Source organism: Lactuca virosa, chromosome 9 (assembly GCF_052849685.1).
Source record: "Lactuca virosa cultivar CGN04683 chromosome 9, Lactuca_virosa_CGN04683_v6, whole genome shotgun sequence".
NCBI classification, from domain to species: domain Eukaryota; kingdom Viridiplantae; phylum Streptophyta; class Magnoliopsida; order Asterales; family Asteraceae; genus Lactuca; species Lactuca virosa.
Window position 1 is genome coordinate 28,760,487 of NC_136434.1, and position 64,638 is coordinate 28,825,124.

At 36.6% G+C, this 64,638-nt stretch overlaps 3 protein-coding genes and 1 long non-coding RNA gene across 4 annotated transcripts; 3 read left to right on the plus strand and 1 right to left on the minus strand.

The window, feature by feature from the left end:
• The first annotated feature begins 20,302 nt into the window (after positions 1-20,302).
• On the plus strand, positions 20,303-22,852 carry RDM4 (RNA-directed DNA methylation 4). The gene is made up of 10 exons (XM_079070387.1): positions 20,303-20,504; positions 20,619-20,699; positions 20,956-21,056; positions 21,145-21,216; positions 21,315-21,356; positions 21,448-21,599; positions 21,747-21,859; positions 21,967-22,057; positions 22,145-22,218; positions 22,463-22,852. Exons 1-10 carry the CDS (start codon positions 20,399-20,401, stop codon positions 22,675-22,677), a joined length of 1,047 nt encoding a protein of 348 aa, XP_078926513.1. The 5' UTR covers positions 20,303-20,398; the 3' UTR covers positions 22,678-22,852.
• A 537-nt stretch (positions 22,853-23,389) lies between these two features.
• Positions 23,390-25,934, minus strand: LOC145140866 (mitochondrial 28S ribosomal protein S29-like protein). Its single transcript, XM_079074253.1, has 7 exons — positions 25,424-25,934; positions 25,058-25,224; positions 24,741-24,952; positions 24,416-24,670; positions 24,241-24,327; positions 23,984-24,156; positions 23,390-23,900 (listed from the first exon to the last, which is right to left on the minus strand). The coding sequence occupies exons 1-7, from the start codon at positions 25,828-25,830 to the stop codon at positions 23,789-23,791; spliced, it is 1,413 nt and encodes a 470-aa protein (XP_078930379.1). The 5' UTR covers positions 25,831-25,934; the 3' UTR covers positions 23,390-23,788.
• An 11,522-nt stretch (positions 25,935-37,456) lies between these two features.
• On the plus strand, positions 37,457-38,611 carry LOC145137343 (uncharacterized). Its single transcript, XR_013721000.1, has 3 exons — positions 37,457-37,530; positions 37,622-37,706; positions 38,537-38,611. It is a non-coding gene; the product is annotated as an uncharacterized LOC145137343 (long non-coding RNA).
• A 13,733-nt stretch (positions 38,612-52,344) lies between these two features.
• Positions 52,345-57,311, plus strand: LOC145135807 (uncharacterized). Its single transcript, XM_079070019.1, has 15 exons — positions 52,345-52,920; positions 53,040-53,126; positions 53,297-53,376; positions 53,470-53,675; positions 53,891-53,967; positions 54,448-54,504; positions 54,911-54,978; positions 55,055-55,161; positions 55,238-55,296; positions 55,430-55,537; positions 56,201-56,257; positions 56,539-56,600; positions 56,662-56,768; positions 56,843-56,913; positions 57,004-57,311. Exons 1-15 carry the CDS (start codon positions 52,486-52,488, stop codon positions 57,127-57,129), a joined length of 1,707 nt encoding a protein of 568 aa, XP_078926145.1. The 5' UTR covers positions 52,345-52,485; the 3' UTR covers positions 57,130-57,311.
• The last annotated feature ends 7,327 nt before the right edge of the window (positions 57,312-64,638 follow it).

The following is a 64,638-nucleotide window of genomic DNA, read 5'->3' on the forward strand; positions in this document are numbered from 1 at the left end:
TATGAAATAATCATTAAAATGCATTTTTACATGCTTAAATACTTAGGAAAATAGTTTTAAATAGTAAACAGTATTGAAAAATTATGAAATTATTAGGAAATCATTATTTCATACAATATGAATTACTGTAAAATTTGTATATTTTTCTGAACTGTTTTAGTATTTATTTAATATTTTAATGATTAAACAACACAAAATTCGGGAAAAATAGTAAATGATTCTCAAAAAATCTGTAAAATTAACCATAGTTTTATAACATGATGTAGAGCCCAGTGTATAAGTTTCAGATATTTGTGACTATGGGAAGTATTTTTTATATATTTCATTATTAATTAATCAATAAAATCATAAATAATAGTAAACAGTAATATAAATGCATGAAACTTCATATATCATGTTTAATCAGTATACAGGTCATCCCAGAATTTTCTCAGAATTTATTGAATGCAACAAGTATTTTATGTGAATTATTGCCCTACTTTATTGCAATAATTATGATAATTCAATAAAAATAAGTTATTTTCTGAAAATTTCCAGAACTTCTTATTTTATTGATGGTATTCTGAGAAAAATCAGGTTTATGCAAAAAATGAGTTTTATATATTTTGGTGGTTTTAATTTGTTTCTTGTATGAATTTGAAACTTTTAACAACATACCTTGATGAATGCTTCAAGAGGGATGAAGATTTGAGTATAATAGATTGTTCTTGGATGGAATATGAGTATTCTTGGAGGAAATTTCGAGATTGAGAGTGAGAGAAATAATAGAGAAGATTTAAGTGGTGAAGAGAATAATGTGTTGGGAGAAAAAGGAAAGGAAAGTGGATGGGAGGTGTGAGTGGGAGACCATGGGAATAATCTTTTTGCTTTTGGTGGTCTTCATAATTTCCCACTAACACAAGCATCTTTTACATAATTAATATAAGAGTTTTATAAAATTTAAAGTAAAGTTTATAAAAATTAGAGTTTTATAAAATTTAATGTAAAGTTTATAAAAATGGAGTTTTATAAAAGATAGGTTATTATTTGATTATAACAATCTACTTTGATTTGAAGTTTAATTAGAGAATTCAAGTTTGATTCTTTTAATTTAATTAGAGCATTATACTTTGATTTGATTTTAATATGGTATCATAATTTACTTTGATTATAGTTATAACGTTGTACAATACTATGTTGCTATTAACGTCAAGTTATATCGTATTGTATGGGTTTTGATCCTATTAGCGTCAAGTAATCTTGAGTAGGGTTTATTAAATTTCCAATTGGGTTGGGTTGACCCGAATCCATTTTAGGCGGATGTCACAGTCTCCCCTACTTTAGGAAATTTCGTCCCGAAATTTAAGAAGAGAGTACCTTAAGAGAAAAGTTGTGGGTATTTGGTACGCATATGATCCTCACGCTCCCATGTATACTCAGGTCCACGTGCCGACTGCCACCTGACCTTAACCAGGGGAATGCGACTTCTTTTGAGTTGCTTTTCCTTTTGGTCAGCAATTTCCAAGGGTTTCTCGATAAATTGCATTGTCTCGTCGATTTGGATATCCTCGAGAGGAATATGAAGGTTCTCGTCTGCTAAACACTTCTTGAGGTTGGCTATATGAAATACCGGGTGAACTTTCTTAAGCTCTGTTGGTAGATCCAACTCGTAGGCTACTGGTCCGATCCTTTTTATGATCTTAAACGGGCCTACGTAGCGTGGTGCCAATTTACCCTTGCGTCCAAATCGAACCACACCTTTCCATGGGGACACTTTTAACATGACCATGTCACCTACGGTAAATTCAAGCGGTTTGCGTCGCTTGTCGGCATAACTCTTTTGTCGGCTACGAGCTGCGAGAAGGTTATCGCGAATCTGAGTGATTTTGTCGGTTGTTTCCTGGATAAGCTCAGGACCAACGATTGGAGAATCCACTGTTGCACGAATCACGTGGGACTCACCGATTTCATGCCAGCAAATAGGAGATCGGCATTTACGGCCATACAATGCCTCAAATGGTGGCATCTGATAGGTTTTATACAAACAATCCTATGTGTGCATGCAACCCTAATTGGATCTATGTTTTCACTATAAGACATACAACTATATGAACACAAAATAAACCCTAGCATGCTTCTATAATTTTCGAAAATCATATAGAAGTGTAGTAGACATACCTTTGTTGTTATATTGCAATAACAACTACTTTCCTTGATCTCTTGAACTCTTGAAAGCAAGCACCACAATTATAGTGCCTCTGATGGCTCACAAACACCTTGAAGCAAGAAGGCAATTAAGAGAGAGAGGGGAAGGATGCTAATTTCGGCCCTAGGGTTTCCCTTGGAATCAAGTGGCCTAAAATTGAAGCATAGGGCATCTATTTATACTGTAGGGTGCTAGGGTTTCAGTCTAAACCCTAATGGATAGCTTAGCCACCAAGCAGCCCAAGGAACCTTCTGGAATGAGGCCCTTGGACGAAAATATGATGATCCCTCATCATAATTTCGTTCCCCCTTAGTCCATTAGGTTTCCCAGCCCAAAACTCAACTATCACACATTTGACAGTTTATACCCCTTTATTTAATTAATCTCTTTTAGTCACCAAATTAATTCCTAATTAATTTATGACTAATACTAATTAAATAAATATGATTTCTCCTTTAATATATTATTCTTATAATATATTAATAAACCATAATATCTTCTCTCTCATATCAAATTACCTTGTCAAGTTGCTTTGGTGAAGGCAACCCAAAAGGACCATGCACACTCGGGTCAAGTACATACCAAATATAGTTACGGACTTAGACACTAATCCAACAGTCTCCCACTTGGATAAGTCTTGTAACTACATCTCACATATGACTTCCGTATCCGATTAGCAATCGTAGCTTTCAATAGCCGCTGTCAACTCTGACCAATAATCTGTCCTTCAGATAAGGGATCGTATAATCCTCTGTTCTAGATATCATGCTAACAATACTTATTGTTTAGCATTTTATTTCTTGATCTCTGATTTGTTCGACATAGAACTCAGTTGAACACATCAACTTCATCCTGACCGGGCCCGGCACATAAGTCAAACCAAATCATCAAGTGGCCAAGATATCGCTTTTATTCTCATAGAATAAAAGGAACAGAAAAACGTCGACTAATATGCCTTTATCATTTACTAGTTAAACCACACACAATAATGCGTTTTATAACATCAAGTTACTGATGCGTTTTCGCATTATCAATGTATAATCAACTAGCAAACAATAACCATATCTCTAGGTTTAAAGATTATATGATATTATCATCTTGCGATCACTTGTGATAACATTCATGAAGTGATACCAGCAAGTGTGGGTCTATTCCAATGCTCAATACAAATTTCATAAGCACTCATAAACTTTGCAGCAAACCTTTGCTATGTCTAAAACTTTTCAGACAATCTACAAACAAATTTATGACAATCTTCCTTCATATCTACTTCCAACATATGAACGATTGTGGACTGTTCGAATAATCTTATTATTCAGGAAGTCAAAACATGCAAAATTGAAACAATAGATAAATAATCAACACAAGATAGAAGCTTTCTTATAAATAACACACCTTTATTTAATCATCAAATGTTGAATACATGATCATCCATTACAAGTTTCCTACCTATCTAATCTAAACTAATATCGTCCTTCAGCCCTACGCTCCTAGCGTACTACAAATGCTTAACCCTACTCAGTCCCTTCGTGAGGGGATCTGCTGGGTTATCTTCTGACGATACCCTCTTCACAACGAGGAGTCCCTCTTCTACTCGATGTCTAATAAAATGGTATTTCCTGTCGATATGACGAGATCTGCCATGATCCCTTGGTTCCTTGGTTAAGGCAACCGCTCCTTCATTATCACAGAAAATTTCCATGGGCTCTTTTATGGATGGCACAACTCCAAGGTCTCCAATGAAGTTCTTCAACCATATAGCCTCCTTTGACGCCTCGCTCGCCGCAATGTACTCTGATTCGCACGTTGAATCAGCTACGGTTTCTTGCTTGGAACTTTTCCAAGTCACTGCTCCTCCATTCAGGGTAAAGACCCAGCCCGACTGTGATCGGTAATTATCCCGATCTGTCTAGAAACTAGCGTCACTGTACCCTCTCACCCTTAAGTCATCACTCCCACCGAGGACTAGAAACCATTCCTTGGTCCTTCGTAGGTACTTAAGAATATTCTTGACAGCAATCCAATGTGCCCTACCAGGGTTCCCTTGATATCTGCTGACCATGCTCAAAGCGAAAGCCACATCAGGGCGAGTACAAGTCATAGCGTACATAATCGAGCCAACTGCGGAAGCGTAAGGTACTCGGCTCATATCAGCTATCTTTGCCTCTGTACTCGGGCTCTGAGTCTTACTCAGTTTGGTATTGCATTGGATTGGTAACTCCCCTTTCTTGGAATTTTCCATACTAAAACGTTTTAGTACCTTCTCCAAGTATGTATCCTGACTGAGTCCTATCAGTCTCTTGCTTCTGTCTCTTACTATCCTTATTCCCAGAATATATGCAGCCTCTCCGAGGTCCTTCATAGCGAAACACTTCCCAAGCCAGGACTTGACCTCCTGCAATGTTGGGATGTCGTTTCCTATGAGTAGTATGTCATCGACATACAATACGAGGAAGCTCACTATACTCCCACTAGCCTTGACATATACACATGACTCATCTTCATTTCGCAGAAAACCAAACTCTTTGACCTTCTCGTCAAAACAAAGATTCCACCTGCGAGATGCTTGCTTTAATCCATAAATGGATTTCTCAAGCTTGCACACTCTATTTGGATGCTTCGCATTGACAAAACCCTCTGGCTGATTCATGTAAACATCCTCAGCCAGCTTCCCATTTAGGAAAGCGGTTTTTACGTCCATCTGCCAGATTTCATAATCATGAAACGCAGCTATTGCAAGCATTACCCTAATAGACTTTATTTTCGCAACTGGTGAGAAGGTCTCATCATAGTCAACTCCAGGAGTTTGAGTAAAGCCCTTCGCGACCAATCGTGCTTTATAAGTGTGCACTTTCCCATCCATGTCTGTCTTCTTCTTGAAGATCCACTTGCACCCGACTGTCTTACGACCTGGTACATTATCAACCAAATTCCAAACTTGGTTGTCATACATGGACTGAATCTCGCTGTCCATTGCCTCTTTCCATTTAGCAGACTCTGGGCCTGCCATGGCTTCCTTGTAGCTGTTAGGTTCGTCCAGATTTACTAGTGTACTATCACTAATAAACGTATCCCCGTCAGTGGTAATATGGAAACCATAAAACTGGGGTGGAACAATAACTCTACTTGAACGTCTAAGAGGTAAGGACTGGTCAATTGGTTCAACAGGAGTTTCCTCCTCATCTTGAACGCCAGTGTCAGAGGTTCCTTCTTCTCCTGACTCTTGAAGCTCTTCAAGGTCAATCTGACTCCCACTGTCTCCTTGGCTTATGAGTTCTCTTTCTCTGAAAACCCCTCTCCTAGCAACAAAGACAACATTGTCATTTGGTCTATAGAAGAGATAACCAAAAGACTTCTGTGGATAGCCAATGAAGTAACACTTCTCACTACGAGGTTCTAGCTTGTCGTGAGTCTCTCGTCTTACAAAAGCTTCACAACCCCAAACCTTGATATGTGCTAACGAGGGAGCTTTCCCTGTCCACATCTCGTGAGGCGTTTTGGTAACCTTCTTGGTGGGAACTAAGTTAAGGATATGGGCGGCAGTCTCCAAGGCATACCCCCAGAATGAGATTGGTAGCGAAGCACGACTCATCATAGAGCGAACCATGTCCAACAAGGTTCGATTACGTCTCTCAGCCACACCATTCAATTGTGGCGTTCTAGGAGGCGTCAATTGTGAAACTATTCCACACTCTTTCAGATAGTCGTGAAACTCAAGACTTAGGTACTCTCCCCCTCGATCAGATCGAAGCATCTTGATTTTCCTGCCCAACTGATTCTCCACTTCATTCTTGAACTCTTTGAACTTTTCAAAAGTTTCTGACTTTTGCTTGATTAAGTAGATATATCCATATCTGCTATAATCGTCTGTAAAAGTCACGTAGAAGCGACAAGCGTCCCTTGTGGTGGATCTAAAGGGTCCACATACATCTGTGTGTATGAGATCCAATACACCCTCACCCCTTTCACATGTGCCAGTAAAGGGTGACTTGGTCATCTTCCCAAGTAAACAAGACTCACACACGTCATCGTCCCTAAGGTCGAAAGACTCCAAGACTCCATCCTTTTGGAGTTGGGCTATGCGTTTCTTGTTCACATGGCCAAGGCGACAATGCCACAAGCATGCTTTGTCCAAACTTGTGGACGAATCAATATTCAAAACATCATTTCCTAAATTATCAATAATTAACACAGATTCATAAATCCCATTACAAGGTAATGCATTGAAATAAAAGACACCATTCAAATAAGCATTAATAGAACCATTACTATTATCAAATGAATATCTGAAACCTTGTCTAAACAAACCATGAAAAGAAATGATGTTTCTTGCCATATCTGGCGAATAGCAACAATTATTTAAATCTAGCCCTAACCCATTACTCAACACTAAGGAATAAACTCCGATCTTGGTTACTGGTGAAGACTTCTTGTTTCCCATGATCAAGCTTATCCTTCCATGCTCCACTTCCCTACTTCTTTTTAGGCCCTGCATATCAGAACAAATGTGGTAACCACACCCTGTATCAAGAACCCATGAAGTAGCAAATGATGAGTTATTAGATTTAATTAAATACATACCTGCGAAGGTGGGTTTTATCTTCCCATCCTTAATATCTTGCAGATATTTAGGGCAGCTTCGTTTCCAGTGGCCCTTCTGGTGGCAATAGAAGCACTCTACTTCCTTGGGGTCAGACGAGGGCTTAACAGAACCTGCTTTGGTCCCACTAGAAGAAGAACCATCTTGGGTCTTACCCTTATGGTGGCTCTTGTAAGGAGCCTTCCTCTTCTTTCCCTTTCCTTGGCCAATTGCCAACATAGGAGCAGCTACAGTAGAGGATGATGCAACAGATTTGTCCTTGAGGTTGCTCTCAGCTGTCCTCAGGAGCCCTTGAAGCTTACTTAGGGTGACCTCTTCCTTATTCATGTGGTAGGTCATTCTGAACTGGCTGTAGCAGGAAGGCAAGGAGTGGAGGATGATGTCGATAGCCAAATTCTCATCAAACTTAACATTAAGTTTGAGAAGACGATCAACATATCTTTGCATTCTTTGCAAATGAGCAGTTAGGGATTCTCCATTCCCCATCTTAGCGGTGATCATGTTGGTGATGATCTCATAGCGCTCTTGCCTCGCGCTCTGGTGGTACCTGTCCAGCAAATCTTGGTGCATCTCATATGGATACATGTCCTCATAGGACTTTTGGAGTTCGAGGTTCATGGTGGCCAACATGATGCAATGAACTTTCGTTGCATCACGCTCGTGGGCCTCAAAGGCGGCCATCTCTTCAGGAGTAGCTCCTTCTGGGTTGATCCTTTCAAGCTTCTCGTCTAGGACATATTCTTTGTCCTCATAACGAGTTATCATGCGAATGTATCTCATCCACTCGTTGAAGTTCGAGCCATCAAATGTCACTTTTTGACACAGGTTCATCAACGAGAATGACCCAGAAGTGTTGTTGTTTGCGTTTGCGTTTGACATCTGAAATAGAAAAGGAACAAAGTTTGATTAGAATGAATCCCTAATTAAACACCCACATGAGAAATTAGGGCTAGGATCCAACAACATTATTTACAACTTAGAAAAGGGATGCCGTAATCTAAAAGTAAATAATTTGAAGGTAAGTGAATGACGATTCACTAATTTTCACCATGAAAAACGAAAGAGGTTAAGTTTTAAATGTATTTGAAAATTCCTAGATTTCTTTTGAGATTCATTGAACATTTCAATGGCATATTTAAATCTCGATATGCACTTCAAATTTGCGACTGGGATGCCGAGGATCGCAAACAAGTTTGTGAATAACCATGCGAATCATCATGGTGCACTCAATGTCTTCATCACCTAATCAATGTGCTGGTTAGCCACGCACGCTCCATTGATCTATGATAAGACATCGAGCCACCCTTTGTCACCAATGTCAATCCCAAATTAGTGTGCTGGTTAACCACGCACGCTCCACTAACGTTTGACAGGGGTACAAAGTGTAATTCCATGGAATAGCATCATTTTCACATTTTACCCTAAAGTAACTAAGAGTGGGAATTTGTAAAACAATGTAGTTACTTTAATATTTCCATTATACTAATAATGAGGAATTAAGTGCCCTATCCTATCCGTTCGGCTAACGACCCTCCACCAGTCAAGCAAGCGGTAGATGTGAGTGTACATCCATTAAGCGCCATTTTATAGGCAGCAACCTTATACCCACCTTATAGACTGGCTTCGTGAATGAGGCCTACTAGCGATAAGACTAGCTTATTCTTATACATATATATAATAATTAATCTTATAATATCATAATTGTATAAGGGTGTATTTTAAAACATTTTAAAATACTAGTGTCTTTGTTGCATTTAAAATTTTCGAAAATTAGACAATTTAAAATTTTAAACACCAAAAATCTTTGATTTAATAATTATCAAAATTAAACAATTAATTTAAATTATTAAATCATGAAGGATTATCATAAAATTAAACAATTAATTTATCCTAATCCTTTTTATCCCATAGATTTAGAAATTTATGGAAAGGATAATTCAAGATCTTCAATTATCTAGTTTAAACAATTAAGTTGATAATCACAAAGATGGCATTATCCAAATCCCTAAAATTTTGGGATCTTGTCTTGGGGGGCAAGGGATTTTCGAAATCCCTAGGGTTTCATAACCCTAATTTCGAAATTTGGAGGCTAGGCAAAAAGGGTTTAAGAACCCTACAAAAAATCGCCAACTAGGGTTTCTTAACCCTATTTTCGAAAAACACCAAGCCTTAGGGTTTACTTGCCATAAACCCTAATTTTTCAAATTCATAATATGTATCAAATCAAATTGAAAACAAAAACCAAAGTCTCTGATACCACTGATAGGTTTTATACAAACAATCCTATGTGTGCATGCAACCCTAATTGGATCTATGTTTTCACTATAAGACATACAACTATATGAACACAAAATAAACCCTAGCATGCTTCTATAATTTTCGAAAATCATATAGAAGTGTAGTAGACATACCTTTGTTGTTATATTGCAATAACAACTACTTTCCTTGATCTCTTGAACTCTTGAAAGCAAGCACCACAATTGTAGTGCCTCTGATGGCTCACAAACACCTTGAAGCAAGAAGGCAATTAAGAGAGAGAGGGGAAGGATGCTAATTTCGGCCCTAGGGTTTCCCTTGGAATCAAGTGGCCTAAAATTGAAGCATAGGGCATCTATTTATACTGTAGGGTGCTAGGGTTTCAGTCTAAACCCTAATGGATAGCTTAGCCACCAAGCAGCCCAAGGAACCTTCTGGAATGAGGCCCTTGGACGAAAATATGATGATCCCTCATCATAATTTCGTTCCCCCTTAGTCCATTAGGTTTCCCAGCCCAAAACTCAACTATCACACATTTGACAGTTTATACCCCTTTATTTAATTAATCTCTTTTAGTCACCAAATTAATTCCTAATTAATTTATGACTAATACTAATTAAATAAATATGATTTCTCCTTTAATATATTATTCTTATAATATATTAATAAACCATAATATCTTCTCTCTCATATCAAATTACCTTGTCAAGTTGCTTTGGTGAAGGCAACCCAAAAGGACCATGCACACTCGGGTCAAGTACATACCAAATATAGTTACGGACTTAGACACTAATCCAACAGCATCTTGATGCTAGAATGATAACTGTTATTATAGGAGAATTCCACCAATGGTAAATGAGAGTCCCAGTTTCCTCCGAAATCCAAGACACACGCCCTCAACATATCTTCGAGTGTTTGAATTGTCCTCTCAGATTGACCATCGGTCTGAGGATGATAGGCGGTACTGAGATCGAGGCGGGTTCCCATGGCTGTTTGAAGTGATTGCCAAAACCGAGAGAGAAATCTCCCATCACGATCTGAAATGATGCTGAGAGGAATGCCATGCCGACTAACTATCTCGTTGATGTAAATCCGAGCAAGTTTTTCGACTTTGAAATTCCCGGATTGGAAGGAAATGAGCGGATTTGGTCAAACGGTCAATGATTATCCAAATGATGTCGTGTCCTTTTGTGGTACGGGGAAGTTTGGTTACGAAATCCATGGCGATTGCTTCCCATTTCCACCTGGGGATTTCTAGTTGGACCAATAGTCCAGAGGGTCGTTGATGTTCTACTTTGACCCTGGAACATGTAAGACATTTGGCCACGAATAAAGCAATATCCTTTTTCATTCCCGACCACCAATAATTGGTTCTCAGGCCATGATACATCTCGTCAGTGCCCGGATGAATGGAATATCGGGTTTTATGGATTTCTTCCATCAGGAATATGCGAAGATTGTCACGATCTGGGATCCAGATGCGATCTTGATAATAGAAAATACCATCAGATTTGGTTTCCAACTCCCCATCAATTCCCGTGGGCATGTCATTTTCGGTAATTGCCGAGTGTTGGGCTCCTCGAATTCGGTCCCTGAGATTGGACAAGATAGGAGAACATATTAGATGAAACGCATGGGCATGTTCTTTTCGGCTTAACGCGTCGGCTACGACGTTTGCCTTGCCCGGATGATAGCGTATTTCACACTCGTAATCATTTAGGAGCTCAACCCATCGTCTTTGCCTCATATTGAGTTCCTTTTGATTAAGAATATGTTGCAAGCTCTTGTGGTTGGTGAAAATTACGCATTTAGTGCCGTAAAGGTAATGCCTCCAAATTTTAAGAGCGAAAATCACGGCACCGAGCTCCAAATCATGAGTCGTATAATTCCTTTCGTGGATTTTGAGTTGTCGTGATGCGTAAGCTATAACCTTTCCCCTTTGCATCAAAACACAACCTAGACCGAGATTGGAGGCATCGCAGAATACCACGAAATCTTCGGATCCTTCAGGGAGTGTAAGAATCGGAGCGTCACACAAACTTTGTTTAAGGGTTTGGAAAGCGTATTCCTGCTTGGGTCCCCAATCAAATGGTGTACCCTTGCAAGTGAGAGAAGTAAGCGGTAAAGCAATCTTTGAGAAATTTGAAATGAAACGCCGGTAATAGCCGGCTAAACCAAGGAAGGACCGAATTTCCTTGGGGGTACGGGGGGCTTTCCAATTCTGGACTGCTTCAACTTTTGCGGAATCGACTAAAATACCCTTGTCACTTACAATATGACCAAGGAATTGTACCTCATTTAACCAAAACTCGCATTTCGAAAATTTGGCGTAGAGCCGATTTCCTTGCAATGTTTGGAGAGTTAGGCGAAGGTGTCTTTCATGCTCTGCCCTTGTCTTGGAGTAAATGAGGATGTCATCAATAAAGACGATAACAAAACGGTCGAGATAAGGTTTAAATACCCGATTCATCAAGTCCATGAATACGGCAGGGGCATTTGTTAGGCCGAAAGGCATGACGGTGAACTCGTAATGACCATAGCGGGTTCGGAAAGCGGTTTTGGGGATGTCTTCTTCCCGTACTCGAAGTTGGTGATAACCCGAGTGAAGGTCAATTTTTGAGAAGCATGAAGCTCCTTGAAGCTGATCAAAAAGGTCGTCGATCCGAGGTAACGGATATCGGTTCTTGATGGTTAATTTATTTAACTCCCGATAATCGATACACATACGAAACGAACCATCTTTCTTTTTGATGAAGAGAACCGGGGCTCCCCAAGGTGAAGTACTAGGGCGGATAAATCCCTTATCGGTTAGTTCTTGGAGCTGACTTGCCAATTCTTGTATCTCGGTTGGAGCCAACCGATATGGAGACTTGGCTATGGGAGTAGCCTCAGGAACAAGATCGATGCGGAACTCTAGCTCACGTACTGGAGGGAGTCCAGATACGTCATCGGGAAAGATGTCGGGAAAGTCTCGTACTATCGGAATATCTTCAATCTTCTTTTCTTTGACCTTTGTTTTCACCACATGGGCTAAGAAAGCCATGTATTCTTTTCGTAGATATGATCGAGCTTGAGTACATGACATAAGACTAAGCTTTTTCGAATGAGTCTCGCCATAAATACGAAGACTTTGACCGTCAGCGAGAGGAATACGAATGAACTTATCATAACATACTATTTCAGCATGGTTTTGGGATAGCCAATCCATTCCTACGATGATGTCGAAGCTACCAAGTTCCATAGGAACTAAATTGACAGAAAATTTATGGCCGGCAAAATCGAAAGTGCAATCTTGGATGACTGCATTGAGTGAAACGTATTTTCCATCGGCGACTTCTACGGTAAAGTACTCATTAAGAATCGTGCGAGGTGTGTGAAGTATGGGCTCAAATTCCAAAGACACAAAACTTTTATCGGCACCTGAATCAAAAAGTACTGACGCGTAGCAGTTATTTATGAGAAACGTACCATTTACGACCTTGTTATCGGTCTTTGCTTGGGTTGCGGTAATGACAAAGGCTCGGCCTTTGGGAGCTGGAACCTGCATTGTTGGATTTGCCTGGGCTTGGGTGTTGATGATATTGACTAACCTAGGACACGCGTTTTTGAAATGGGTGGGGTCACCACAGTTGAAGCATGTTCCAGTTGGATACCGGGTTTGTGTTTGCTGATTTGAGGGTAGATAGAGTGGTCGCTGAGTTTTTTGGTGCACGACATGTGTCCGCCAAGTGGCCATAGCGACCACAATTCGTACAGAGGCGACACAGGCTGGTGGTCATATGGTGATAGTTACAGTGGTTACAGAGGGGGTGAGGTCCGGTATACGGCTTTTTATTTGGTTGGGCTGGTGGGGTGACTTGGGTGATAGGAGTAGCAGGGGTAATAATAGCATGGTTGTGGTGATGACTTTTCCGCTTCTTTTTGTCATGTCGGTGGGAGGACTCGGACTTGACAATTAGGGGGGTCTCAGGGGTCGACTTTTCAGTTGACATCTTTGAACCCTTGCGTGGGAGGACACCATCATTCACATTGTCCTCGTTGAGTTGACCTGCTAATTCAATGGCGGATTCTAGGGTAGATGGCCTGCTGCTGGTCACCGAATCATGGATCTGGCATGGTAACCCTTTGATGTAGCGGCGTATTGCAGTTTTCATAGGTTGAACCATGTGAGGTAGGAGTCTCGAGAGATGATGGAATCTATTGGTGTAGGTCGCGTTGTCGCCTCCCTCCTGTTTTAGATTCCAGAATTCATCCTCGAGAGTTTGCAATTCGCTGTCAGGGCAGAACTTCTTCATCATGCGTTCTTTTAGTTTTGACCAGGTCATTCCCAAGGCAACAGCCTCTCCCTTTGCCCGTTTTTCTAGGTTCCACCATGTGAGAGCATGACCTAGGAGGCACCCTGTAGCATGACGGACCATCAGGTCGTCAGGACACTCGCTATGGATGAAAGTACTCTCCATTTCTTCAATCCATGTGAGGAGTGCGGTGGCACCATCGGTGCCTTTGAAGTAAGGCGGATTGCAGTTACGAAAGTGCTTGAACGAGCAACGAGGAGTTGTTGCTGGAGCTTGTGGCTGAAGAGAATGAAGTTGGGTTGCAATTGTTGGGATGACGTTTGCTACCTCCTTGGCCACCAGGGCAGCTAGCCTTCTGTTGTTGCGAGCAGCGTATGGGGGTCGTAATGCCATCTACGAGAAACACGCATATGGACTTGTGAGTTATTTGTAAATTGATTATGGAAATAAAGTTTTTAGACATTGTTGGGTAAAATAATTGTAAAACACTTGTTGGGCCATGGTTAGGAGTGTTGGGCACCTTTTGGGCTTTCCATGGTTACTAAATGTGAAACATGTAGCACTTGCGTGGGCCCCCACAAAACTAAGTTTTCACATTTCTTTCCCACTTCTAGGCCCATTAGGGAACTTAATAGTCCAATGAGTTGGCCATTTTGGAGTGTATCCTTTCGGATACGTTTGATAAGGTCGGGTATTTTGATGGCTCAAAAGTAATGTGAATGACGCGCTTTGGCCTATAGGTTTGGGAACTCTCGCCTTTGGTCCCCAGATAAGCAAACTGGTCCCTCGGTTGATTGGGATGTATACGAATGCTTTACCTAGTCAGGACTTTCGGGCTACCGGCACCTCCCCCTTCCAGTTACTACGCGTCCATTACTATGATCCTACCCAACTAGAGTGGATGACTTTGAATTTCCTATGAGCTCTAAGGAATACATATATGTATATACATTTTGTTAAACAACTTGAGTATGTGTGTGATTTTCAGAGAAAGTGGAGAATATTCACAAGTATATGCACGCATATAAGTGTCAGGAGTAATACATATGCACATAAGGGAGCAATTAACACACAAAGGTATTCCTAGGATTTTCTAAGTGCGAATTGTATACAGTTGTGTGTGCATTTTATAAACTAGCATACGAGAGGACCCTAGAGGCTATAGACTAGGCCAAGACAATTAACCTAATTCCCTATAGTCAAGGGCTCTGATACCAATCTGTCACACCCCGATCCTTGTCGGAATCGATCAAGGCGTGATATATTGTTCAAAGTCTCATGACAACTAGGTTATAATATGATTAGATTCAATTAAGTACTAAGTATGCAAACAAGATCCACAACATACAAGTACAAATACAAATGCAAACCACATTTAATACATCAAATTTAAATTGTCTTGTGGATTTCTAAGGCACAACCTATTTTTCATCATTCTTCATTCTTCGAATCTGCATCATGGGTAAAAACAGGTCAACTACGAGAGTTGGTGAGTAATCAAATTTTAGTAGAGAAAATTGTGAAGTTGAAACATTTATAATTTGAAATCTGTTTTCTTTTGAAGTCGCCAAACAATTGTATTTGAGATAACGGTTTATAAATCAAAAATTGATTAACAATTGATAACAACAACAATAAGTCCTCACCCTATATATATACATATGTATATATATAAATATATAGGATGGAGCATCTAATCATCGTACACACTCAACCACGTGTGATCAATCACCTTAGCGTCCCAAGGCGGGGTGGTTAACCCAATAGCGCTATTATTGTCCATAACGTACCTCAAGAATACGGGCATAGTCATGGAGATTAGACTAAAAATGATAATGCACTACAAGTACATGTAGCGTAAACAAACAATAGTTATACAATTAATGACTCACGTATAAATGTCCCAACAATGTCTCAATTGTGATAAAACAATAAAATGAAGTTGGAACATATTAGAACCACATGATACACCCCAAAAGTATTGAAAATTATAAAATATGGGATAGATTACTCACATTAGTCCCAAAACGAAATGCGTGTGTCGTACGATAGACGATTCGGGTCAAAATGGCGTAGAACCTAATATAATTAATAGTTTTGGTTTAGGAACTGCTAAACGAGAATGGAGTATTAATACAAATAATTAGACACATATTCTTATATTAGATGAATTAACAATAATTCATTTTGATTATAATATTAAGGTATTTATTTGTTAAATGAATTTTAAATTGAATTACTTACTTTGCATAATTAATTTATATTTTCAATTTAGGCCAGATTTTAATAATTTCTTATTAAAATAATAACTTGCCCAATTATAATTATTTACAGATTTTAACAATTATTTATATGAAATAATCATTAAAATGCATTTTTACATGCTTAAATACTTAGGAAAATAGTTTTAAATAGTAAACAGTATTGAAAAATTATGAAATTATTAGGAAATCATTATTTCATACAATATGAATTACTGTAAAATTTGTATATTTTTCTGAACTGTTTTAGTATTTATTTAATATTTTAATGATTAAACAACACAAAATTCGGGAAAAATAGTAAATGATTCTCAAAAAATCTGTAAAATTAACCATAGTTTTATAACATGATGTAGAGCCCAGTGTATAAGTTTCAGATATTTGTAACTATGGGAAGTATTTTTTATATATTTCATTATTAATTAATCAATAAAATCATAAATAATAGTAAACAGTAATATAAATGCATGAAACTTCATATATCATGTTTAATCAGTATACAGGTCATCCCAGAATTTTCTCAGAATTTATTGAATGCAACAAGTATTTTATGTGAATTATTGCCCTACTTTATTGCAATAATTATGATAATTCAATAAAAATAAGTTATTTTCTGAAAATTTCCAGAACTTCTTATTTTATTGATGGTATTCTGAGAAAAATCAGGTTTATGCAAAAAATGAGTTTTATATATTTTGGTGGTTTTAATTTGTTTCTTGTATGAATTTGAAACTTTTAACAACATACCTTGATGAATGCTTCAAGAGGGATGAAGATTTGAGTATAATAGATTGTTCTTGGATGGAATATGAGTATTCTTGGAGGAAATTTCGAGATTGAGAGTGAGAGAAATAATAGAGAAGATTTAAGTGGTGAAGAGAATAATGTGTTGGGAGAAAAAGGAAAGGAAAGTGGATGGGAGGTGTGAGTGGGAGACCATGGGAATAATCTTTTTGCTTTTGGTGGTCTTCATAATTTCCCACTAACACAAGCATCTTTTACATAATTAATATAAGAGTTTTATAAAATTTAAAGTAAAGTTTATAAAAATTAGAGTTTTATAAAATTTAATGTAAAGTTTATAAAAATGGAGTTTTATAAAAGATAGGTTATTATTTGATTATAACAATCTACTTTGATTTGAAGTTTAATTAGAGAATTCAAGTTTGATTCTTTTAATTTAATTAGAGCATTATACTTTGATTTGATTTTAATATGGTATCATAATTTACTTTGATTATAGTTATAACGTTGTACAATACTATGTTGCTATTAACGTCAAGTTATATCGTATTGTATGGGTTTTGATCCTATTAGCGTCAAGTAATCTTGAGTAGGGTTTATTAAATTTCCAATTGGGTTGGGTTGACCCGAATCCATTTTAGGCGGATGTCACATAGGGGTTCTATTTATACTGTGAGCAGCTAGGGTTTCAGTCAAAACCCTAATGGACAGCTTAAACCCTAAGCAGCCCATGGAACCTTCTGGAATCCAGACCATGGACGAAAATATGATAGGCTCCCATCATAATTTCGTTCACCCCTTTAATCCATCAGGTTTCCCAGCCCAAAATACAACTATCACACATTTGACAGTTTAAGTCCCCTTTATTCAATTAATCTCTTTTAGTCACCAAATTGATTTTTAGTTAATTTATGACTAATATTAATTAAATAATATGATTATTCCTTTAATATATTATTCTCATAATATATTAATAAACCATAATATCTTCTCTCTCTCTCCATAAATCACCCTGTCAAGTTGATATGGTGAAGGCAACCCAAAAGGACCATGCACAACCGGGTCAAGTACTTACCAAATATAGTTACGGGCTTAGACACTAATCCAACAAAAGGTACCAAAATGAACCAAAACTCTCAAAGGGAGGCTAGGGTTTTGAAGTAGAGGGTTGGAGGCTGAAGAGGATGACCTAATCCTCTGGAAATATTACTTAAATATGGGAGGAAACCCTAAAATTACGGGCTTGGGCCAGAACAGCTGCCACGTCGTGGCCAACCTACTGCTACGCCGTGACACTCATTAAAAAAACTCGCGTTCCATTTATTCCATGCTACGTCGTAGGCATCCTTGCACCACGTCGTGACACAAAGTTTTATCCCCAAACTCCATCTTTGGTCCTTTGATAAATAGCAAGTTAGACCAATATGGAACACATGTGTTACACCCGCACCCTCTCTTGGGCGCTCAACGCCCACTATAGGACAAATTAATCGATATACAGACTAAAAGGAACACGCCTCAGGGAAAACCAAAGACGCTGACGCCCTAAAAAGACAAGTCACGTCTTACCTGATTCAACAACTTATTTTTTACATAATCCATTAAGTCCAAGCTTCCAACTCTCATATCTGAATCCAAGTGATGTCTTAATGGATAAACCCTAGCTTCCAAAAAGTCCAAGATTGCATTTTGCTTCAAGCATGGAGTAAAGAGAGCATATGCATGTACTCAAAACTCCACATAAAGGTTAGATCTGAAGCCAAACATGATTCTATGATCATGGAGTTATCCAAACTCCATAGATCAAGCCATCAAAAGGGACCAAAACATCAAATAATGGACTAAAACTCCAAATACTCATAGATCTAAAGGTGAAAATTAATAAAGTTTGAATCTTTAAGACATACCAAGGTCCAGAAGATGAATGAAGGTTGATGTTTTTAGTTGTAAAGCTTTAATGCCCAATCTTTCAAGAACACTTCACTCTAAAGCCATAAAAACACAATAATATGGATGAAATAAGAGATGAGGAGCTTAAAACTATGAAAGTGAAACTAGGCTTCAAGGTCGATCTAAGGTTAATGGAGGCTGAGAAATGAAAAACCCTAAAAACATGTTCAACCCATGGGCTTGGGCGTCTCGCACCCTCTTAAAGGCGCCCGATGCCTCCGAGTAAAAAGCATAGATTTTCAGATTTCAACGAATTAAGCAGAATAAAGCCTATATAAATTAGGTACCGGGAATACGAATGTTACAATTCTCCCCCACTCGAATTAGATTTCGTCTTTGAAATCCGTCTTGACTAAATTGTATAGAAAAACTTAATGTAATCCTTTCTGACTTCTCCAACCCACTCAAAAATCTGATGCATCCACAACAGGTGTTCCCGAGTCCACTTGAAACCGAGACTATGTTGCCATCACAAATCCAACCCAAGTATTAACTCAACCCGCTACAAATACCTCTCTCCTAACTGACAAACCAAATAAAATCTTAGCTTAGCAAAACTACACAATTCCGGAAATTTCCTATGAAAAAGTACTCAAATTTATTGTCATAACTTATCTTTATATATGTAACGGTCCCTAAAATTTTCCTCTCCAAATTATAACAATATAAAGGAAGTCTTTGAAAGCTTTCTTCATGGGCCTCTCTCAATATATTTAGAGCATACATTTTAACACCCCATGTTTTCCAGTATGAAATATGTACACTAAGACAACCATTTAAAGTCTATTGGATTTGTTTTCCCCACAAGATGTTACATGCACTATCAACTAATATGCCCTTCAAGAAGCGACCGATACCTTTTTGTTGGCTTGGCGTTGATGAGGAATGAGTTGTGTGTTTGAGCAAGTGTGGCTATCTGATAGTTTAACCACTTGAAACGAATCAGTATCTTTATCTTTTGTAGTCCGTAACCACCATTTACAATTTTTCGCAAAGCAAACATCTTCATACCCTTCTTTTGTAGATTTTCTCACTGTAATTTGAAAGCCCTCAGTAACACATTTGAATCCTACTTTAAACTTAAGTTCTTATTTGCTTTTGAAGAGTTGATAAAGCTTCACATAAGAAGAATAATTGTGGGCTACAACACCTTTACGTTTTAGTTGAGCTAGTTCATGTAATGGTAGGTTTAGGCATCCCCCAATGAGTGGTTTGTGTTTCTTCAAAATCAGAAAAATAATAAGGATACTTTTCCTCTTAGGATTTTCGGGGTTTTAGGGGGCTTAGTTTTCTCCTCTTTAGATTCAGTCTCATCCCCAACAAACTCAGTGAAATTATATAAATGTTCAACTGGCTCGCCATGTGGAATTATATTGCCATCATCAAGCAACAACATTAATTTTGTCTGATCATTCTTAGATTCATCAACATCAAATTACGGAGTAACATCACCTGCAACTTTACCTTTATATCTAAAATCATCACCTTTTACAGACATATTTGATTAATGTTTAACTTGGACTTGGAAGCAACCAACGTAATTAACCCACCGAAGTTGATATCACTACTTATATCCACACCAAATCATGTATAGTTTGGAGCAATATACTGCATAGATCCATCGATACGTTTCTATTGCCCTCCACTAGAAACCTACACTCGAAAAAAATCCTTATACAAACTCATTTTTTTAGTATCCGAAAACTACCAAATTAAGGTTTCAACAACGGAGGAACAAAGACAAAGATACATGGTGCTTGTGGAAGAATAAAGAATACACAAATAGCCTAATTTTACCAATCTAGAACACCATTCCGGGATGACCGTACATTCCGGCATACAGTTTGAAATAAGTTTTTTCAGTCATGAGCATATAGATGTCAGATTCCAGACATATACCTACCAACCATTACCAACTCTGGAATAAACATAGTTGCTCGGAATACCATACTCTCGAATATATTGTCATTTAACAAATTTTATAAAAAATTGATTATTGTCAAATAACTCAATTTCTCTTGAATTAAATGTCCTTAAACTAAATTTTACCGTCGTTCCTCCTCAAAACCCTCCCGTGTGTGTTTCGAAGCTGCACGGAGACTCATCAATGGCTGACGAGGCGGGGAGTTCATCGATGGCTTCATTGAAAGATGACAAGCCTGTGATTGTTAGGGTTAAACGGAAAAGCTATCAGTCGCCACTCGAAGCTTTTTGTGAGTTCAGTTCAAGTTTCGCATTGTGTGGATATGTTTATAGAGTCTACTTACATAACGATTGAAGTTCTAAGGGCCGTTTTTTATAATTACTCTTATGTTCCGGTGTATTAGGGCTTGAAGTCAATGAAAGACCAGTGAAGCGACCATTGTTAGATTTTGAGAAACTATCTATCAACAATGCAACGTCCCAAGGTATGTGTTTGTCTGTATCTTCTGCATATGAACAGTCTTGTTGCGTTGATCGTATAATCAATACTTGAACTGCTAAGATCTTAAGTTGTTTTGCTTTAGTTTTGATATTATTTTGTGAAAATTTTCTTGGTGGACAATGATGAGATTAATAAAGTTCGGACTCTAATTATGAAGTGTTTGGATGAGTATGAGTTATGAACAAAGTCTAGTTAAAATGATGATTCTAAGCGATATTTACCGTTTTGTTACACTGCAGTTGAGGAAGTGAAGCCCAAAAAGTTTTTTGTTCAACATGTGGATACTGTGAGCAGCTCTGATGTTACTGTTGATGTTCTTCAGTCATTTGTGGCTAGTAAGGTGATCTTTAAATACTTATCATCTTCTTCATATCCTTGTTTCTCATCCATTATATAAATCTTTTTGTTGGTTGTTCTTATTGTATTAGCCTACTTCTGCTGATGCACTTGATTCTAAAGCAAAAGTTGAGGACCAAAGGCGTAGTAATAAGACTGAAAATGTGAGATCTATATCTATTATAGTCAATTCATATTTGGTTACATAGGGTAGATGCTAAAGTGTTGGTTCTTGTGTTCTTTCTCTTTCTCTCTATTGCAGAAACAGAAGCAGTTGCTGGTAAAAGCTAAAGAAACACAAGAGGTATATTTTGAATTATCTTTTACTAATACATTTTTTATATTTGGTAAGTTGTATATTAAATGCTGATTCCCTCTTAATCTTTGTGCACCAGATTTTGGCAAAGAATGCACGCTTTGAGCAAATATGGAAGAGTCGAAAGGGGAAAGACACTGCTGCTTCTGATGATGCATTGCGTGACGTGTGTCATCTTTATGATGTTGTACGTGTGGATGCTGGGGAGACTAGTGGGGTCCACGAGGAAGAGTGAGTTCTTTTTTTTTTTTCCGATTTAGTGTTGTCTGGATAAACGGTGTTTAAAAGATATCTGATAAAATTACGATAGGAAATGGAAGGAAAATATAAATTTGATCAAATTAAGAAAAAAAACATTATTCCCGTGTGATTATGCAGAGATGAGGAGGATGAAAGGCTATTGCACAGTTTCTTGCCTCTATTACGGGAGTTCATTCCAAGTGCTGCAGAAGATATTGAATCTGAAATCGACTATCAAATGATAAAAAAAGGTCTTGCCTTTTGTTTTTGATCTTATATTGATCATTATAGAACTCAATTTTCTTTTTCTTTTTTGTTAATAATTCTGTGTTATTGAAATCAATGAATAATTAAACAGCATCGAAGGATGAGTATGTATATGATTTGTATGCTGTGAAGGATGGAAACATGAGCATGATGGCTGAAAACACATCATCCCCATTTCCATTGTAAGGATTCAACACTTTTTTTTGTGATTTCCATGAATTACCTTTTTGCCCTTGCCTTATAAAACCCGTTCCTGCCTTTTCATGTAGCGTCCAAGTCAATGAAGACGATGATTTCTACGATGGCCCGGATAATTCAGACTATGAAACCGATGATTCCAATGGTACATTTCAGTTTCATTACCACACATATATTGTTTCAAACCCTTTTAGGCTTTGTACTGTTTTTTTGCATGCATTGGACTGAGACTGTAACTGATGTCAGATGGGAAAAAAGCTGCAACTTTTTGCGCCGCCCAAAAAGGCACGACAGGGACTTGTTTGTGCAAAAGACATTAATGCCCTTTAGTCCCGTGTAGCAAATGCAGAGATATGTGTTTATGTTGTTTGTTTGTTTTGAGAGTTCAGCTGAGGACAATCCCATGAATGATTATCCTGATGAAGAGGAAGAAGAAGCGAGTGAAAGTGGTGATGAAAATTCAGAGGATGAAGATGAAGAAGAAGAAAAAGAATCTTCAAAATCGGGAAGCATAGGAGGCGAGGAGTTGTCTGAAGATGAAAATGAGATGCTGACAAATTTTGATGAAGATGAAGATGAAGATGATGATGAGATGTATTGGTAATGAGTTTAGGGTTCTGTATTATTTTTGTATATGAAACATGTTGTTGATCGTTCATAGTTTGTGTTGACAATAGGTAGTTGGATATTTGCTGCTTTTGTTGTTGATTTTTGGTATACTTTTCCCTTGCAAAACCTTGAGTGGATATATAATATAGATATATGTGGAGGCTAGTAAACTGCTTTAGATCTTTTTTCCCTTAAAAGAAAGGCAACACTTTCAGCTTCGGTTTGCAAACATTTGAGTTATGTATTTTTGTTGAATTCACATCATAAACAATTTTTAATCTGTGGGTTTGACTGATAACAAACAATTCCCTAGATTTGGTTTAAAATTGAATTTTTTTTTCTACCTTAAAGCTTGAGATTGATCAAGAGGTTTGTATGTTAAATTTATGGAAAGTAGTCTCTAGTATATGATGAATCAATGTTCATCAACTTAGTTAATGGAAGAAGTACCTGTAAAGTTGATTAGGTCATTTCATCTCCAACCTAAAGTCAAATCCCATTTTTAACACCATTTCACTCCAAGCAAACACTATTTGTTACACCAAAATGCTTTAAAAAGAACGATATAACATCAAATTTTTGATGATGTTATATACTACTTGATTGCACCAAAATGGTCTAATAAGTAATAACCTACTATCAACCTCAACATGCGACAAGTTTAGTTTTGCTTGTTTAAACAATTTGCCAGTCGGTTTGAGAATTGATGAAAATTAAGAAGACTATTATTATTATGATCAATAAAACAAGTTCAAATCAAGAATCACTTCCTACACTCTTTTAAATAAAACAACTAGTATTTTTAGCAAAAAACAACCACAAATGCTATGTTAAATTCAAAAGAGAACTAAATGGTCCATGTCTCATGTTTTTTTTTTTCTTCCATACACAGAAACATTCCAGGTTCAATTCTCTAACCTAAAGTTGGTGTCCAAACCAAAGTTTATAGGATGCTCCAGAAATCCAAGAAGGCTTGCATTATTTTCTTCATTTTCTAGTTGAATATGTTCCAATTGCACAAAAGATCAAACGCAATGTCATTCCATTCTTTGTATGACTTTCTTGCAATCAGGCTTATAATATAGAAGCGTGTGTTGTGCATGTCTTCATCGCATGAAAGGAAGCAACCATCTCATTTCTGAACCATTTCCATTTGCAAGGAAATATAATTTCTTCCATCCTTCCTCTGAGAATGCTTCACGACGTATCAGCCTTTGCCTGAGGTTTTACATAATTCATTCATGTCAGTTGAGTTGCATGAACTGCTAAAAATCATACAATATTTCAGCAAGTATACCTACCTGAGATAATAGTGAGACACAACAGAAGCTTCATCGAGAGTGTAACGAGGAAACATAACACGTGCATTCGTAGGAACATCTGGCAAATCTTTCCTTAGCTTCCCAACTGCTGTTGAATGAGAGAAAGCACCTATCATCATGTTGTCATGCATCATGGAACGAAATGCATTCACCTAGGGACAAACATTACAACCTTCAACATAAACTAAAAAAGAATATTACAATGATTCTAGAAGAAATTAGAATAACCAACTAACCGTTGCAACTTCTTTAGCATGAATTGGACGAGATGAGCGAACAGTCATTGGCTCCTCAAATTCAGTGAATGTGAACCAACTGTTATACTGCTCACACGGTTGTTATGGTCAGAAATAACAGACAGAATATGAAACTTGCAAAGAGAAAAAGAGAAAAGAGGAAAAGTCAACTCACTTGGTCAATTGCAAAAAGAACAGGTATATCTTTTACAAGTGACAACTCTTCCCTCAAACGAACCACAACTCCAACAGAAGCATGTGTTGTAGTGATTCCCGTTTGAACCAAATCATATAAAGATGAACCTTCAGGCATTGCCATTGAATCTGCATCCTTCATCCTCCCAACACCAGCACCTTCACCAAGTGGTATGGGATCAAATATCTTACAAGGCAGCTTCATTAGAGATGATTCATTGTACTTCAAGAAATCCTGCAAACAAGAAATAGTGCACTTCATTAGGGACATTCGATTGCATGTTGATAGAAATTAGAATTCTTGCCTGCAAAATGTTGGCTGCTTGTACAGGTGTGTCCCACAAACCAGTTTGAGGGTTTTTATAGAAAAGTCCTCCATGAGTCCAACTTCGACCTTCTGGAACATACAATACCAACCAACCTTCATCACGTGCCCAGTGAACAAGCATTGCAAGAGCAATACTCTTTCCACAGCTTACAGGCCCATCCAATACTATTTGCTTCTCAACACTTAAACCTGAGAGTGAAGATGAGAAACAGCAAATATAACTACTACAATCAGCTTCTGAAGAAATACAAGAAACAGCAAATGTGTCATAGAAGCAATAAGCTAAAAGCACACCTTTGCTGTTACTAGATTGCAATGTTGGGTCAACAATACGCCTGTAATTATCCCGGAGATCCAAGAAGCTGTGTCGTACTAGCAATGCATCTCTCATTGATTCATCAAACTCTTTCTCCATTCCAACTGGTAATTTCTCCGGCAGCACCTCCTCCAGTTTCTTCCTACTGTATACCAAAAAAAGCGAAGTTCCGGTATTATAATTATGGAATGCACCCACATCAAATTCAATTCCTAGCATTTGGGCAATTCAATTTCAATGTATGACGTACAGATTCTCGAAATGTAAGAATAGAAGCGTACTACTCGATGGATAAAATTTTAGATTTGCAAATGTACTGGTGAAATAGAAGGTATAGATAATACCTAAACTTCATGTAAGTACAGGCGTCCTTTCTACTGAGTTCAGATAAAGAAGCAGAGGAAGTAAACAACGGCCGTCCGTTAGGGCCGATGTCAAGTGACTTATCGCGCTCATCTTCATCGAGGAGGCGCCTCCGGTTTCTTTCGTCCGAGATGAGATCATGAGCTACATCATCGACAGAGGAACCAACAGCCTCTTCCTGTTTCGACTTTGTTTTCACATCGGCTTTGGATTTAGGCTGAGCTTTCTTATTGCCCGCCTTTGCACCCGACGATTTGGCTTTCTTTACCGCGAAGGTTCTGGAAGATGTCAACTGAGAAGATTTCGAATTCGATGCTGCAATGGAGGTAGGGATGAGAGTTGATTTCGCCTGTGCAGAGGCGACTGCTCGGAGAAGCGAACGCAACATTTCTGTTTCGACGGCGGCGGAGTCCGATGGATGTTTGCAAATACGCAAAGGGTGAAAACCGAGGGCAAAGATGTAATTTCGAAACTTGTGTCTATGACTGGGCCGGTTTGCTTTCAAAAAGGGCTGGGCATTTGTTGTGGAGCTTTTGTTGGACCGTGCTTTTTAGTATTAATTGAAAACTAATATTATGGTTTAAAAAAAACACATTTTTTGATTTACCCCTGCCCCGCCCGGAAAAAAAACAAAAAAAACAACAAAAAAAAACAACAAAAAAAAACGAAAACTCAATTTAGGGCTCCACTCCTGTGGCCTCCTCCGCCCATCGTCGGCCACATGCGGCCTACTCCACCCATTGCTGGCCACCCGAGGCCTCCTCCACTCGTCGCCGATTCATCTCCAACACGGAAAACTTAAAGGTATGCAAAGCTTTTCTCGATTCTGATTCTTCCTGTTTCAGTTACTTGCAATGCGATGTAGATCGTGATTTGATTCATTTGGAATGCATTTCTTATAATTTTCTTTTGATTATTAATCACCCTCTTGCGATGTACAATCTAAAATTCGGGATAGAAACATGATATATATTTGTTGATTAGAGGTATTAACGAATTTTGACAAAATAATTATCAAATATTAATTTAGTCTTTAACCGGTTGTCAAGTCCATTTTAAACTGTATAAGGACTGGACTGGAGGACCAGTCTAGGTTCTTATCAATCGAGTCTTTTTGAGGGCCTGTTTGTGGGTCAATTTTGCCCATCTTTTATACCATAAAATTTGAATATGAAACCTTGGCTTAACTTGTACAATGCAAATTAAACTGAATTCATAATATATAATAGGGGAAATCTCCAGAAAAATCCTAAAATTTTAGTACAATTTATGAAAAAATCTCAAATTAAATTTTGTTTATAGAAAAGCACAGAATACCGGCTAAAACTTCGAAAAAAAACTCTTTTCGGCCGGTTTCGCTGTTTTATCCAGTATTCTGTTCTTTTTCATTAGTTTGCTCAAAATTTTGGAACTTTTCCGGAAATTACCTGATAACCAAAATATTGGGACTTTTCTGAAAATTACCATGGAATTAAAGGTTATTATTATTAACAAATCATTTATAAACATAATGAATATTTTTATTTATAAAAAAAGGAAATACACTTGTTGCTAATTTCTAGGAATAAATTGGTGGTCTAAGTACTCATCTATTGCTTATTGACCACATCGAACTCTCTACATTCCTCATATGCATCGTTGTGTGTATGATTGTGAGATGTACTCAGTGAGTGTTCCTCTAATGTTGGTGTTCCTATTATGTTGTTTAACTTAACTACCACCCAACATCTACACCTCACATGGTAACAACCATATGTTAACACACATCTATCAAATGTGAAAAAGTGAATCGTGAATGATAGTTTATATGGAAACAAGTGAATGGTGATTATCTTTAAACTGTCATTCAAAGTTTACTTTTCACTATGTGTGTAATTTGATGGTTGTTACCGAGTAATATATGGAGGTTAGGTGGTATTTAGGATAAAGAACATAATGAAAGATATATATGTTCAAGAATCATTGTGTACTGATATTTTCTAATAACATATGATCCTATAGCGTCACGCCTAATAGCAAGTAGACACTTATTGATTGTGTATTAATAAATATTATCAACTCTTGTTTTTTATTGAAGAAACGTACATATTACATTCCACTATGACACCCACAACGATACATAGGAGGAACATAGAGAGTTTGAAGTGGTCAACAGAAAATAAAGGAGTACCTAGTCGACCATTATATTCCTAGAAATTTGAAACAAATGTATTCCTTTGTTTGTAATAAAAAATATTTGTTATGTTTATAAATGATTTGTTAATAACAGTATCCATTAATTCCATAGTAATTTTCAGAAAAGTCATAATATTTTGGTTATCGAGTAATTTTCAAAAAAAATACTAATATTTTGAGCAAACTAACAAAAATGACAGAATACCGGCTAAATCTACGAAACCGGCCAAAAGGATTTTTCGAAGTTTTAACCGGTATTCTGTGCTTTTCTATAAACAAAATTTAATTTGAGACTTTTTCATAAATTGGACTAAAATTTTAGGACTTTTATGGAGATTTCCCTATGCATGATGTATTGTTCGACAGTGCAGGCTGCATAATTCTATCTCCAATATCTCCCTAAACCCTAAACCCTTTTAATTCAATCTGAATCAATGTAATGATACATACATCGATTATAAAGGATGGTTTGTTAATGAGGATGAAGACATCTCAATGGCAGGAAGTTATTAATTTGAATCTCACTGGTGTATTCCTATGTACACAGGTATGATTCTTGATTAATAATTATTCTCAAATATTTTCTTTACTAAATCTTTATATTTTTGTTTTAAGATTATGATGAAGAAGAAAAGTTAATTTTAATGTTTTTGTTTTTGTAACTAGCAATGTTGGAGTTTTTTTTTTTTTTTTGTTTTAACAAACAATGTTGAGTTTTTTTACCTTAAAAACGTTGTATGTATAATGTTGGAGTTTTTGCATCTTAAAATATATTATATGCTTAATTTATGATGGCTAAAATTTGTTAGTCAAAGGTTTGTATAAGAAAACATATATTTAAAATAAAAAAAAAACAAAAATAAAAAAAGATTAAAAAATTGTTATTTAAAAAAACAATAAAAAAAGGTAAAAAACGGAAATAAGAATTGTTATTTAAAAAAATAATAAAAACAGTAAAAATGTGAAATAAAAGAAAGTGAAAGAAAATTCGAATATTTAAAATAAAAAAACATTAACAAAAATTGGAAAACTAAAGAAAAATGAAGAGAAATACTAATATGGTAAATATTTTTGAAATAACATTAAAATAGGAAATAACTTTTTTCAATATTTTTAAAAGTAGATTAAAATAGGAAATGACAAAAACTCATTTGTTGTGTTCTTTGTGCATTTTAGGTCCATTTACAAGGAAATACATCAAATTGATCATCTCATTGATTATTTATTTTATACTAGGTATGAGACCCATGTATTATATGTGTTAATTTATAAAAAAACTACATATAAAAGTCAAAATATTTGAGAACTTTGAATTTATAAGAAAATAAGAAAAATAATAAATTATTATAATAGAAATGTTTTTTATCTTTTAAATTTAAATAAATAAAATAAACCAATGAGCTTTAATTTTGAGAATTTTGAAATTAAAAGGTAAGTTCATTAATGAAATTAATATACATTTATTTCAATTATTACATTAAAATATTATGTGGAATTTAAAAAAATAGAAAAACTTATAAAATGACATGTGGAAAAAAAAATTCAAAATAACCATAAAATTACATTTGGCAAATTAAATGAGAGTGTGATAAGTGACAACAAAACCCTCATTTACTAGAGAGGATTTTCCACACAAATTTTCTAATGTGATCTTATATAGGGAACATTTATGCAAATTTGTTATTAGCCACTCACTATTTCTCTAGTTTTGTAAAATTTAATGGCAATTTCTGTAAATTTTGCTTTAGGCACGGATCATTTCTGTAATTTTATGAAACACAAGGAGCATTTCTATAATTTTGTGAAAAACAATGATAATTTATGTAAATTTCCTAATAGGCACGGACCACATCTATAATCTCCTTTTATAATAAAAGACCATTTTTTTGTCTACGTGTCATTCTCTATGCTCTTTCAGTTTAAGTCCAATTACTAAACTACCATTTTATAGCTTAAAATTGGTCATCTGGAGGATGTTTGAGATTACTTTTTAACTTCAAAAGTCATTCTTGTAAAAGAACCTTTTGAAAAATGAGTTTTTTAAAATGTGTTTGGATTAGCTTTTGAGGGCAAAAATCAAAAATTGTTTTTAAAAAAGTGGTTGTCTTAACTTTTACCTAAAAATGACTAAAAATGACATGCTTACATGTTTACAATAATTTTACTACTTTACAGGTACTATTTTATACTTAACAGTTTTTTTACACATATATTATAATTTTTAAACATTTTATTAGAAAATATAAAATATAAAATTCTTTTAAAATATTTCTAAATTTTTTATTAGACAGTGATAATATTAAAATTACTTTCATACAAATTGTAAATAATTCATAAAAAATATCATAGATAACGTCATATTACATTCATCCCTGCAATGTGATTATATCTTGTGCAATAATATCTTGTATCGCTGCCCTATACGAATCATCATCACTTGTGCGACGTGTACTTGGACCTTCTTCGTAAACTTCACTACTAGTACCACCTCGTATGAGATTGTATGATTCTTGTTGTGCCCTATTAAACGCTTCATCATACCTACCAACCTTTCTAATATAGTTACGGATCGTCATCGATGCTATCATAATTCTCACTTGGTTCTTGTACTTGTAATTAACATGCATGTCTCTTAATAACACCCACCTAGCTTTTCACACTCCAAAAGTTCGTTCAATGATATTTCTCAATGATGAGTAGAGATAGTTAAATTTCTCTTTCGGTCCACGAGGTTCACGAATAGCAGTCGTGTGTCCACGTCGAAAATTCGGTAAATGATAACGAATATTTGTGCCTTTGTATGGAGCAAGATACCCTCTGGTATTTGGATATCCAGCATAAAAAACGTAATATTTATCTATAAATAAAAACAAAGATTTGTTATTCGTTTCAAAGAAGTAGTAAAAACATAAAACTTGTGTTCCAAAATTTTTTATCTTAACCACCCGTGGATATGGAAAATTAAGATCTGGTCTCTATAAGACTTCATTGAAAATTCTTGTGTCGTGTGCAGTCCCCTCCCAACCGACCCATACAAATATAAAACACATGTTAAGATCACAAATGCAATCCTTCAAATACAAAAAGATATCACAAATAAATCATTTGTTAAAGTTTGACTAACAAGTAACTGAACATTGGATAATACCTTGAACATTGGATGATACCGAGGGTTATTTAATATATATATATATATATATATATATATATATATATATATATATATATATATATATATATATTCGGGAACATCATCATTATAGTTTGCGTCTGGCTTGATGATGTCGGCACTCAGCTTTAGCACTGCTTCCAAAACTGTATGGAAATGCCTATGAATCGTTTCCCCCGAATGATTAAAAAATTCTTGCACAAATATACTGCTACACCCATGAGCCAAAGTCATCAAGAATATTCATACAAACTCCTCAATAGATATATTTCGTGTTTGTTGTAGTCCGTAATTTGTAGCAAGATCTATGCATAACTATCTAAAAACTGGTACGTGTAGTCTAAACATCTCATAACAACGTCTAGGATGGCCATTTAGTACTTCATTAATAAACATGTGCCATGTGCGGTTTGAAGTTTGACATGACCTACGTACGTTACGAGCTAGTATTATCTCTTTCAAAGCTAATTGGCATAAAATTTCAAATTCTCTATCCTCTTCTACCCAACATTCTTCATTATCATTAGATGAATTAGAGTCATCACTATCCACCCTACATAATACAAATAAAAAGTGAAACATCCCATAAATACAAGCCAAAAATTTCGTTTGAAAACATTACTAAAACCATAATATCCAAATATCATATAAGAAAACCATAAGTCGTGTGTCTCAACATGTCATAAAATATGTCTCATATCAAAACTGATGTCAAGATCATGTCAAAAATATCAGAGTCTAACTCCCAGGCTAAAACTGTGGTGTGTGTCATGCCATCATCCCGAGCCCTTCCCCTTGCTAGCTGAAGTACCTGAAACCAAAACTGAAACTGTAAGCACGAAGCTTAGTGAGCTCCCCCAAACTACCACATACCATACAATATCATATAAAACACATACGGGGCCTTGCCCACTGTATCGGACCGAAGTCCGGAACTGACTAGGGCCTTGCCCCCTGCATCGGACCAAAGTCCGGAACTGACTAGGGCCTTGCCCCCTGCATCGGACCGAAGTCCGGAACTGACTAGGGCCTTGCCCTCTACATCGGACCGAAGTCCGGAACTGACTGAACATAGCATAACATAATCATGACATATAACAATAACACATTTACTGCATACTGCATCGGACCACAGTCCGGAACACATAACACATAGACATGCCTGAATCACGAAGACATCAAGCATACTGAACTACTTCTCGGGACCACCCCGGCATCGGACCGTAGTTCGAAACTGCTGATATCTATACGGGCCGGCATTGTGGCCGTAGACCCGTTCCTACTGGAAGGGAAACTCACATCGTAAAGCTTTCTGTTGGAGTGCTGGGCGGGAAATGTCTGGCTGCTGCTCCGGTAACTCTCCGGCTACAATTCCCATAAAGACACTTAATCAAACACTGATTACTAATCTTAGGGTAAGGTGACTATTTTACCCCTGGCCAAAGTCACCATCCTGGTCAAAGTCAGCTTCTAGTTGACCCGACTCGTTGAGTTGGGCCACCAACTCGCCGAGTCCCCATCCTTTCTTCTATTTCTCAACCCGACTCTCCTTCTATATTAACATCGAGTCATCCTTCATCTGACTCGCCGAGTTGTATGAACAACTCGTCGAGTTCTCCTTCATCATATGAACACGTCCAATCTACGACTCGCCGAGTTGTATGAACAACTCGTCGAGTCTGTTCTTGCGGGTAAGGAGATTGTCTTGGACTCGCCGAGTGTGTTCTTGCACTCGTCGAGTCCCATGATTCCTAGATTATGGCTATATCTTAATACATCAAAACACTCCTCAGGACTTGTCCGACCTTGTTAACACTCGACTGGGGTTCCTTTGAACCACAACATAAAGGGGACTCAATACTCTGGACTCGCCGAGTCCCAAGAACGACTCGCCGAGTCGATAATGTCCATGCCTTATATTTCGATTTCTGACGTACAACACTCATCCAAAAGGTAGATCTGGGCTTCTAAGATCAATCTAGCACGTAAAGTTACGAACTTTACGTGCATGCATGGGAGTATATGCTTAAAGGACCCAAAAATGAGGTCTAAAGGGTTGCATGGGTTATCATGGCCATAAAGCTTGCATTCTCATGCCATGTACTCGATTCCAGAACCTAGATCTGAAGGTGAATCGACTTGGGATGACCAGGTCTTAAGGATTAAGCTTGTTGGACCCAAAACTCCATAAAAGTGACAAAAAGGAGATCTATAGAACTATAAGTCAAGTGTTAAGCTTGATTACTAGAAAGTGTAGCAAAAGAGGGCTAGCTTCTGGATCTACTTCTTCTCATTTGAACCTTATCTCTTTCCTTCTTCTCTACCACTTCAAGAAAGCACAAAAATCACTAAAAATAGGATGGAATCACTCAAAATCACCAATGGAGGGTTAGGGTTTCGAGGGGGAACGTTCTAGAGGTGTTGGGGGCTGGGATGGGGGCTATAAGGACGTTTAAATAGGGTACAAACCCTTAGAATTAGGGTTTCATCCAGACTAGCGGACTCGCCGAGTCGGGAATAACAGACTTGTCGAGTCGCCACGCTCAATCCACGTGCAGACCCGCTGCTACTCGACGAGTTAGGGCTACTGACTCGTCGAGTGGCTTCTAAAACAAGAAGAATAATAATTAAAAATGCGTATCAGGAACGGGGCGTTACAAAAAGATGTCAAGCAATAACACATAATATAAAATGTCGATTACATAACGACAAACAATAACACATAATATAAAATGTCGAATACATAATGTCAAAGCATAACACATATTGTCAAAGCATAACACATAATGTCAAAGCATAACACAAAAAACGATAAGGTATAATGTCAAATGTCAAATGCCAAATGCCAAATCATTATTTCATAAGTAACTTAAGGAACTCCATCTTGGCTTCATCAGTTGTTGGAAACATAAAAGCTTCACGTTTTTGCTTTTTGGTGAAGACAAGCAATGCTTGTGAAAATTCTTTGGACCCTTCACGAAAATCGGGAAACTTGATGACAATGGCTATACAATATGTTATTGTTGGGGAAGGATTATTTTGTGGATAAGTTTGTGTGTTTTTTTGTTGATATGACATCCAATAAAGCATCTACTTTTTCCTCATAAATTGAACTTTTACTATTGGTTGAACGGTTGTTGGAAACAAGCTTATAACTCTTCCTTTTACTTGAACTACTTCCATGGAAACTAGGAAAAAGAGGCTCATCATCATCTAAATTGATTTCATCACTATCTCCTTTGCCCTCCATATTTTCTTCGTTCAGATTGCCATTGTTTTGAAATTGTAATGGAGTCATAGGCTGATCTCCAATGGCAACGGTATCCCGAAGTTGATATTCTATTATGCTTGAAGTTGATGTCAAAAAGGGGGAGAGGATCTTGGTAAGACTAAAAATCTTGCTGAAAAATCTTGCCACTAGACCTACAGAAAAGCATATTCTAAGGGGGAGTCGAGTCAAGCTAAAGTCAAGCTCAGCTCAAGCTTATTCATTTGCCGTCTGCTTGATAAGTCATTCATCTTCTCAGGGGGAGCATTCGTTAAAACTAGTTGTCTGCTTGATAAGTCATTCATCTTCTTAGGGGGATCATTCGTTAAAACTACAAGAGTCAAGATTTTATTCTTACTCTCAAGGGGAGCACAATCCAAAAGCATTAATTGAAGATTAGTTTTGACATCATTAGGGGGAGATTGTAAGGTTACACATTATGATCTGATGAGTCAAACATATAACATGTTGATCCATCAGCATCAACATGTTGACAGCGCCAACGCTAACTTAACAAGTTCAATAGCGTCAGCTTATAGTTGTTCGATTGTAATCTTTTATATATTATTAGGCAGTTATTATAGATAAATATAGAATAGATCAGATCTTGTATCTTTATGATAAGATTGGTTCTTAGTATAGATTAGATTCAATCCCGTCAATCAAGGAATATACATGTATAGATTAGTATATATACAACATTAGGGCTAACCCTAATGTTGTGCTAGTGTTCGTGACTTTGTGTCAATTGTCTTGGTGACAAAGTCGTCTTCTTTGTGAAGACAAAACCTCTTTTCTTGGTGAAATGAACATTTAGAGAACTCTTATGTCATTTATTTTCTGTTTCATTCGTACATGAAGTGTATCCGATCATTTACAAACTTTCAATTAGTGTGGTTTTCGTCCATTATATGTGAATTACATAGTATCAACATTTAAACAACATAAATATAAACCTAACATTTAACTGTTTCATCAATGTCACAGAAATAAGAAGCTACAAAAAAATGTAATTGTTATATATAATTTCACTAATTTCATCAATTTCATTAATATTTGTAATTGATTTCACCAATCTTTCACGAGAAGCTGCAAATCAGAAAAAATGTAATTGTTATATACAATTTCACTAATTTCATCAATTTCATTAACATTTGTAACTGATTTACCCAATCTTTCACGAATTCTAGTTCATCAAAACATAAAATCGGAAACAACAATCAATTTCTCACTCTTATAAGTACCTATTAACACAACATACATGTTAACACACAACACAGGTACATATGCATTTCTATACATAACCAGGTAACATACGGGGGTGCATTACAGAAGCAAATCGGAAGAAGGAGGTGCATAAGTACCAGTGAGGTGCATTACAGAAGCAAATCGCGAGAAGCAAATCAATACATTTGGGGGGAAACGATGAAAAATATCAGAACAAACAAAGCAAATCGGAGCTGAAGCTTACCTGAACGGAGAATGGGCTAGGCGACGCCGGCAACGGTCGTTGAATGAGGAGGATTGCCGGTAGGAAACGGGAGTGGTGAAGCCGATCGGAACGAGAAAATGAGAACATATATGTAGGTGGGTGTGAATTGATTAGGGTAGTTCTAAGGGCATTAATGTAATTTAATTTTTTTTTTCAGGTCTAAAAGTCGAAAAAAGATTAAAAAAAAACGTATCTTTTGTCTAGCAAACTTTTTCTTCTTATCTAAAAGTTGTTTGCGGAAGAACTTTTCCATTTACCAAACAACTTTTGGGACTTTTTGACTTTTAGAAGAAGTTAAAAGTCCAAAAGTTGTTTAAAAAGGAACCCCAAACACCCTCTTGGTCCAATATTCAGTCTTAATCCCGTAAATTTTGAAACAAATAGGTTGACTAACTAAATATGTTCATCCCTAAAACACGACTTCCCCCCCTCCTTTTTGCATTTTGAAAATCAAATCACACAACCATGTTTGTTAATCGGTTTAACCTATTAATTCCATTATTTGTTCCGAAAGTTGCTATTGAAGATTGCAAGAGGAATGGGGAAATATCTTCAGTCACAACTATTGCTTGACGAACTAATTTCTCCCAAAGGCTTCTGATTATCGTTAGCTATATAACAAGTACTGATTTTAACAAAATTAACTCCAAATATTTGATCAAGGAAATCAATGATGAACTAGTTTTTTGGATTTTAGGGTTTTCAAAGCGAGGACAACAACAACACCAACACCAACATAGAAGGCTAGCCTAGCGGATATGAGAGGGTTAACTAACGGATTAAACAGACTAAACAGTTCCACCATGCTTGAAGGGGGAGATTTCGATGGTGCTAATGCTTTGAATGGACTAAAATATATCATTAAAGGGTAAGTATCGAAATAAGAAGCATGAAAACGACTGACATAGGTGTGACAACCGTCAAATTTCGGTCAAGTCAAATTCAAACAAAGTCAACAAGTCAAACCGGTCAACTCCATTAACCCTTGTATGTTAGGGTTTACATTATACAATTCGCTATTTCAATGAGAAAACATCATTTGAAAAATTCATGTGTTTGATTTTCCTTAGCCTTAACAGTGCTAAACAACGAACCAAAGCGATAAAACACTATTGCACAATCATCGGGATTGTGTAAGACACTAAATCATGGCTTAACGGGGTTTATGGACCTTTCGTTGCGAAGCCGGACACTCAAAAAGATCACAAACGAAACCTCTCACAATCTCTTTCACTCAACCTCTCTCTATTAAAATCTCTCCCAAATCTCTCCCGAATCTCTCCCAAATCTCTCTCAAAAGTTCCTTTAAATTTTTGTAATCATTCGGGCCATCCCGACCCTTAACTGGGTCAAAAACCACTTGAAACGGGGTAAAAACGGGTAAAATAGGCTTAAGGACCCAAAACTGAAGCTTCAGGACCGAAGTCCCTGTCATAAAGGAAGACGACACACATTTGTCTGTCGTAACCTTACGACGCGCGTGTTGATGACACGCAATGAGTATCAAGGAAGCCCCTGTCATAAAAGAAGACGACATGCATTTTTGCGTGTCATAATTTTTCCGGTTTTTCGACTACGACTTTGTTTTAGGCCCGTTTTTCATCATTTTAACGCGGAATTTTCACCAAAAACTTTATTTGTACAGTTAGAACTCTATATTTCAGTAATCCCCACGTTTTTAGGGCCATTCATACCAATAATTAGTGGGGGAGGTGCTTGAGGTGGAAAGATGACTTTACTTTACTTTATGTCACATGCCACCACTCACACCCACTACATGGCCAACTCTTTCCCACTACATGACCAACTCATACCCACTACATGACCAGCCCCACTCTTTGTCTAAGTATAAAAACCCATCCCCTCTCTTCATACTTCTTTCATTCTCTCATTTTCCTCCAAGGATCACACTCCAAATTCTCTCACCATTCTCTCTCAATTCCAAGACTTCCAAGGCTGATTATCAAGCTTTCTTCCACTCTTGGTAAGTATAATTCATTCTTCTTATGATTATTACACATCCTTCAACTCAAAATCATAAGAATCTTACACAAACATCGTCTCCTTCATGTTAGGTTCTCGATTCGTCAAGGCATCTTCTAAGTGTTCTTGGGTTGAACACTTCTCTTCTCCAACATCCATCCTCTAATAACACATAAGGTGAGTTCATACCCCTATATTTTCATGTTTTTCTTAAGTTTTAAGGGGGGAATACAAGTTAAAACACCAAAAACACAACTAAACTCATTTAACAGTCTTCAACAGAAACGTTTAACTCCATTCACGGACTGTTTTGGTCAACTTAAACATTTTAGTTTTCAAAACTGTTTCAGACGCATATAGTTCAGGTTCATACCTTTAAAATGACTACTTGCACATCACCATATGATTTTTCTACGATTTATGGTGATTTTTACAAAACTGTCTATCATTTCAGAAACAAAACCGGACCAGTCTGTGAATATGAATATTTTCACACAAGTTGGAGATCGCTAAAAATCATGAGAAAATTTATGAACAAACTAGACACACTTTATAAACTCTCAGAATTTGCGGTTTTTGATTTAGACATTTGATGACTTTCTATAAATTTTCTAAGAACAGTAACAGAAACGTTATTACTAGAAAAATACCATCAATTTCATTTACGCCTTGTAACTCGTTGAGCAAGGTGTATATCATTATGTAATCATATATTATTACATTATATGTCATTTTGTCTTGGTAATTAGACATACATCAGAAAACAAATGGATTTTTACCTTCACAAGTATGGTAAATAATTAATTTTTATAAACAAAGTTTACATCCGTTATACACAAACATTTGGTAAACTATGACAATTATAGTTTATGAACACTACTACTACCCTTGTTGTGATAAACTATAATAGGTATAGTTTATGATACATTTACATAACAAACTATAATTTGTATTAATACTCTATTCTCGTTTAGCAGTTCCTAAATCAAAACTATTAATTATATTAGGTTCTACGCCATTTTGACCCGAACCGTCTATCGTACGACACACGCATTTCGTTTTGGGACTAATGTAAGTAATCTACCCCATATTTTATAATTTTCAATACTTTTGGGGTGTATCATGTGGTTCTAATATGTTCCAACTTCATTTTATTGTTTTATCACAATTGAGACATTGTTGGGACATTTATACGTGAGTCATTAATTGTATAACTATTGTTTGTTTACGCTACATGTACTTGTAGTGCATTATCATTTTTAGTCTAATCTCCATGACTATGCCCGTATTCTTGAGGTACGTTATGGACAATAATAGCGCTATTGGGTTGACCACCCCGCCTTGGGACGCTAAGGTGATTGATCGCACGTGGTTGAGTGTGTTTGATGATTAGATGCTCCATCTTATATATATTTATTTATATATATATATATATATATATATATATATATATATATATATATATATATATATATATATATACATATGTATATATAGGGTGAGGACTTATTGTTGTTGTTATCATTTGTTAATAAATTTTGGATTTATAAACCGTTATCTCAAATACAACTGTTTGCCGACTTCAAAAGAAAACAAATTTCAAATTATAAATGTTTCAACTTCACAAATTTTCTCTACTAAAATTAGATTACTCACCAACTCTCGTAGTTGACCTGTTTTTACCCATGATGCAGATTTGAAGAATGAAGTTGATGAAAAATAGGTTGTGCCTTAGAAATCCACAAGACTATTTAAATTTGATGTAATAAATGTTGTTCGTATTTGGATTTGTATTTGTATGTTGTGGATCTTGTTCGCATACTTAGTACTTAATTGAATCTAATCATATTATAACATAGTTGTCATGAGACTTTGAACAATATATCATGCCTTGATCGATTCCGACAAGGATCGGGGTGTGATAGATTGGTATCAGAGCCCTTGACTATAGGGAATTAGGTTAATTGCCTTGACCTAGTCTATAGCCTCTAGGGTCCTCTCGTATGCTAGTTTATAAAATGCACACACAACTGCATGCAATTCACACTTAGAAAATCCTAGGAATACCTTTGTGTGTTAATTGCTCCCTTAAGTGCATACGTATTACTCCTGACACTTATATGTGTGCATACACTGGTGAATATTCTCCTCTTTCTCTGAAAAATCACACACATATTCAAGTGGTAAAAAAATGTATATACATATATATTCCTTAAAGCTCATAGGAAATTCAAAGTCATCCACTCTAGTTGGGTAGGATCATAGTAATGGACGCGTAGTAACTGGAAGGGGGAGGTGCCGGTAGCCCGAAAGTCCTGACTAGGCAAGCATTCGTATACATCCCAATCAACCGAGGGACCAGTTTGCTTACCTGGGGACCAAAGGCGAGAGTTCCCAAACCTATAGGCCAAAGCGCGTCATTCACATTACTTTTGAGCCATCAAAATACTCGACCTTATCAAACGTATCCAAAAGGATACACTCCAAAATGGCCAACTCATTGGACTATTAAGTTCCCTAATGGGCCTAGAAGTGGGAAAGACATGTGAAAACTTAGTTTTGTGGGGGCCCACGCAAGTGCTACATGTTTCACATTTAGTAACCATGGAAAGCCCAAAAGGTGCCCAACACTCCTAACCATGGCCCAACAAGTGTTTTACAATTATTTTACCCAACAATGTCTAAAAACTTTATTTCCATAATCAATTTACAAATAAATCACAAGTCCATATGCGTGTTTCTCGTAGATGGCATTACGACCCCCATACGCTGCTCGCAACAACCGAAGGCTAGCTGCCCTTATCGCCAAGGAGGTAGCAAACGTCATCCCAACAATTGCAACCCAACTTCATTCTCTTCAGCCACAAGCTCCAGCAACCACTCCTCGTTGCTCGTTCAAGCACTTTCGTAACTGCAATCCGCCTTACTTCAAAGGCATCGAGGGTGCCACCGCACTCCTCACATGGATTGAAGAAATGGAGAGTACTTTCATCCATAGCGAGTGTCCTGAGGACCTGATGGTCCGTCATGCTACAAGGTGCCTCCAAGGTCATGCTCTCACATGGTGGAACCTAGAAAAACGAGCAAAGGGAGAGGCTGTATGCCTTGGTATATGTGAATCAAGTCTGGGAAGGATATAGCCTGATCAACTATATCTGTCCGAGGAGTGACTTGCATATACTGGGGGATAGTCATAATGGGCAACAAATCTAACAACCTAACTACATCCTACAGGGACTACTTTAAGAATCGAATCTAAACACCTAAAAATATTATAGGAGTATTTGGTGATACTATAACCAACTTATGTGAAAACTAAAGACCTCTATTAGTAGGCCTATGATAACTGAGTGCATACGCCAAGGTTATACATAATTAAAGATATTATAGACTCAGAATCTATGACTATTGCTCTACTTCTTGTTCCTTGTTTGGTTGTGGACTTAGGGTAGACTCATTAGGATCAACAGTCTAATAAAATTTTAATTACACATAACTGGGGGCATGTCGAGTGAATCTTAGGAGTGGATCATACATGGAACAAATCACAAGATTATAATCCAATTTATTCCTACTAAATTCATAAGTCTATTTATAAAGACCTCTGGTATAGAGTCGTCGGTGTAGTCGTGTCGGCAATCTAGAATATAGTTAAATACATAATACAAACTATAATACCCAAATTATACAAAATTTTATGCATTAAAAATCAATAGATAAACACAATGAAACTGAAAAGGGTATCAAACTATCAAGAGAAAAACACATACAATGTAGATTAAAATCCACTAATTATAACAAAATGGCTAAAAGAAAAGGTAAGGACTAAGGATTGTTAAGTCCTCTCTTCTTATAAATAGCTTTGAAGCAAGTTTGCCTAAGCTTCTTTGTTCCTTCTGTCAATTCCATATCTGGCAATTTCTCCATCATCTTCTTGTGCCCTTCTAACGTCTCTATCTCCTCCTTTAATCCCAACTCCTAGTTTTTTTAAAGGTAGATGTAATATATTTTTTCGTGTGAGTTCAAAAAAAAATTACAATGAGTTAAGTTTATATAAATATAAATCAGGAAATCGTAGTAAATCAATTGATTTGATGTGGCATATGCCTAGGGCCTATGTTTATGTTATAAAGAAACTAATAATTAAAATTTTAGAAAATACCAAAACTACTTTGGTTACCAAGTGCATGCATACATGCATGAGTAATGTATAGAAGGTTATTATCGTAGTTTACCTTGGCATTTTGAATGAGGGATTGAAGGCTCTTAAGTTTTCTATGAGGCCATCTGTTTATGTTTAGCTCTCTGCATCTTTTCTTCAACACTGTTAACCCTATCCCTAGTTCCTTTGCTGTCATGATTATCGACATCTCAAAGTACTTCTCTATCTCTTCAAACTCCAATGGTCTCAATCTCTTTGCCATCTTCCGGCCACCGTGATCAGTGGTGGCAGCACTAGAACTACATGTAGCCTCACCACCAGATTTACAGTCTTCACTGAAACTAACCAATGGTAAATTACCATCCTCCCAACAATCCCATAAGCTTATGTCTTCAAGGGGATCAAAATCGTAAAACTCATTTCTAGAAATGATGTTTTGATCTTTGTTAAGTACTGTGGAAACGTTTTGATCGAGCACTTCATGCAATTTTTCCGACAACTCGTAATCTTGATGGTCGAGCATGTCACCACTGCAAAAATCCAAAAAAAAACTCAAGATAATCAAATCCAACACGATGAAAGACTCTTTTTGATCCCTACAAATCCAAACCATGTTTTGATCAATGTCGACAAAATCACTTTTCTGTGCGAAAGATCGTGTAATGAGTGACGTTTATATATACCTGAAAAGATCTTGATGATCAAAGTACCGAAACCAATCGAGGTCATCTATGGGGTTTTGATGATCTGCAGGTGGATCCATTTGTGAGGGAGAAGTTAAAAGTCGCGGTAAGAATGTGATGATTTATATAAGTGAAGTGGGAGAAGTAATTAATAGCAAATTGTTGGGAATGCAACAAAACAAGTTAAGCACTTCTGAAAAATTGATAAATGATTTCGGTAACACTCACGGAATATAAACTAGTGAAAATTACAAACGAAATTGAATATATATAGTCTATGATGTTATGGTTATTGTGTATCTAACAAATGAAGAGAAAATGAATATACATATTCTTTGAGCCGTAACCTTCTTCTTCAATTCACACACATATACGTATCTGTTGCTGCAAATGATGACTTGTGTGCCTCATGCATTTAATGCATCACATGCCTACTGCATATTCTTGACTTTGAAGCTACGTATCAGTTTCCAATTTCCCCAGTAGCACACTTTTCATTAGAAAATACTCCAAGTCTTCACACATGCAAATTATGACTTGTGTGTCGCTATAGGTATGTCGTTGGCTCTTGTTAAAAACCTATAGCGACAACAAGTCATCGTAATAGATTAAACCTGTGGTGACGATGAATGCCCTTGCAATCTTAATGATATACGACTAGTTTACGCCAAGCGACTATAAAAGAACTGGTAGGACTTATAATGCAAATTTGGTCAAAATTTGTTGAAACATTCGTAATGATGGAACTCGCTAACTATAAAATATTCATAGTGGTAATACCAAGGATAAAACAGGGAGTATAAAAGCACACATAGAATACTCTATCATCCTAAAACAATAAACTCCTTTTAAATTGACTCAGCTCAAGTTACAATAAGAAATTTCCAAGGTCGTCATGTGACATCAGGCGGGTTGTTCCTCACCATAATTAATTTCTTGTACTATGAGAAGTTTTCCACATCTTTTTCCAAACTCTTGAATTCGCAGTCAAAATGCAAATTTCGGGACGAAATTCCCTCTAACGGGGGGATGATGTGACAACCGTCAAATTTCGGTCAAGTCAAAGTCAAACAAAGTCAACAAGTCAAACCGGTCAACTCCATTAACCCTTGTATGTTAGGGTTTACATTATACAATTCGCTATTTCAATGAGAAAACATCATTTGAAAAATTCATGTGTTTGATTTTCCTTAGCCTTAACAGTGCTAAACAACGAACCAAAGCGATAAAACACTATTGCACAATCATCGGGATTGTGTAAGACACTAAATCATGGCTTAACGGGGTTTATGGACCTTTCGTTGCGAAGCCGGACACTCAAAAAGATCACAAACGAAACCTCTCACAATCTCTTTCACTCAACCTCTCTCTATTAAAATCTCTCCCAAATCTCTCCCGAATCTCTCCCAAATCTCTCTCAAAAGTTCCTTTAAATTTTTGTAATCATTCGGGCCATCCCGACCCTTAACTGGGTCAAAAACCACTTGAAACGGGGTAAAAACGGGTAAAATAGGCTTAAGGACCCAAAACTGAAGCTTCAGGACCGAAGTCCCTGTCATAAAGGAAGACGACACACATTTGTCTGTCGTAACCTTACGACGCGCGTGTTGATGACACGCAATGAGTATCAAGGAAGCCCCTGTCATAAAAGAAGACGACATGCATTTTTGCGTGTCATAATTTTTCCGGTTTTTCGACTACGACTTTGTTTTAGGCCCGTTTTTCATCATTTTAACGCGGAATTTTCACCAAAAACTTTATTTGTACAGTTAGAACTCTATATTTCAGTAATCCCCACGTTTTTAGGGCCATTCATACCAATAATTAGTGGGGGAGGTGCTTGAGGTGGAAAGATGACTTTACTTTACTTTATGTCACATGCCACCACTCACACCCACTACATGGCCAACTCTTTCCCACTACATGACCAACTCATACCCACTACATGACCAGCCTCACTCTTTGTCTAAGTATAAAAACCCATCCCCTCTCTTCATACTTCTTTCATTCTCTCATTTTCCTCCAAGGATCACACTCCAAATTCTCTCACCATTCTCTCTCAATTCCAAGACTTCCAAGGCTGATTATCAAGCTTTCTTCCACTCTTGGTAAGTATAATTCATTCTTCTTATGATTATTACACATCCTTCAACTCAAAATCATAAGAATCTTACACAAACATCGTCTCCTTCATGTTAGGTTCTCGATTCGTCAAGGCATCTTCTAAGTGTTCTTGGGTTGAACACTTCTCTTCTCCAACATCCATCCTCTAATAACACATAAGGTGAGTTCATACCCCTATATTTTCATGTTTTTCTTAAGTTTTAAGGGGGGAATACAAGTTAAAACACCAAAAACACAACTAAACTCATTTAACAGTCTTCAACAGAAACGTTTAACTCCATTCACGGACTGTTTTGGTCAACTTAAACATTTTAGTTTTCAAAACTGTTTCAGACGCATATAGTTCAGGTTCATACCTTTAAAATGACTACTTGCACATCACCATATGATTTTTCTACGATTTATGGTGATTTTTACAAAACTGTCTATCATTTCAGAAACAAAACCGGACCAGTCTGTGAATATGAATATTTTCACACAAGTTGGAGATCGCTAAAAATCATGAGAAAATTTATGAACAAACTAGACACACTTTATAAACTCTCAGAATTTGCGGTTTTTGATTTAGACATTTGATGACTTTCTATAAATTTTCTAAGAACAGTAACAGAAACGTTATTACTAGAAAAATACCATCAATTTCATTTACGCCTTGTAACTCGTTGAGCAAGGTGTATATCATTATGTAATCATATATTATTACATTATATGTCATTTTGTCTTGGTAATTAGACATACATCAGAAAACAAATGGATTTTTACCTTCACAAGTATGGTAAATAATTAATTTTTATAAACAAAGTTTACATCCGTTATACACAAACATTTGGTAAACTATGACAATTATAGTTTATGAACACTACTACTACCCTTGTTGTGATAAACTATAATAGGTATAGTTTATGATACATTTACATAACAAACTATAATTTGTATTAATACTCTATTCTCGTTTAGCAGTTCCTAAATCAAAACTATTAATTATATTAGGTTCTACGCCATTTTGACCCGAACCGTCTATCGTACGACACACGCATTTCGTTTTGGGACTAATGTGAGTAATCTACCCCATATTTTATAATTTTCAATACTTTTGGGGTGTATCATGTGGTTCTAATATGTTCCAACTTCATTTTATTGTTTTATCACAATTGAGACATTGTTGGGACATTTATACGTGAGTCATTAATTGTATAACTATTGTTTGTTTACGCTACATGTACTTGTAGTGCATTATCATTTTTAGTCTAATCTCCATGACTATGCCCGTATTCTTGAGGTACGTTATGGACAATAATAGCGCTATTGGGTTGACCACCCCGCCTTGGGACGCTAAGGTGATTGATCGCACGTGGTTGAGTGTGTTTGATGATTAGATGCTCCATCCTATATATATTTATATATATATATATATATATATATATATATATATATGTATATATAGGGTGAGGACTTATTGTTGTTGTTATCATTTGTTAATAAATTTTGGATTTATAAACCGTTATCTCAAATACAATTGTTTGCCGACTTCAAAAGAAAACAAATTGCAAATTATAAATGTTTCAACTTCACAAATTTTCTCTACTAAAATTAGATTACTCACCAACTCTCGTAGTTGACCTGTTTTTACCCATGATGCAGATTTGAAGAATGAAGTTGATGAAAAATAGGTTGTGCCTTAGAAATCCACAAGACTATTTAAATTTGATGTAATAAATGTTGTTCGTATTTGGATTTGTATTTGTATGTTGTGGATCTTGTTCGCATACTTAGTACTTAATTGAATCTAATCATATTATAACATAGTTGTCATGAGACTTTGAACAATATATCACGCCTTGATCGATTCCGACAAGGATCGGGGTGTGACAATAGGTAACTGACTGGGTCAGAGTTCGACAACGGATTTTAAAAGCTACAATTTGTGTAACGCCCGGTTCCCAGTATGTATTTCAAATTAATTTATTCGTTTTTATACAGGAACTCGACGAGTTGGAGGCCCCAAACTCGTCGAGTAGGAATGGAATTTGGACGCGGGATCTAAAGAATACTCGTCGAGTCGAGAGCCTCAACTCGACGAGTAGGGATGCCAGAATGAAACCCTGATTTTCAGGGTTTAGCACCCTATTTAAACACCTTAACTCCAAAGGTTGGCCTCATTTACAGCCTCCATCGTCCCAAACCCTAGCCAAGAAACCCTAATCCACTTTTGGAGAGTTTTGAGCCATTTTGTGCATTCTTTATGATTTTGAAGCTTGTAAAGGAAAGAGAAGCTTGGGGATTCAAGAGGAAGCCAGTAGATCCAGAGTTTGAGCTGCATTTCTAACTCATTTGAGGTATAAAGTTGATACCTTGACTTTCTATTATTTAGATCTTCATTTAGGGTAGTATGTTGTCACTTTTGGGCCATATAGAAGTCATTTTCGGGATTTGAGTATATCATGAAGTTGTGTTCAGATCTAGGCACTAATGAGCTTGTGAGGCTTAAAGTTGCCAACTTTATCAAGCCTTGGCCCTTCCTCATGCCCTAGATCTCTTATATAGCTTAGTTTTGGTGTTTCTAGCTTCATGACACCATGCATGGACGTAAAGTTAGCAACTTTACGTGGTAACTTAGTTCTAGAGGACCAGATCTATGGTTTGGAAGCGTTGAACTCGATTAGAAGTGACTGAATGGATTTAGACTAAAGGGAACTCGACGAGTTGTTCATCTAACTCGGCGAGTTGGATCGTGGTCCCCCAACCTTTTCTATTATTAAGCAAACTCGACGAGTCTAGGAGATGACTCAACGAGTTGGTCATGGTTTTTGGGTTTTGAGGATTGAAGAACTCGACGAGTTCAATTAGGAACTCGACAAGTTGTAGTGAAATGTCCCGATTATGTTGATAGGAGAAACTCGACGAGCTCATGCAAGAACTCGACGAGTTGGATCGCGATTTAAGAGATTTATGATTTATGGGACTCGGCGAGTTGAGTCAACCCAGAGGGTTGACTTTGACTAGAACGTTGACTTTGACCAAAAGGTTGACTTTAACTTGGACTTTGACCAGAGTTGACTCTTAAGGGGTCATGAGTATGGAAGAGTAATTAAAGGAGATTTTATGTGTAGGAGTTTGAGGGGAGTTGATTGTAGAGCCGAGGACAGTTCAACTACTTCACGACATTTGAGGTGAGTTACCTTCCAGTAGAAGTGGGTCTAAGGCACCAATGTCGGCCCACTAGTAGGTGATTGTAGTTGAGATGTTTGTCTTTGTGATAATTGTCTGGTGTGCCACTATCTGTTATGCTTTATGTGCTAGTATGCTATAATATTATGTGATAGTGGTAAGAGGGGCGAAATAGTCCCTGGTTACCGGTTGAAAGAGACCGAAGGGGTAGACAGTACCCATCTATGCCTAGCAGTATGTTTACGATATGTTACTATGTGGTAGTGGTAGGGGTGAAATAGTCCCCGTAACCGGTTGAGATAAACAGGAGGGGTAGGTCGGACACCCCGGTATGTCTGACAGGGGTAGATTGGGCACCCCGGTATGCCTAACAAGGGTAGGTTGAGTACCCCGGTATGCTCAGCAGGGTAGGTCGGGCACCCAAATATGTCTGACAGTATGTTTATTGTATGGTATGTGGTATGATGAGGGAACTCACTAAGCTTCGTGCTTACGGTTTACAATTTTGGTTTCAGGTACCTCTTCTTCGAAGGGAAAGGAGTCGGCATGACTGCAGCGCATCACACACACGATTTTCCGCATATGAGATTCTTGGGATTTGTACTCTGACATTATTTATTATGACTTGTTTTGAGACTTTTGATTTATGATTTTTTATGATATGAGATAACATTGATGGCGTTTTCAGTAATCTGTGAATTATAAATGAAATTTTCGGTCTTAAACTTTGGGATGTTACAATTTGCTAATTAGTTTTAGAAGTTATATTGGAAACTATAGTTATTAGACTTATCCAAGTGAGAGATTGTTGGATTAGGTGTCTAAGCCCATAACTATAATTGATATATAATTAAATTGATAGTATCATAGTCCTTTTGGATTGCCCACAAGAGTAGCAACTAGACAATATTATATTTAGAGAGAGAGAGAGTCTTGATGTATTATTTGATTAATAAATTGAAATAAATAATTCGTTAATATATTATGAAAATAATATATTAATTAGAAATAATAATATTTAATTAATATTTAATCAGAAATTAATTGGAATTAACTTTAGGATTAAAGGAATTAATTAAAAGTGCATGAACTGAAATGTAATTGTTTAATAGTTCAGCAAGAGGCATTCTAGAATCCTTTATATGGTTTGGACGGTTTCTTTAAGCCTAAGGCCTTCTAGAATTGTCCTATGTGGATAAACAGGAAAGTGGATAATCACCCGGTTTAAGTTGATCTTGGATTTAGGCTTATCTAGGGTTTCCTGATTGCACTATAAATAGGGCATAACCCTATGATTTTCGGCCACTCAATCCTTCGAAGAGCTAGCCGAAAATTTAAGCCTCCCACCTCTCTCTCAATTGTATTCCTTTTGCTAGTGTTGGGTGTGAACCATTAGAGGCATGACATTTGTGACACGACTTTATCAACACAAGGATTTGCATTGTTATTACTATATAACAATGAAGGTATGATTTTTATAACCCTATATATGTATTTTCGAATATATGCTAGTGTTCTAGGGTTTCTATTTTGTTGTTCAAGTTGTATGTTCAGTTAGAGAAAACATAGATTAATTATTTAAGGTTGCATAGGATTTATATGTTTTGCATAATACCCATCAGTTATTTCTTTGGATGATATACTGGTTGATGATCGGCTGAATTATGTTGAGAGACCAGTGACGATCTTGGACCGGGAGACGAAGACCTTGCGCAATAAGGTGGTATCTTTGGTTAAGGTCTAGTGATAGCATCGAAATGTTTCCGAATGGACTTGGGAACCAGATGCTGAGATGCGGGAACATTACCCCCGAGTTATTTGCGGTGACGGACTTCGATGACGAAGTCTGATTAGAGTGGGGGGAGAGTTGTAAAATCCAAATTTTTGAGGTACTTTGTAATTATTATCTTCTTTGTTTAGGGTCGTCGTGACGTGGTGAAGGACCACCACGACGTGGCGAGTCGAGACTAGATCGCATGTTTCATTTAGTCACCACACCGTGGCGGCTTGCGGCCACGATGTGGTGGCCGCATGATGGTAAAACCCTAATTTTTGGGTATTTAAAGGAAAGTGGAGAGGCTAGGGTTGTCCGCCTTCAGCCTCCATCACTGTGAAACCTATCATCTCTAACCCTAATCCTCCTTGGTTCTCTTGTGCTCATTTTTGGTAGCCTTGGAAGCTTTTGAAGGAAGAAGGATGAATCATTGAGCTTAGATCCAACAAGCAAGTCTCCATTCTTTATCTTAACACTCTTCTAGACCTTTGTAAGTGTCCCAAACTCGAATTTTATCATGATAGAATGCTAGATCTTGAGCTTTGTCCCATAATCTTCTTATTATTGTTAGTTACAATGGTGGGATTTCATAAAGTTTGCAACTTTATGAATCTCTGGGACAATTGGTGAAATTGGTGGCTTGGATCTGAAGTTTAATTGTACATTGTAATCATGCATGAGATTTAGGTTATAAACTCTCTTTTTGACCTAATATGGGTTCAAGACATGCATTGGACATGCATGTCTATAAAGTACCAACTTTCATGTTGATTTTAGTGTTAGAAACACTACTAGAGAAGATGGATTTCAGATTTAAAGGAACAAGTCCTTAATGATTAAGTTCATGTCTTTTGGAACATAGGGTTTGAGTTTTGGACCTTTTTGGATGGTCCTTGGGGGCAAAGTTAGAAACTTTATCCCTCTAGATCATGTTTTGAGTGAGCTCCAAGATTTGTAGCTCGAGAGTTTGAAGAAAACAACTTAATCAATTAAGCTGTTTGGAACCTCGTTTCCACGACGTGGTGTCAGGTCACCATGCCGTGGCGACTGGGGGTCGGATCGTATGTTTTGTCCTTTAGGTATGGGTGTTCAAAAATATTCGTATCCGAAATTTCAAAATTCTGAATTATCTGAAAAATCGGATATCCAAAATTTCGGATATCTGATTTTTTGGAATCGGAATTGGATAGTGTTTTTCAGATTTTTCGAATAATTCGCATATGTGATATCCGAAAATTTTGATTTTAATTTATACATTATTTGTTATTTTAATCACATATGTCTTGTAATATGAATGTTAGTAACTAAAACATATTCATAATACCCTTAATTAAATAACTATATTGCTTAATATGCCTTTCTAATTTAAAAATACGTATTTCTAATATAAAAACTTCATATGCCTTTCAAATTTGAACAAAAGTTCAAATTTTTGCATATCCGTTTTGGTATCCGAATCCGTATCCGAAATTTCGGATGCGTAATCGGATACTAAAAATCAACTATCTGAAATTTCGGATATCCAAATTTTCAGATATCCGGTTATGAACACCCCTACCTTTAGGGATCACAACATGTTGAAGAACCAACACGACGTGGCAAGTCAATGTTGGCTGTTGACTTTGACTTTTGACCTTGTTTTGGCTAGGTTTGACCTAGGGGTACTTTGGGTATTTTGATTTATAGTTGAGTTTGGTCAATTATCATTGAATAGGTGTTCGGTTGACATGATTTCGGAGCAGAGACCCATTTTAGCTATTTTTCGTCTATTTGTGAGGTGAGTCTTCTTACTATCTTAAGTGGGTCGAAGACACCAAGGTCGGCCCACTGTATTATATGAGTAGAATGTATGCTATTGTATGACTTTGAATGATGTGATTGGATGATTTATGTATGGAACTAATCTGGGCTCGGACTTGTTATGGACTCGGGGTTGATACGGACCTGGCATATCTTATTGCTGTTACTTTGGGTTGATACGGACCTGACACAACTACATGTTGTTATATTCAATGTGTATGCTGTATGTGATATTTTGGGAAACTCACTAAGCTTTGTGCTTACAATTATGTTTGTGGTTTCAGGTACTTCTGATACAAAAGGGAAGGGCCCGACATGATCGTAATGCATCCACCCATGTTCCACTTTTCTCTAGGATTTGGATTTGTACTCTGATGATTTCTCTTATTTGACATACTTTGTTGAATTTGTTATGGATACTCGATCCTTTTCAATTGATTCAAAAATAAAAATTTTATACATGTTTTTGGGACGTTACATGTTCAAGGTGTGGTGATTCAATGATGATGAGAAAGGGAAAGAAAGATTAGACTGATGGCGGTGGTTGACTTTTAATGAGTTACCAGTGGTGGTCGACGCCAGATGGAGACCTTGATGGAGATGGATGGGCTTAATGGTGGGCCTATGATGGCATTCTCTTTTTCCAAATGAAGAAGAAACAAAAGCTAGATTATGTTCTCCGATGACGACAACCAAATCCTCACGAACGTCATAGTCGGTGGTTCTTCTGGTTATCCGTACTATCTATGTCGTCGCTTGATCTGCCGTTACGACTATTGCGTTGGTGGCCACATCAAGCACAACCATGTGCTTATTGGAATCTTCATTGACAATTGGATTATTGATGAAAATGATTGAGTGAGATTCCGTCGAAAGATTTGGAAGTGTACCATAGTCGATGTTGAGGAATCTCTTTGTGCGATTTGAGAGAGAGAGAGCATGGGTCCCATATTTTTTATTTAATAAAACTTAAAGTTAAATAGAAATAAATATTAGAAGGGCAAAATTGTCTTTTCAAATTACGAAAAACACCAAAACCCCAACAAAAATCGTCGATAAGGACTAAATCCGCACGATGAAAGGCTTATGGACCGTTCTAAAACAAATCACAAACCACATGACAAATTTTGCAATTTTGTCTTTTCCTGCTTTCATTCTACATTTCTACCCATTTCGCTCACAAGTCAAAACCCTGGACAGGCCGCTTCCCGTCACACTCTCACAGTTAATGCCCTAATTGAAACAATGCATCTTCGTAAGAAGAAGAACAGACCGAAACCACAAGTTCCTGGATGCGAAAACCCCACTCTTGAACAAATTGATGAACAATCTGGTGGTTTGAGCTTGTCAGGACGGATTAGTTTGTCTTCGATATCGGAAGACGCAGGAATAATTGGGAACGTGACAGATACAACTTCTTGTTCGAGCTTTAAATGGGACGACGATGATTCCGCAGATAGTTTTTGTGATTTCACAGATACTGCGTCGAACTCAAGTGGGAGCTCTGTTGTTTCTAATTTGGATGTGTATAGCCGCGGCAAGTCTAGTAGAAGGAGCCGAAAGAACAAGGTGATTGCTTCAAGTGGGACGGTATCCAATATCATTGGAAAAGATTATTCGTCTTTTTCCAACAAGAGGACATCTGTTCATAAAGGGAATGGGCCCTCTGATGTTGAAAAGGTAATTGAACCTAGATATTAATTTTAATAGTCATAGAAAGTAGAAACCCCCACATCCACATATTAAATTAAATTGTCGATTCCAATTAATTTTCATATTGTGTATACACATGGGGCCAGGAAAAAGAGCTTTTCAAGAGTAGTCAGCATCAGAACTCAAACACAAGTTATGAAGACCTTGTGGCTGATCTTGAGGCATTTGACCCTGTACGTAACTTGCACTTTGTCAGATCATTAAAATTACATATGACTTGTCATTTTAAAGGTTCTTAATATTGAACATGTGCCTGGAATTAGTGAATGATAACCATGATATTTTTCATAAATTGATGAGGGTGAGTTTATTCTTCATTTAATATTATTTTGGGTTGTGGCAGTTCACGGATAGGATGTCTGACTTAGCTTCACCATCTCATAATAATCTCCCGGGTAAAACTAATATGTCATATAAGGGCAGGTAAGATGTTGTAATTTGTTTTTTCTTACTAAAAAGTGGAACGTTGAAAAGTAGTCCAACAGGATACTTTAACTGTTTGTGATTTTCTTTTAGGAGTTATTCTGATGTTGTTAGTTGTGATTTATCTGGCCACAAAATTTCTTCTACATTGCCTCACGACATGTTGGAAGCTCTTTTTACACCAAAACGGGAGCCAGTCAAAGTGAGCTGCAGGAATGTAATAAAATCGATCCAACCATTTGGGCAGAAGCTTGACAATAATCCTTCACAAGACATAGCGAAAAAGCTGCATCTTTCTGGTAAGTAAAATTTTATTAGGTGAATACAACAAGAAATTAACTGCAGAATGTGGATCAATATCACTTTGGGAAAATTAGCGATCCACATTATGTGGTTATGAGTTAGGTTTAGGCTTAGTACTTTAAAAAAATAGCGGCTAACCTAACCAAACCAAACCAAACCGTTTACGTGTGTGTAATTTTTGATATAATTTATTTCTTCTGTTTGTGTTTAGGTAAAAGGGATGATTATCGGCACTACAGGAGACCTGCAACTCAACATTGGGATTTAAAGAATTCCTATTATGACAAGGCAAAGTTTTCTTATCTTTTGTATCGCCTTTATTTTGTTTGTTTTTGTTCTTTCATAGGTTTAGGTTGAAACCCACCATCCAGCGTGTTCACATTTGGTATCTACATTTTTTTTGGGGACCAAATATGGACACATCTAGTAGTTGGATGATGGATTTTAACCTAAACCTTTAAATTAATATGTAGTTATTTCTATTATTATAACATTAAAAATTTATTTTTTTATTTTGTTTATATAATCTAAATACAACTACATTTCACATGTTCTAACACATATTATAATGTGAGATGGATTCAACAAATATTATGACCCTTATATATCATTATGGACAATTGTTCACATTAGCTTTGATTGTGGGTGGCTTTTCAACTGACAAAGTTGTACTTGAACTACAATATGTTAGGTCAATTTTACTCTACATTTGTAACCTAAATCCTTCTTTCAATAAAGATGTGTTTTCATGGACATTCTATTTCGCAGGCTGCAACCGTGTCTGCAAGTGGAAAACTGGAATGCGCAACATATCTCTCTGAAGAGGTAAGTACACAAGAGAAATGCTTCCTCTTGCAAGTCGCAAGAAATTCATGCAACTATTTTTCAATGAAATTGTATAAAATTTTATTGAGCCAACAAGAAACTTATTTGTTTTATAAGGTATTACAAGTGTCCATATGATTGTCTCACAATAATTGAATTTGGATTTCTCCATGCTGATGTATGGATTAATCCCCAATACGAGTGTCTTGGTAATGAATACACGAGAAGCCATAGGAAAGGTCTTTGGTTTATGCTTTGGCGTCACATTTCTTGGGGACATGATCAAGTGATCAATTGTAGTGTGAGTGTGTGGTAGTTTTGATTCCAATGTGGATGGGACTCCTTGTAGGCAATTTGTTAAAGGAAATTCTTATGTACCAAATAGAGTTTATAATTATTTATGCAGGGAAAGATGCACGCTGAAAAGGCTCGGCAAGCAGATAAAAGGGCGAGCGAGGATCTATTCTCTATAAGGTTTGTCACTGTGTAATAGAGATGACAACAAATATTGATGCTTTTACAAACTAATATTTATATCGATATGATGCAGGATCAAAAAATTTGTAAATCTGCTAACAGTGGATTTACATGGACAACAGTCAGAGGAAGGAATCAAGATTTTAAAACTTCACCTTCTATTTGGTGCATATGTTTGTTGTACGTATCTATTTCATTTTCATCATATATACATATTTACCGTTTCTGATTGTCTTTTAATCGATGTGATCTACAGCTGTTGGGAAGTTTCGTATCATTATTGGAGGAGCTGAGATGTCGATGCTGAAACAGTCGGTATAAGTCATCCTTTTTTCTTGTGAAAATGAGCAACGCCTTCTATATGGTTCCAAGGATCAATCATCTTAGACGTGGGTATTTGTATTTTTTTTTTTTTTTTGTAGCTTAGGATATCGAATGTTTGGTGCAGGTTGTTGATCTCTTACAAAAGGAAAACGTTGAGTGGGTGGAAGAAAACACATGTACTCTCCTAATCAAACTCGATGGGCAGAAGAGACAATTTGGCTTCATGGACGACGTAAGTGATTCCGAATGATCTTTGAAAGGCCATTGTTTATAAAAAAAAATAAATTACATATATATATTTTATAAAGGGTATTTATGCAAACAACCAAAATGATGTTACAATTGATATTAGCATGCGGTTTACACATGGACATGGTGCATGGAAATTTTATCCATGTTAAGTATAACCATTTAATATCCAACATACGGATGGTATGAAGGGACGCCTTGCAAACGAATGATTTTATAACCTCCTATGAAATTTGGGCTGCTTCCACGTAGCTATGTCTCTATGAGATCTCAAATGAATGATATCATGCATGAAATATTTTTAAAAGAATGATTGCATTAATCGTTATTTTTGCATTCTATTTTGATTTAATTTTTATGCTAAATCATGAAACCATAACTAACAAAAGCTTAAAGCTTATATATTCCATGTATGTATCAGGAAATGTGCGGGGACCACATGAAGTAGTTACAATTTTAGTCGATAAACAACAAAAGTTTTGTTGTATTATAAACTCTTGAGAATGTAATTGACACATTTTTTCTTATGTAATATTTCTGCAATAAAGTACGCTGACATAAAAGGTATTAGTTTGTTCAAACAATCAATGGCCAAAATTAAATCCTATCATTTAAGTTGCACTCTCCTTGCCAATCTATTTTGCAGGCTGCAGCAGCATATGCATGTGGAAAACGTGAATATGCAACATATCTCTCTAAACTGGTAAGTGTTCAAAGAAAGCAAATATTACCGGGTTATTTAAGTCTGTTTAAATGAAGCTGTGTAAATGTCATTGAGTCAACTAGAAACTCTGTGTTGTTCTATAAGGTATTCCAATCTTTGTGATGGAGTATGCTCCAACATGAGTGTGCTGGTAGTAAACTAAAGAAATCAGAATTGGCTTATGATTCCAATCTTCCAGCTACCTACTGGATTAAACAGTTACTTTGCAATCTGCTGTGAAATGCGTATGTAATGAATTTGAGTTTATGATTCTTATGCAGGAAAAGATGTGCACTGCAAATCAAGCAGATAGAATGTCAAGCCTGAATATATTCGATTCAAGGTTTGTCACTATATATGTGTGTGTGTGTGTGTGTTGATATTGATAATGATATTGGATGCAGGAACAAAAACATTAAGAATTTGATAGAAATGGATTTACATGGACAACATGTACAAGAGGGAGTGGAGCTTTTGAAAGTTCACCTGCTATTTGGTGCATTCGTTCGCTGTAAATATATATATATTTTCATACATATACATACTTTCTGTTTCTGATTATCTTTTGATTGGTGTGATCTACAGCCGTACGTTGTTTCCGGGTTATCACTGGATATGGTAGTAAAGGGACTGGAATATCGAAGCTGAAAGAATCGGTATGAAATTAAAAGAGCATCTGCCTTATTTAGGTTTCACTCATCAATCGCCTTATGTGTATGTTCTTAAGATGCCGATGCTTCTTGTAGGTTGTTGATCTCTTACAAACTGAAAACATTCAGTTCAAGGAAGAAGACCCAGGTACTCTCTTCATCCAACTCGATGAGCAAAAGAGAGAGTTCTGCTTCCTGGAGTGTGGTAGCGACCTTGATTAATCTTTTTTGTTACATACACATTTTGGCATCTGATTTATGAGTATGAAACAAATATACGGCTCATTGTATGTGGATTTTTATCTCTACAAGAATATAGATAAAACATAAATCGATAAAATTATAAAACTACATTGTGTTTTATTCATATATAAATAAAATGAGTAAATTACAGTTTTGGTCCCTGTGGTTTGGTCAGATTCTTACATTTGGCCCAACCTTTGCAATGTTAATATAAATCATCCCCGTGGTTTGGAAAAACTACACTACACTCTTTGTTGGTCTGTAGTTAGGATAAAAAGACAATTTTACTTATTTCAACTTTTTTTTTTTTTTTTTTTTTTTTTTTTTTTTTTTAATAATTCTTTTGCCCATTTACAATATTTAATAATAGAAAAAAGGTGGATGAACAGTAATTGTGCATGACTCTCATTGTTTTTTTTTTTTTAATGATAGAAATTTTCTCAACAATTTTTTTTACACGGTGTAAAAATGAAGCTTTTTTGAGGTGAATCTTAGATTTACTCTGAGAAAAAAAAATTGTACGTGTAGTAATTTCGCAAATTGACCTGACAATATATTTATTAGGGATCACTCAGGACCATTCAAACAATTTCGCAGCCAATTAAACACATTTGTTAATTTCGTATACAGACTCTACAAAATTAATGAATATTTTTGAAAAATCTTTAGTTTTTGTCTAAATTTTAAAAAAGCTTATGAATATCAACTAATTTGATCTTTTCTTTTTCTTTTTTACTATATTATAATCATATTTATTAAATTAAAGTTCTACAAAATTAATGAATATTTTTGAAAAATCTTTAGTTTTTGTCTAAATTTTAAAAAAGCTTATGAATATCAACTAATTTGATCTTTTCTTTTTCTTTTTTACTATATTATAATCATATTTATTAAATTAAAGTGTAAAACGACATAGATATAAAAAAACCTAACAATATAAGGGGCTGTTTGATTTAGTGCTGACCCGGTCCGGTAAGAGGATTTTGACTTACTCGGTCCGGTCAGGGCGTTTGGTAACAACATATAAACCACTTACTCGGTCAGCTCATCTCTTACCCATCACTTACCCGGTCCTGAAAAAAAATTTAGCTGACTGGGTCTTCTCCTTGATTGCCCCTCGTTTAGTTTACACTGATGCTTTCTCTTCTCCCTCAATCATCACACCTCCAAGCTCCAACAATGCTTCTTCTCTATTGACCCAACAACGACATGTGCGCCGACTCCTACCACCTCCGATCTACGCCTTGGGTCGCCTCCATCTGGCGCCGCTTCGCCTGAGATCCGGCCTCCTTCCAGCGGTAGGAAAAATCCTTTCTTTTCTCCCCTTCTTGCTTACACCATTGAATGATTTCATCCAGGAATATTTCAATTGAGTTCTATTTCAAGTTTTTCCTGTTAGTGATCAATTGTATTGTTAAATTATGAAGGTGATAATTATTTAGTTTAGTTTATAATTCACATATTCGTTACAGTTTTCTTTATTTCATCTCCTGATAACTATGATTTTGGAATTGTAGATAGTCGATGTTGTGTTAATTCAGTGTGAATGTATGCCCATAAACCGTTTGATGAAAGGCCTAAGAGAAGCAAATTGGTCAAAATTGACAGAAGAAAGACATTGTTTGGTATTTTTCATTCAACCTTTATAAGGTTTGACTATTTCGTAGCCTAGTCTTCAAGAGAATGTATTTGACAGCTTATGAAAGCCATTAGGGAAAAGAACATAATATTTTGTTTGGCCTAAGAGAAGCAACCTTTATTGGTAATGTATTTGTATTTGTGTGTTTGAGGTAATGTATCAAAGAGATTTACCTGTTATTGAATTCAATTCTCATTCACATAATCATATCAAGTTATTTTGTATTGACAACTTATGTATTTGTATTAGGGAAAGAACATAATACTTTGTTTGGATCAATTTTGACATTATCCTTAACTTTCAATGTCAATTTTGACATTATCCTTAACTTTCAATGCCAATTTTGACATTTTCTGGGTCAAACAAAAGGGTTAAATCGTAAGGATTGTTGCTTTGCTGCTGTTGTGCACTTTGTTTTCAACTAAAAGTTTGATAATTTGGTGTATAATAAGCTTAATAATTTGGTTTTAAGATTGGCAAACCTCTCATGAACTAGAAAAAGTCAAGCACTATACATTCAGGGATTGAATATTTGAATTTATTCATGTATATTACTTTTTTAACAAAATAAAAATCATGTTTGTGGAGCAGGTGAAGTAAAAGAAAACAGGAGGCAATAGAATGTTATAAAAATATTGTTTGAGGGTAATATAGTCATTTGGTACAGTCAGTCAGATACAAAATCAAAAAACAAGTTCCAGTCAGAAGTTAACCCAGTCAGGCCTATATATTCTAACCCAGTCAACTTCTAACTCAGTCAGCCCTTACCCAGTCAGTAACTATCAAACGACCCCTAAATATGTTTCGATCTTTTAATAAGTAATGTTATTTCCAAAGACACCTTTTATTAAAATAGTAACTAGAGTTTATTACATTATTAATTTTTAAATATATTTTAGTAATTTGGTCTTTATCTGGTTCTAACTATAAGCCCGAAAGCTTAGTGAGTTCCCCCAAAATATCCATACCCACAACAATACTCATATAATCATAAACAACATACTATGAGTCCAATCAACCATCTGGTTGGAATACCCCAGGCCCTCAACCTTCCGGTTGGAATGCCAACATACTATGGGTCCAATCATCCTCGGGATGGAATACCCCAGGCCCACAACCAACAGGTTGGAATGTCCACATACTATGAGTCCAGTCATCCTCGGGATGGAATACTCCAGGCCCACAACCAACAGGTTGGAATGCCCAGGTCTATTGGCTTTCGCACAAAGCAGATAAGCCTCAACCAATAAACAAACATGTGCACATATATCAGATAATCATGTAACAGTCTATAGACATCAATTAATCTAACGGATCATACCACATACCATATAATATTATCTTACTCTATAGGATACCGATCTAACAGACCCTACCACTTATCATATAATCAGATAACAATCCAAAGGGTCGGCCTTGGTGCCTTAGACCCTTGAGTATAGTGAGGGTAACTCACCTGACACTGCCGAAGTCCCGTAGATAAAACTCCAGCTGCTGGTTGATAGATTCCCGAACTGTCCACATCAAACAATACCCAATTAATAATTGGGTTCCAAGCCCAAGGTCCAACTCACACTACAAAAACCCAATAGTTAAGTAACGGGCCAAAGCCCAACACATGGCCCAATTTTCCAAATTGGTCCCTACCCTTCACATGGGCCTTAGCCCTTAGGCCCAACCATCTTTCTTGGTCCAAACACTTGGCATACTAATGACCCAATCTCTCATAATCATAAAGGCCCAGTTATGGCCCATCTATGGCCTAATTTTCCAAATTGGGCCCCAGTCCTCACATGGGCCTTATCCTAAAGCCCATCTAATTATTTTGGTCCATTAACTTGTTCTTGGATAGCCCATCTATAGTCCAACCACCAAAACCCAAAAGAAAGGCCCAACTCAAGGTCCAATAGGAAGGCCCAACTGAATTTAGGGTTCTCACATGAAATGACAATTAGGGTTAAGTGTTCCTACTCAACCCATTAAGGACTTAATTCATTAAGGATTTAATCCATTAAGTCCATTATTGCCTTAGATTAATTTTCCAACGATTATTAACTAATATTTTAACTTTACTAAATACCCAACTGAATTGAGGGTTCTCACATGAAATGACAATTAGGGTTAAGTGTTCCTACTCAACCCATTAAGGACTTAATTCATTAAGGATTTAATCCATTAAGTCCATTATTGCCTTAGATTAATTTTCCAACGATTATTGATTAATATTTTAACTTTACTAAATAATTCTCGTGTGTGTGTCCCGATCAATTCCCAAAAATTAGGGTTTTAAGCCATTAGGGTTTTCCAAACCCTAATTAGGGTTTCCTACCCAATACTAGCCCATTAGTCAATTGGTTGGGCTTTTAGATCACTTTGGGCCTCATTGGGCTAATTAGGGTTTTATTAGGTCAATTAGGGTTTCCCTGGGCCCATTAGGGCTTCATTGGGCCCACTAGGGTTTCATGCATCCCAAACGAATCAAACACAACAAGGCAAAGCACACCGCCATCCGACATGGCGGCAGGAGGCGGCAGCCACCACCCTACGGTGGTGGTTTAGACTTTTCTTTCATTATTCCCATACGAATTACAATGTAATTTACAATAATATCTAAACAACACACACACACACTCATAAAATAATACACACACACAGCCACCTTGTGGTGGCCGACGGTGGTAGATGGTGGCAGCCACCACCTCACGGTGGTGGTGGTGGCTTTTATCAAGAAATCCGGCCAAGATAACCTCACACACGGAACACACTAACATTAGAACATGTACACACACCCTCCTGACGGAAACACACACACACTGAACACACTAACATTAGGGTTTTATTAGGTCAATTAGGGTTTCCCTGGGCCCATTAGGGCTTCATTGGGCCCACTAGGGTTTCATGCATCCCAAACGAATCAAACACAACAAGGCAAAGCACACCGCCATCCGACATGGCGGCAGAAGGCGGCAGCCACCACCCTACGGTGGTGGTTTAGACTTTTCTTTCATTATTCCCATACGAATTACAATGTAATTTACAATAATATCTAAACAACACACACACACACACACTCATAAAATAATACACACATACAGCCACCTTGTGGTGGCCGACGGTGGTAGATGGTGGCAGCCACCACCTCACGGTGGTGGTGGTGGCTTTTATCAAGAAATCCGGCCAAGATAACCTCACACACGGAACACACTAACATTAGAACATGTACACACACCCTCCTGACGGAAACACACACACACTGAGCACGCTTGCTCCGAAATAAATGTCACCACCCACCTCACGGTGGTGTACGGGGCAGCAACAGCGGCACATCGACGGCTGACGGTAGCGGTCGGAATCTGTGACATCCAAAAAGCGTGGAGAAGAGAAAGAGAGAGAGAGAGAGAGAGAGAGAGAGAGAGTATTTGCAACATCTACACACGCACACGAAGCATTCATCACGTAATCACTCACTCACGGTGGTATACGCTAGCCGGAGTAAACTGGTCTGCCACTCGGAGCGGAGGTGACGAGAGACAGCGGAGCAGAAGGAGGGTACAACGGGGAGGTGGCGTCGACGTCTGTAGGGCAGTCTAACAGGAAAACGGCGGCAACAACGCAAGCAACTTTGATTTCCCATCGGTTCGGTGCAGCTTCACCTCCATCCTCTGTCGGTCTTCAATGCTGCCGGTGACAAGGGCTACCCGACGGTGCTAGGCGGTCAGAAAACGAGCGACGTGATTGGTTGCGGCGGCGCCGGAGACGAAGAAAAGGAAGTGGCGGCTGGAGGATGAAGAGGAAGTGGGGTGGCGGCCGATGTATGATATTAGGGTTAGGGTTGGAGACAATGGAACAGTTAGGCTATATACCCGCTCCATAGAGACATTGTTCCATAATGACGATTTTAGTCCTTCCTTCCCCTTTTCTGACAAATTAAATCCCAAAAGTTACCATTCAAGCCCTGTCTTCTGAAATCTTTACGATCCAGCTCCATATGTTACCCTTTTAGCCCTTGCCCTCAAAATCCTTTCATAATAAGTCCCTTAATTACACTTTAGCCCCCGAAACTAACATCCCGATATTTATTATTTGATTTTTGGGCTACAATAATATAAAAATAATAATAATATTACTTCTCGAAGTTACGGGTTTATTATTTAATTATTCTATTTTAAACGGGATGTTACAATTTATGTTTTATTCAATGGTCCATATGTTTAGGAAGTAGTGAATTTTTCGTCTTCTTACTATTTTTTTTATAAAATTATCAATTAGTCCTTATCTTTTAGAAGTTTACAAAAATATTTTTATAATAGTTTGTAATGATCCATCTGTTTGAGAAAACTTCAACATGATCCTTATTTTGAGAAAATTAGAGAAATATAGACACCTAATCCAACATTAATCACTTGACATGTAGTATCCTTCTAGCCATATCCTACTGTTATTTAGTCCTTGTTGTTAATGTATTTGGGTGATCTGACTTAATATGGAATGCTCGACGTCGATGATTTTATTACTATATTTTTTATGTTGTCGTATGACTTTTGATTTTGTAATAGTATTGTAGTACATAATTATCGAATATTTCCTAGTTTTGAAAAAGAATAGTTTAGACAATCAATTTTTTATTAATATGTTTCTATTTTATATGTTAAGAGATGCTCTTTTATATAATTTTACCTGTTTTAAAAGCTTCCATCTATTTTTGTCGAACATTTATGTAACAAATAAAATCAATAGTTACCGGCTACCCGCTACCAACTACCATCTACCAACTATCAGTTACTAGCTACCCGCTACCACTTGTTTTGCCGAACACGCCCTAAGAGTAAAGGTGTAAAGAATAATGCACATTATAATAAGAATTAATATTTTTAATTAAACACCAACCTTAAGAAACAACCCACCCATGCCACCATTTAAAATAAAATTTCTCATATTGCTTCTACCTTCTCCACACCTTTTTTCGAATTAACTCGCAACTGAAACACCTAATAACATAATGGACCAATAAAAAAATAATTAAAACCACAAATAGGGACAATTAAACACTATGATAGTAGAGAATCAAATATCAGAAAGAGAATATAAACAAATATGGGTAACACAATGGTAGAAATAATGGTCTTATATAGACAAAACATGATCATAAGTATCATATATTATAAAGCTTTTGAGTTATAGTCATTAATTATTATTAATTAAAAAAGAAGATGAAAATTTGTAGGTTTCAAATGAAAATGGTTAGAATATTTTGGCATCTATTATAATAGATATATAGATATCTAATGGCCATTTGAGAAATTTACAGAAGTGGTTCTTACAATGTTATCTAATAGTCCCTATATTTGATAAAATTACAAAAATAATCAGAAACGGTCCCTATGTAATAACGAAATTACAGACTTGGTTCGTGTGTAAGATAAAATTACAGTAGCAATTCATGTTAAGACACTTATATGAATTGTCCTTGTATAATAGTGATATTACTGAAATGGTCCATTAGAGAAATGGTCCCTTACAAAATTCATACAAATAGTATTGTATAAGACAAATTACCGCAATGGTCCTAATGTAATAGTGAAATTGTAGAAATAATATGTGTGTTATAGAACATTACAAAAATAAGATCGAAAATATGTGATTAATAAATCCGCCACAACGTGTGGAAAAATCATTGCATTCCTGCTTAATTTGTCGCTAGTTTTGGCAAATATTAAACACCTTGTATTAAACTTAACAAATGTGTCGTGTCGAAACAATAAACGGGTTGAGAGCTTGACTCTAACCTGACCCCTTCAATTATCATGTTGTGTCATGTCATGTCACCTATTTTATTTTATTGTCGAGTT

Excerpts from the sequence above, each read along its gene's own strand:
- LOC145135807 (XM_079070019.1), top strand. The coding sequence starts at position 52,486 with ATGCATCTTCGTAAGAAGAAGAACAGACCGAAACCACAAGTTCCTGGA. Across the intron at positions 53,676-53,890 it reads GAAAAAGCTGCATCTTTCTG|GTAAAAGGGATGATTATCGG; the intron begins GTAAGTAAAATT and ends GTTTGTGTTTAG. Across the intron at positions 56,914-57,003 it reads TATCGAAGCTGAAAGAATCG|GTTGTTGATCTCTTACAAAC; the intron begins GTATGAAATTAA and ends TGCTTCTTGTAG.
- LOC145140866 (XM_079074253.1), bottom strand. The coding sequence starts at position 25,830 with ATGTTGCGTTCGCTTCTCCGAGCAGTCGCCTCTGCACAGGCGAAATCA. Across the intron at positions 24,953-25,057 it reads GCAATCTAGTAACAGCAAAG|GTTTAAGTGTTGAGAAGCAA; the intron begins GTGTGCTTTTAG and ends CTTCACTCTCAG. Across the intron at positions 24,328-24,415 it reads TTCTTTTTGCAATTGACCAA|TATAACAGTTGGTTCACATT; the intron begins GTGAGTTGACTT and ends CCGTGTGAGCAG.
- RDM4 (XM_079070387.1), top strand. The coding sequence starts at position 20,399 with ATGGCTGACGAGGCGGGGAGTTCATCGATGGCTTCATTGAAAGATGAC. Across the intron at positions 21,057-21,144 it reads AGTCATTTGTGGCTAGTAAG|CCTACTTCTGCTGATGCACT; the intron begins GTGATCTTTAAA and ends TTATTGTATTAG. Across the intron at positions 22,058-22,144 it reads ACATCATCCCCATTTCCATT|CGTCCAAGTCAATGAAGACG; the intron begins GTAAGGATTCAA and ends CTTTTCATGTAG.